Source organism: Pteronotus mesoamericanus, unplaced genomic scaffold (genome assembly GCF_021234165.1).
Source record: "Pteronotus mesoamericanus isolate MK-2021 breed Mesoamerican mustached bat unplaced genomic scaffold, CSHL_Meso_final contig_29, whole genome shotgun sequence".
NCBI lineage: Eukaryota > Metazoa > Chordata > Mammalia > Chiroptera > Mormoopidae > Pteronotus > Pteronotus mesoamericanus.
The window spans coordinates 6,458,994-6,528,682 of record NW_026555123.1 but is presented as its reverse complement, the minus strand read 5'-3'; the positions used below and the strand labels follow the sequence as shown (position 1 = coordinate 6,528,682).

General features: G+C 54.9%; 2 protein-coding genes across 3 annotated transcripts; one reads left to right on the top strand and one right to left on the bottom strand.

Annotated features, from left to right (window-relative positions):
- Positions 1–15,540: 15,540 nt before the first annotated feature.
- GAPT (GRB2 binding adaptor protein, transmembrane) lies at positions 15,541–16,032 on the bottom strand. Its single transcript, XM_054575301.1, has one exon. The coding sequence runs from the start codon at positions 16,012–16,014 to the stop codon at positions 15,541–15,543; it is 474 nt and encodes a 157-aa protein (XP_054431276.1). The 5' UTR covers positions 16,015–16,032.
- A 16,776-nt stretch (positions 16,033–32,808) lies between these two features.
- PLK2 (polo like kinase 2) lies at positions 32,809–37,630 on the top strand. Of its 2 annotated transcripts, none has more exons than XM_054575300.1 (14): positions 32,809–33,091; positions 33,417–33,524; positions 33,644–33,760; positions 33,891–34,020; positions 34,253–34,340; positions 34,728–34,823; positions 34,937–35,135; positions 35,223–35,370; positions 35,704–35,801; positions 36,031–36,154; positions 36,403–36,643; positions 36,752–36,881; positions 37,167–37,277; positions 37,402–37,630. In XM_054575300.1, exons 1-14 carry the CDS (start codon positions 32,846–32,848, stop codon positions 37,591–37,593), a joined length of 2,028 nt encoding a protein of 675 aa, XP_054431275.1. In that variant the 5' UTR covers positions 32,809–32,845; the 3' UTR covers positions 37,594–37,630. The 2 variants fall into 2 exon arrangements, with proteins under 2 accessions (XP_054431275.1, XP_054431274.1); XM_054575299.1 differs by having other exon boundaries at positions 36,031–36,160.
- The last annotated feature ends 32,059 nt before the right edge of the window (positions 37,631–69,689 follow it).

Sequence of the window (69,689 nt, the reverse complement as noted above, 5' to 3'; positions counted from 1 at the left end):
CCACTGTGGAGCAGCGTCCAGCGAGAAATCTCAGGCGCGAAACTTCACAGACCACGTCTGACACGTTCAACCAGTCACAGCACCTTCTCCACACACGGCACACATCTCTTTTTTTTTTTTTGTTTTGAATTTCAGTTGTGCTTTTACCTCTCTCAAAATAATAAAACATAACATGCCAAAAATATTGCTTGTTTTCTTCCATCTTCAATATTAAAATGGCTACAGGAACATTCACCAATTTTGATAATTTTTTTAATGCATGCTGATAGGACAGCTGCCATACTACAATCTAACAAAATTGTTTCAAATGAAATTAAAGACAACCAAGCGCTACTAGAGCCATTTCACAGAAAGAAAACAAATTGTTTAGCCCACCCAATATATACTTGTTTCTACAAATAAGGGCTGGTAAAATATTTTAAAATATTTAAACGTTCTATTTACTTATTTTTAGAGAGAGGAGAAGGGAGGGAGAGGGGGAGAGAACGGTGAGGTGAGAGACGGTGGCCGGTTGCCTTTCGTATGCGCCCCAGGCGGGGCCCAGACCTGCAGCCCAGGCTCGTGCCTCGGCCAGAACCAAGTGACCGCGCACTTTGCGCAACGATGCCAAACCAGCCGAGCCACACCGGTCAGGGCTATTTTTAATTTTTTTTATTTTTAAAGTAACAAAAACTAAGCTACGGAACCCAAGTTTCATTATTTTTTCTAATTAAAACTAAAGTTGAGCTGTGTCCCCACGTGTTTGGATGGTTACATAGTTCAGTGTCGACCGACCTGACAGGAATGGGGCACCACGGGCTCCTCCCCCCTCCCTCCCCCGATTACACGAGATTCAGGGGGCAGGTGGGCACTGAAAGGGTGGGTGATGGACGTCGTTCATGGTCGCTGGGCCCTTTGTCTCAGGGCAGCTTCTCAGGGGTCTACGAGAAAGAGCAGAAACGCACAGGCCCGGGGCCTGTGTCCGGGGCCGGCGCAGGTTCCTTCAGCCAGAGGCCCCGCGCGGTTCAGATGCAGCGCGTGGGTTCACGAGCTTGACTGCCGGGTGCGAGGGGCTGCAGGGTCGCACCCAAAACCGCTCAGACACCGGGGCTGCGGGAACGTGGCCGCCGTGGGAGCAGCCGCACCGCTGGCGTGGCATCGAGGCCCCGCGCCCCCCGGCTCGGCCCCCAGGGAGCCCGGCCTCGCGGCTCTGACCCCGAACCCCCACGTCCACCTGGCTTCCGGGTTCCCGCCGACCTCACGACCCCGTCCAACCCTCGGTGACCGCACCTCCACGGCCAGACTTCCCTTCAAGGACTCCGATGGGATTATCGCCGCGGACCCGACCCGCCGATAACAGAGCTCAGGCAGCGCAGCATCTCTGCCTCGGGCTGCGCACAACCCCGGAACGAAGGTGAGGTCAGGATCCCAGACCGAAGGGCGCCCGGCTGCGCCGCCACCCAGGGCGGGATGCTGGTCGTTCCCCACGGTCACCCGACGGGGAGACAGGGCCTCCGCCGCTTCTCAGCAGCGATTCTGTGCCATTTAATCCCCAGCGGCTCTCCCTGACCCAAAGTCTGGGAAACTGGAACTAGACATGCTGTCCATCGTCTCCAAAAAATTTTATGAGCAATATTTTGTCTGCAAAGATGTTATCTACGTCGAATACACCTTTTTCTTCCGTCTGTCCCTTTGGCTCTTTCGCGGCCTGCAGACGGGCGGATTCCTGCGGGGGATGTTACCTCCGCTGCACGCACAGGTCTAACCGCGGAGGGACCCTCGCAGCTGGAGCACACGTCCCTCACGCTGCCGCGGCTTTCGGGGAGGGGTTGTATTAGCGAGCAGCCCCGATGCAAGGGAGAGTCTCCCCTTGTAGCAGCGAAGGCCTCTCAAGAGAAGCTCATGAAGCCATTAAAAGTCACCTCTGGCGTGGATTCCAGAAGAGAATCAGCCACGTCCCTAAGAAGGCCGAGGAGGGTGAGAGCCACGTCTATCTAGGACCCTCTTCCACTAAGCAGGGCACCAGACACTCAGCGAGCTCCCCGTCCTGTTCGTCGCGAGGCACGCACGACGGCCGTGCCCACGGGAGCAGATGGCACAGTCGACCTGGGCAATTCGTAGAAGGTTTAATAAAGGGACACTCGACAGAGCCGGGAGCAGTGTCTGTGGGAACCCAGGTGGAGAACGCCAGGGTGGAAGTCTCAGCCGGCGGCGCAGGCCCAGGAAGAAGGTGCTGGAGCAGGTGAAGCCAGCAGGAAGGTACGGCCGCCTCCCCCGCCCCCCGCGGCTGGACCCCATCAGACCAGGGCGCGGAGAGGCAGCCTGCGCACCAGCCCGGAGACTCAGCCTCAGGGGCGGGAGGACGAGAGGGGCACCAGCGTGTCCCCTCATTGTAAAGAGGCAGGAGTGCGTCAGTGGAGCGTCCCAGAGCCCAAGCAGAATTTAAACTCAGAGCTTTCTGGTTCCCTTGGCATGATATGTGCTTGTTACTCCATGGAGCTGGATAAAGAGATATATTTATGTTTTCATCATAATGAGTACTTTTCCAAAAGTCCAACTCCATTTCCCTCTGTAACTTTCACATCCCCAACACACCCGGGGCCTCTTGGGGCAGCCGGTGACGTGCCTCCTCGCGGAGTGTCCTGTACACACAGCCGCTCTTTCACCTGCTGTGGCTGTTGTTTGTGGATACGGACAATCCTGCTGCTGAGCATTTTAATTTTTCCAGCCCGCAGCCGCCTCCGGGCTGCCTAGACGAGGGCTGCCGAGGCCGGGCCTTGCTGCGCTCGGCGCTGGTTCTGGAATAAAAAGCCCTGTGTTTCCAGGGGCTGGGGGCCTGTGCGACTTGTTTGCTATTTTTTAACCAGGACCTGGGAGAGAGCCTGGCGCAGGGTAGCTGGGTAGGTGGTGAATCAGTAAATAGTGAAAAGACATAAAATACCAGATTCTAACACTGGAGTGCACAAAGGTGTCAGGGGCGTGAGGGACGGAGGCCAGGGTGGGACGCAGGCCGAGGAGGCTCCGCGGCGAGTGCAAACGTCCAGGGGAACCTGAGGAGACGGAACGCAGGCAGGACAGGGGCGCCTTCGAGGGCGACTTTGGGTGCACGAGAGGGGACAAGGTCTTTCCTCCCGGGACCAAGGAAAACGTGACTAAAGGGAGGAGCTTGTTCTGGCAGGGCCTTCTGGCTCTCTGTCCTCGTCCGGTCCCCCCCCACTCTGGAGCCCCCCCCCCACGTGCTGCTGGGGCTGCGTGACGTTCAGGCAAACGTGCCTGTCCCACCTCCCTTCTCAGCTTAAGGCTTTGTTTACTGACTTCCTGTACCGAACTCAGAACTGGCTCAGGGTGCCCATCAATTCATAGTCACTTTTATGAACATGATTCTACTGACCTTTTCTCCAAAGCTGTATTTTGGGCTGACAGACGTGCCTCTGGGCCCCCGGGATCACCCAACACAGGGGTCAGGCGCAGGACGCGCCTGGTTCGCGACGTGGGTGAGCTGCACTCTCGCTTTGCCCGGGACCCAGGCTTGCGGGGATTTCAGTGCCAAATCCCCCAGGTCCCTTGCAAACAGGGGCGGGTCGGTCCCTCCCTGCAGGGAAAGGGAAAGCCGATAGTAAGGAAGGTGGCGCTTCCCTGCGGTCCCCGCCCTTGAGCAGGGGAGCCCCAGTTCTCAGAGCAGCCGTGGAGATGGGACCGCGGTTCTGGGGCTGTAATTGCTCCTCGGGGCCTTTTCCAAGCGAAAGATGTGGAATCATGCAGCTTGTGAAGACGAGGTGAAGTAATAAAGCAGTCATTTCTTTTACCTTTGTAGCAACCGCGACAGAAGCATTATTATTGTAATTCCCACTTTATAGCCCAGGAAAAAAACCGAAGGAAACCAATGCCCCGAGCACCGAAGCCCCTAAGCTGGACGCCAGGTTTGCAAGGGACGCGATGGTTTGGGCAGGGCCTGGCGGCTCCCAGGGGAAGTTCCAGGCGGTTCCGTGGTCCTCGCTCAGTGCGCTGAGGGGGCAGCGGAGCAGGTGGGACCTTGCAGAAATAGTGTCGCCATTAGACCCGAGGCCCCCCCCCCCCCCCCCCCGACCGCGAGCACCCACCGAGGCCCCAGCTCCTTCCCAGTGATGCGCGCCCTGCACCCCCAGGCTGGATCTCCAAAGCGCCCCCCAAAGAAGGGCTTTTGGACAAAGGGACCCGGAAAGAGAAGTCTGACTGCGAGAAAACAATGGGCCGTCATTTGTCGCTTCTCACTCCTAGTGGGAAGCGCTCCACGCGCCTCAGCACCGGCCGGGCCCGCGCGCGCCGCAGGAGCCCGGCTGCGCCTGGAACGGGCCTGGGGACACGTGTCCCGCTGCGGCGGAACGAGGCTGAGCGCTGAGCTCGGTGCCGGGCCGTCCGAGAGTGGCCTCGGGGCGCCCCGGCGGTTCCCGGGGAGGTGAGCGGCCCCCGCCCCGGCGCCCGGCGCTTCCCCGGAGGGATGCTGGCGGCCTCGCTGAGCGGGAGCGGCCGGCCCGGGAAGCAGAGGCTTCTCTACCCCTGCGCGCCCCTCGCGTGGACGGGGACCCCTGGAGTCCGCTTGGACGTAGAAGGATTCCCGGCTGCGGGCGTGACCGGCCGGCTGCGCTTCCGAGCGCGCGGCGCCCGCTGCCCCGCGCCCGCTGAACCGGTGCGGACCTGGCGCGGCCGGCGCCGGCGGGGCCGCTGGAGCAGGGCCGGATCGGGGCCGGATCGGGACGGGCGGCGGCCGTGGGGCTGCGTCCTTTTGTGACGGGGAGTCTGCGGGTCACGGGCGGCAAGTGAAAGCTTTAATAGGGAAACTGACGGTCTTTACACGTGTTGCTGATTTCGTGCCAGTTTCTGAGGAACTTCAGAGCGAGGCCATATCCTGCTCCGGGGAGAGCGACTCTGTCTCCCTCTTGTGTCCAACCCGGGACCGGACACAAGCGGGCATCGGGTCGCACAGCTCCCACCTCGCCTCCTAAGAGCCGTCGGACCCTCCCCAGCCTCCGGTGGGAGCGAGGCTGTGTGACGCTACCTGGCGCCCTACCTATCTACCTAGCAATATCTAGCATCCATCCACCCTCCATCTACTATCCACCATCTGCCTACCTATCTTCTACCCGTCTACCCATCTGGCTACCAACCTGCCTTTTTGTCTACCATTGACATGTTCTTAATATCGGGGCACTGCATGAGATTTTGCTTTAGAAAAACACTCCACGTTACCACCACAATCGAGCAGGCTGCGCTGCCAGCCTGACGCCCACGATGGCCTGGCTGCCAAACTTGCGCTGAAGCACCCGCAGGGGCTGATTGGGCGTCGGTGGGTTGGGGGGGGGGGCTGAAAACCTCGGGGGATTCCTGGCCTCCTTACGCTTGGCGAAGCCCCCACAGTGCCCTAAGCACTTAAGAGTGACCCACACCCCACATCAAACATACCGACAGCGTTAGGTCGGTTCGTTCTCGCAGACATTCGGCTTATGCTTTGAGCGGTAATATAATGCTATTCATTTTATTGCTCAAATTGCTCTGGTTTATGGCCACTTGGAACTCTTTAAGTTGGGCCCCATGTCCATAAACACATTTCTTCATTAAGAAAAATAATAAATTTTATATTTTTGTTTTTGACATTATTGGTGATGGTTACCAGGAGTGGGTTGAATGAACATTTAGCTATAATTCTCAGCAACATAATCATCATGTATACTCAGGAATCCCTGCAAAGCCGGAAGTTATATTCAGATGTGATGGAGTTTTGCGATTACTAATAGTAACAGCATGTGAGTAGCTGTGATGCAGCTTGAGTTGGCACTTGCTGACTTTGTCTTTGCGGTTTTGCTGTGTGTGCGTTAGAGTCGGTGCCTCCTTTGCCGGCTGCTTGTTGCAGGCCCCGGTTCCCAGAGAGGCCCCCAGGCGCTGGGCTGGGGCGGCGGGGCGGCCGGAGAGCTCGGCTCCTCAGTGATCACCCCAGGTGCCTGTCGCCGCCCAGGTGTCTGAGGTGGTGGGTTCTTCTGCTTCTGCTTTTCTCGGTCTTCTGGTCTCCCTTCTCCGCAAAAGCAGCAGGGCTGAGCAGAAGAAAGCGACAGCTGTCGCTGAGGTCAGAATTCAGGAAAGAGAAAGGGGAATCAGCCATAATGAGATGAGCCCACAGAACGCAGACAAGTGCGGGGGAGGGGTTACGATGAAAGATTAGAAAGGCCTGACTCTGCCAGGGAAGTACCGGCCGAGCGTGGGCATCGGCGCGGGCGGCTCAGCCCACAGGGCCTTGAGCGGTGGCCCTGCCGGGCTGGGGACGGGTGGGGAGCCTCTCGCAGCAACGCTCTTCCATCGCAGGCACCGACAGGCCGGTGGGCCGGAGCCTCCTGCTCCCGAGCCGCTCACAGTAGCTGGGGAAACAGCGGCCTCGGGGGGATAAGGGTGCAGGTGTCTCCGTTCCACTCCCAAAGGTATGGGTCCAGTTTGGGGAGGACCCCGGCCACCGGCAGCTTTACGTCTTCCTGGGACTTTCAGTGACTGAATGCTTAGGCTGATGGTAAGGCATTTTGTGGAAAGACATTTTGTGTAGGATGTGGAAATGTAAAGTCTCTTGGCTTTAGTATAATTTGCTATTTGTTGGAAGGGCACGTGCTAAGAATTTCCCCTGCCTTTGCCGGGAACCCGGACCTCAACACTCTGCAACCGCTTGTGCTCGATGGGCAGGGCTAGGAATCCGATCTGCTGGGCGCGGCGCGGAGTGAACACGCACAGCCTCTCGTTCCAAAACGGCCGAGGATCTGGAGGCGGCCACCACAGCGCATCGGGACGAGCCTGCGCCCTTCGGAGCCCGGCCGGTGTGCAGGCCTGGGAAGGCCCGGCGGTGGCTGTGACTCGGGGGACTGCCTTGGGGTCGAAGCCGTCAGCCCCCGAATGGAGCTGCTGGCAGGGGCGAGATTAGACTTAGCCATTTAACAGAGAGAGGGCGAAATACTGAACATCACCAGCAGCTCGGCATTTTCTTCTCCAGGAACAGCACCTACCGGGGTACTCAGTTCATGCAGAAGAACGTCCTAGTCATCGAAACTTCCTACGACTTAATTAAAAAGTCGGTGCGAACTCGTGTGTTAAAATACATACATGTATCCATAGACACACAAAATACATGTGTACAAATATACACAGAGGTACGCGTACATGCACATATACACACATGCACATGCTTTACCTCTGCCACTGACAGAAACGGATCAAATGCAGAAGGAATGTTCTGCCCGGACAGGAGAATGCTCTGCCTCCCGGACAATCCTAGCATCCAGGCTCTTTTATGCCAATACTGTTCTTGACTGAGAGGCACGGGGTGTTAGAGGAAAGTAACGGATTCCATGTACTGGGAAAGGAAAATAGTAGAATATATCCAATTTTTACCCCAAATCAGGCCACACTGAAAGAACGAAGAACCTGCCCAAAGGGCTTTCCTTGATCAAGTTGTGAACCTTAAACAACAACCATGTTCAATATGGACGAGATTTGCTATGAAGTTCAGTGAGTTCCTAATGCCATTCTGAAGAGAGCAGTTTGTGTAAAAATCATTTAAAAAAAATACTAACAATGAAAAAGGGAGGTGACTATATTAGGGTGTGTTCGAGTTTATAATGATTTTAACACATAAGAAAAGTTACTGCTACATATAAAGGTGCTCAGTTCCCTACATGTCCATGTCTCTGCTGTTCAGGAAGGATGGATGTGCTCTGGCCCTCACCTGCGTGCAGTGAGAAGCAGAGAGAGAAGCCTGGAGAAAGCGAAGCCACCCTGGGAAAAACGGAGTCTCCGCCAAAACTAGGAGAGAATGAGCCCCAGAGGCGGCCACCACAGAAACCTGGTGGCATGGGGCTCGGCGGGTAGTCGGCATCGGCGGCCACGGGCAAACCAAGAAGAGAAGGCAGTCAGCGTTGTTCAGGACAGTAAGCGGCAAGCGATGCTCTCGATGACCAGATTGTCCCTACCGCCTGCGGGGGAGGCTTCTCACAGGCGGCGACGAAATTCTAACAAGGAACGCGCCAGGTGGTGAGGCTGCTACGGGGCCGCGTCAGCATCTTAATGACAAGACAGGAAGCCGTGAAATGCTAGCTAAGAGATTATTTACGTCCGTCTTGTCTGGGGAAGACACCAGGAGACAAAATAATGGCACCAGTAATACACACACAAGAAGTGAGGGCTCGGAGTTAGTGAAGTAACAGATAAAATGTGTCCATTAAAAGAAAGCTCACTCTGGGAAAAGCAGCAGATTCTTTGTCCCGATCTTGGTAATGAAAGTCCTTGGGGGGCTTTCGCGAGGCCATGCCCCCGCCGTGGGCTTCCTGGCTCCCGGGGTCGAGGAACTTCGAGAGGCCGCCCGGCTCCGGCTGTCACAACCGCGACGCCGGCTGAGGGCCGCTGCACGCGTCAGCCTGTCTCCCCCCGCTGTGCCACGCCGCCTCGGGGCGTTTAGGTTTACGCCCCAGACCTGTGTGGCAAAAACCTCTCTGAAACTTTCTCAACCAATATTTTGATGTTTCTTTCTAATTATTTTTAGTAGTGGTTTACAAACCCTTCAAAGCGATGCGAGACTCCGCCCTTCCTGGGAAGCACACAAGCTACAACCCACATGTTGCTGTCCCGTGATCATGGGCGTGCTCTGTGCAAAGGTGGTTGTTACCCCCGTTTCATTCCGGGCCGACTCTGCGTACGTGGTCCGTGGGTCAGCCACGCTGGGGAAGTAGCAAGCCCTGAACAAGTCCACGATCTTCCATTACAAGCTCTAAGAGCGCTGCATTACTTTCCTTCCTAGTGTTCATTTATGTTTCCAGTTATGCATTTGTTTGTGCGATTTTTTGGTATTTCATCTAGACTGTAGGCATTATGTGTCTTTTTCACCATTGAGTCTTCAGTCCTTGTCACAGTGCCTAACAATTACTAGGCCCTCAATAAATATTTGCTGAATAAAAGTGGATGGCTTTATGCACGTACGAGTTCTGTCCAGAAGGTACCCAGCCGTGTACTGTGAAAAAGGCATTTATTGAAGAAGATACAAGACATAAGGAACACTGTACATGGGTCAATGACACCTCTGTCCCCTTCAAAGTAGGCACCATGGGACCTCACCCAGTTCTCCCAATCACTATTAGCTGCCCTGTCATATTTTCTGGAGTCTCATTGGTCATCTCAAATCTCTTCCTTTTCACAAGTGACTTTAGTTTTGGGAAAAGCCGGAAGTCGCAGGGCACCAACTCTGGGCTGTAGCGGGGCTGGGCCACCCGGGGGATTTGATGTTTCACCAAAACATTCTGCATAAGACGTGACGCATGAGCGGGCACGTTGTCCTGATGAAGGTGCCAGGCACCAGCTGCCCACGGCTGCGGCCTCCTGTGTTGTCCGAATAGTTTCCATGGAGAGATGTTCAAGCTTAACTCAAAATTTGATGAAGGTTCGTTGCTCTACTCGCTCAGTCATTTTCAATGCGACAGCCACACAGTGCACGCGCTCACTTAATGGCATCTACCGCCCCCACTGACTAGGACAGCGAAGTTGTCACCTTTCACACATTCACCTTCCAGGCCACTCTCCATGGCTGCCAGGTCACATCGATGTCGCACAAACTGTTCCTGTTGTATTACCAATGGCTGGACTCCGTGCAGGCAGGCTTGTGCGTATGCGTGCCGGTGTGAATGGGCGGATGCATGGGTGGACGGAGACATGAGGGAGGAGACCCGGACATGCATAGGTCATTTGGGACTGCTAGTCTTGAAGAAGGCTTCGTAAATGACCTGGGATTTAATCTCTCAACCCACACATTGAAATATACCACTTTATTACAGCTTTAGTTTTTTCTGCTAAGTGCAGTCACGGAGACGCTTCCCAAGTTAAGCCTCACTGCTTCTGTTCCAGCACGTGTGGATAAAGAAGGTGTCCCTATGTTAAGCAATACAGTGAATTAAAGGAGGAAGTGAAAATCATTCTCAAATGAACGGAGTCCCACTTCCTGCCCGGGTTCCCTTTAATGCTATGTATCCTTGTACTATGAGATCTTTCGTTAGAGAGGACTTTTTCCTGAAAGGCAAAATTAGGCCATATGCACCTTTGGCACAGACCTGCAGGATGCGGTAGAAAGAGTGCAAATGAGCGACTACATTTTGATTTAGGGCTAAGGAACGGATTCGGCTTTCTGTTTGTTTGGCAGAATATCTGAAACCACAACAGGACTCAGGCAGCTGCTCCCCTCGCTCCACACCCAACGCTCTCAGCCCTCGTCCCGTCCGCGCCGGGTCGCAGCGGGGCGTCCCTGCCGCCCAGCCCTGCCGGCTCCCAGGAGGAGCCCCCGGTCGACGGACCGCCCCAGGCCCCCGCCTGGGCACCTCTTCGCCCCTCCCTGCCCCAGGTCCTCTCTTCACCACGCGCTCTTCCTGTCCTCCTCCACATTTTTGCTCTACGATTTAATTAGTTGATCTGGCAAATTAAAAAGTGATCATTGCTTCGTTTTTGCTTTTCCATCCTCTGGTTTTAGGAGACACCCCCTTCACTGCAGCGTCAGGGGCTTCCTTGCTCCACGAGGCACAACGTTCTTCCGGATCTCACCCAGGAACCACGACTGAACGCAGCCCTGCCGCCTCCCCAACCCCCGGCCCCCCGCAGGAAGGTTGTGCTTGGACAGCCTGCTCTGACACTTCAAAGCACCTGCGCAGACAAGTGAACGCTGGTTAACCACGGGCTTCCTCCCGAGCCCGAGCCCGAGCCCGAGCGCCGTGTGAATGCCCGGCCGCGCCCAGCGCAGCAGGCAGGGGCTCCCTCCAGGGTCGGTGTCACTCTGCCTCCCAAGACCGCGCTCTGGTGCCGCGGGCGCCGCCCACGCCCCTCCACCCGCCCGCCAGCGAGGCCCTGTATCATCGGACCCGGGCCCTCGGAGACCCCGCCTCCTGCTGTCCTTCGTCTGCATCCAAGGGGCGCTTATCTCCTTTGGCTCTTGCGCACGCCCTGTGCTCTGGGCCCCACGCACGCCGTCCCTCTTTTTGGGACACCGTTCCCTCGGCTCATGCCCGTTGGCTCCTGGCTGCCCCTCGGTCCCCCTGTGGGCGTCCCTTCTGCCGGGAGCTTCCCTCGTGCCCAGCGCGGCTCATTTTCCATTCCCACAGGTGCTTCTCTAACGTGATTGCCACACGCTGTGGCTTAACCTGCGTCAGTCCCCTGAACGGAGAGACAAGGCCTGTTCTGGGCCCTCCGTGTACCCACCCCTGCGAGGGCCACGTCACAGGCCCTGGTCCACCTGAGACTGAAATCACCTGACCCCACCAGGGCGATCAAGCCTCTCATTATAAATGTCGAGACCTCGGTGCTGTGCACCCTCCTGTCCATCCCGCTGTGAGTGCCTCCCCGAAGGAGCCTTCGTCCCAGCTGCGTCTGCGGTCTCCCCACCGGCCATGGGGTACCCCTTCCTTCCAAGGGGACAAATCTGAAAATCCCAGGTCTGGGTATTTCTCGTTATACAGTCTAGTAAACTTGGATTTTTAGGTCCCACTCAATAGCTGTCCTGGGAAGGTTTAAAAACAAACACCAACAACAATGCGTAAGGAGGTTCAGGAAGTAGCGCCACCAAGCCATTGACCTGCAGTTGCAGGGGAGCCTGCAGCCCCAGAGCCCAGCAGGTCTGGCGCCTCCCGGCTGCTGCACGTGGCGCTGCATTTCAGGGCCCGTCCCTCCGTGGCACCAGCTTCATCTGGGGTGACCCGGACCTGGCCCTGAGCCGGCAGTGGGGCCCCGCCTGAGCCTCAAGTGCCTGAAGGACATCCCACGGGGATCGGCAACAGACAGTGAGCTGTGCGAGTCAGAGGCTCCAGAAAGCTCACCTGTACATGTGCGGGTCGCTGGGAGAAAGGGCGCGAGGGGGAGTCGGGGACCGCCCCCCTCCCCCGCCTCCGCACGGCTGCACAAGGCAGGGAGGTGGAGCGAGAGCATCCATGCTGCAGAGCCGCCGCCGGCAAGGGCGGGACAGCCACTCGGGCTGCCCCTCGGCGATGTAAGAACCAGCCGTCCACCACGGCTGAGAAGGGCAAGCAGGCAAAGGCGCGGAGACAGGCGCCTCTCCCTGCTTGGCTTCTGTCCCCTCCGCCCCCACACAGAGCCCCGGGGCTCAGGCAGGGTGGCGTGAAGGTGGCCAAGGGGACGTGTGGCACTACACTGATACAAAAATCTTGATATATCCTTGCATATTGGTGATGTCCAAGATAATACATGTAACTCTTCCCACCATGTTAGTTTCCTAAAGAGTTCAGCAATTTCACCAAATTGTTGGTCTTCAAGGAAAGAAAAACATTAATTTGATCAGCCAAGATAATTGAGCATATCCTATAAGCAGTGTTTGCCGATCACGTGGTATTGGGGTGGGGGGTAAAGCAGAAAACGTGCTGCTCTCGTGAGCAGAGAGAACAGACTGCGAGTCTCACACACACACACACACACACACCCCCCGTCCTGGAAACTGAGGCAAGGTGAAAGGTCGGAGGGCCACGGTAGGGGCGGCCTCGGCTTTTGATCGGAGAGTTAAATGACAAGAGTCCCCAAGGTGTGCGTCTGGGAGCAGAGCCCTCCAGGCTGAGAGGGTGCCGGGCCCCCACGTCAAGGCAGGCTGGGGGGTGGGCGGTAAGTGGTGCACACGCGTCCCGGACGAGCGCAGCAGGCGCCTCGGAGTAGCCCCCAGGGGCCAGCGGTCTGCATTTGGCCAGGTTGCTGCCTCCACTCTTCACAGCCGCTCTCCTTCCTCGCAGTGACGGGGGAGGGGCAGAAGGAAGAATGGAAACTGTTACTCGGTTTCCTTTTCCTGTGCACACTCCTGCCTCCGTCCTCTCCTGCCCCACCCCCTCCGCTCCCCTTCCCTCCTGTTCCCCCCGAGCCCATCTCCCCGCCTCTACTGCCCTGCACACCTCAAATTTCCATCTCCTATTTGCATCCTTTATTACAATGTCTCTCTACCTTCTTAAAGGCTGAAAAGTAAAAATTATCCTTGAGAGATAAAGGTAATAGAGTCTGTCTACATCTGTGGAGAGCAGCAGTTTGTATTTGCGTTATGTTATAGCAGAAGTAACCGCATGTGCCGCAACTAAGAGGAAGGATATGGGGGGGCAGGGAGAGAAGGATGTGTCGCGTGTGGCTTTGCTACGTGCTCACAGACATGCAGTCCGTGCCCCCCGCCCCCGGGCCTCGGACGCAGCTGACCTCCCGCTATGAGGCCCCCCGGGAGCCTTGACCCTGCTTTCAGCCTGCGCCTGAAATGCCTTACTTCAATCTGCCTTATATTCCAACATATAGGCAATAATAATGTCCCCAAAAGGTGACCAATCGCCACAGTGCATCAAGTGGCAATCGCTTAAACCGCTGAAAACCTCGTGTAAATGAACAGCCTCCCCATCTCTGCTCAGACCAGATGCTTCCAGCTGCTTCTCCTGCGCTCGCCCCTCTGGTCACCTCTGTGGGGACGCCTGGCCCCCCCTTCTGCTGTCCTGCCCTGGTCCCCGCTCAATGCAACCGATTCCCGGGGCCCAACCGGGACGGGCCCCGTCTGGCCATCTCAGCGCCCGTGACCAGGCACTGAGGAGGCCTGGGCCTTGGTTATCGTGGCAAAGGCGCCTCATCTGGGACGTTAATGTGGCCGTCTGTCCGGGACCCATGCGGAGGCTGAGGGCATCTGCGCCCATGAGGAGGCGCGGAAGAGCTGTCTCACCTTCGTGAGGTTCCATCTTGCCCTTTCCAGTCATTTTCCAACCCAGTATCTCTTTTAAAAACGCGGATGTCGTCCCGCGGCTCCTCTGCTGGAACGCTTCCCTGGGTCCCAGCCGCGCCCACCGTGGGGTCTCGGCCGCGCCCCCAGATGCAGTGGGAGAGGCCCGCGTCTTCCCCGGCCCCTTCGTCAGCCCCTCCCAAGGCTCCGGCCAGGCCGCCTTCGCCAGGCCCCCGGGCAACACGTTTCCCGCGCCCCGGCCTCTCCCCACAAGCGGCCCCTGCCCCCGACCATCGGCGCAGACGGGGTGACTCGCTTCCTCCTCAGGCCTCGGTCGGGGCGCCCTCCTTCGCCCATCCTCCCCGCCCAGGGCCGTTGCTCTCCAAAACACAAAACTTTTTTTTTCCTTAAAGCACCATCTATACATTTTTTATTTATTTTGGGTCCACCTGGGGAAATAGGAACCGTATCCGTTTGTTTTAACAGGCAGAATTGAATGTAGAAAATGAGCCAAACGGTAGGGGCAACCTGCAAAGACGACAACCGGAGACTGAGGCGCCACAGAGACCGGAACCGCGGGACGCAGCCGGGTGCCGGGGGCTGGGACCCAGGGCTTGGGGGCGCGCATCCGTGAAGACCCGGCCCCCGACGCACGGTCTGGGTGCTGCCTGGCCGGGGGCGAGGGGCCGGCCAGGGAGGGTGGACGGAACTTGAAACCGCAAAGAGCGGTGATGCTGGGCAAATTGCAGGGCCACAGCACCGGCCTTGGAGGACAGGGCACAAAAACAAGCCCCCAGAAGCTCTGCCCAGGGCCCCTACTGCCCAGCCCCCGCAGGGGCCACCGTCGGGGGCGCCCCTGCTGCGCAGAGCCCCAGCCTGAGCACTGCGGGGTTGGAGATGAGACGCCAGAGCTTAGGAGCTGGCACAGCGCTTATTTTTTGTTTGTTTATTTTCTTTCTTTCCCATGCACCGCACAGGAAACAGCAGAAAGACGTATGCAATACATATTCCTTGGATGGAGGCATTTATTAGATTTTTTCAAAGCTACTTAGCAAAATGGACAGGTCGCTTCTTGTCAATCGAACAGGACAGACGCCTCGTGCGGTGACCCAGGCATTGGGGCGGAGGTGTGCGTGTGAGGCAGCTCCTTGCCATTTGGTAGGGAAGTTAAAACGTTCTCATGATACGTATTTAAATAGTGAAATGCCATAGCAAACATCCACGTGTTTAAATGCTCAAAAAGTGGAACAGGCAGCAGAATCTACAAGCGATCAGGAAAGAGGAAGATGAGGAAAGACGAAGGCCGAGCGGCCTGGGCTGTCAGACAACCTGCAGAAGGAGCAGTTCCGCAATGATGCCGACGAAGGTGGAGACGAAGAAGCCAATCATCGGAAAAGCAAGTGGGAACCCACTATGAAAGTCCACGAATTCTGCAGCTAGAATTATGCATGTTACGTCTTTTGCAAAAGAAGATTTTGGGTGAAGGATTGCAGTGGCCACTGAATGTGTTCTCTGAAAACATGTCCGGCAGCTGCGTGGAGAACTGCGGAGCGTGTGCACGCACCCAGGGTCGCAGAGACGGGTCTGGGGACGCGACGAGCCCCGGAGCCAGGGAACAACGGTGCAGAGGGGAGAGAGAGGCACCGTGAGTGGGCGGCTCAGTGCAGCACAACCGTGCGCACGGGGGGCCAGGCGGGTGGGGGCGGGGAGGCTCCATCCCCAGCAGCCATGCGGATGCAACATCGCCGGGCTCCATCCAGAGGACCTGGCCCTGGCGTCCGTACCATGAGAGTCCCCACGAGCGTCCTCTGGTATTTCAACCTGGTGTTTAGAAGGTAAACCTAGTCCGGGACAATGTAGATGTCTTCCTCTTGAGGGGTTTCAGGAGAAAGGGGCTTCTGGACGTTGCAATAGTGAGACCATGCCTCGTTTCCGTAGACAGGCTCCTCCAAGCGGGGCGGCTGCATGTTCTCGTACAGCCCCTTCCTGCCTTCCTCTGCCAGGGCTGGGCCCACTTCCCAGTTCTCGTAGTCATTGCACAGGTCAGGGTCGCTGGCTGCAGGCCTGTGGGCTTGGGTCCGAGCCGGCACCTTGTACCTTGAGCCGCCACCCTGGCGGCGCAGGGAGAGCGTTTTGGAGTAGTCTCTGCCCCCACGGCCGCCCCTCTGCAGAAACCTGGGGAAGGCAAACTGCCTTGTGTCCCGGCATTTCCGGTACCACGCACACCCGACTCCGCAGGCCAGCAGCAGCAGCAGCAGCAGAAGGGAGAGCCCTACAGAGGTGGCCACAGAGCTGTCCCCGCAGCTCCTGAGCATCTCCGCGCAGACCGTGTCGTTGGCTGGGCCGGTGTAGTTCCTGAAGAATGCGCAGGCACAGCCCAACGGGCTCACTGGCTGAGCGGGCGAGGATTCCGAAGGCTCACCCTTGCACTTCTCTTCCAGGTCTGAACGGACGTCTTGGGGCAAAGAGCTGACACAGCGGGAGGAGAGCCTGAGGGGACGAGGCCCGGAAAGGCGGCTGGCATTGTCGCCTTTTCCTTCTTTGTAAATGCCAGGGAGTGTCTTAGTCCACTCTGCTTCTTTTGCTGAATTGTAAAATGAAGCAGAAATGAATGGAGGATAATAGCAGGACAGAAAGCTCCAGAAAAGGAAGATGGAATGATCTGCCATCAAGAAACCTGCTATAAATTAAAAATATATTAATTGCATATTTATTACATTAGCATAATAAAAACCTGCTCTTTTCTACCAAGACATTAACCACCAGTGTTCAGTCGGCTTCAGTGCATGGCCCACGACTAGTTTTGGGATGACAGAGGTTTGAAAGGACCTGTCCCTGCCCAGGTGTGAGTGGTTTTATCACCTTAAAAATGTTCACATGAAGGACAATGCTTTGAACACAACCAGAGGAAAGGACGAGACTGCTCCTGTACAAGCGTCTCCATGACTACCCTGCTCTGCGCAGCTCCTCTGGGGCTCAGGAACATGCCTTCCAGGTAGCCCCTCCTTCCTCAGGGTGCACGCCAGCCAGCGCGTCTGCTCCGCAGCTGACACCCGAGCCCCCAGCTGGGCCCCCCAGCTGGGTGAATGGTGGGCAGAGGCCGGGCCTGCGCATCTTCCTGCTCCCAGAAAGGAGCAAACCCTCGTGCGTGGAAAAGCGGTCGGCATTCGGGGATGAATAACTAAACAAACAAATGCCTCCAAATCTTAGCACAGAATTGCTTAAGTTGATCATTTAAAACTCAAGGTATGTCTTCTAAACTGTATAGTTTATACTTAAAAGAAGAAAAGAGTTTTGTGACATAAAACAAAATACCTTTGAAAGCCTCCCTATCAAAACTTCCAGCCAGCACCTTTCATTCAATTAAGATAATTTTAGAGTTTTCTTCAATGTCTTAAAATGGCAAAGCATTAGGGAACCAGAAAACATTCAAATAGACTGAATGTTCTATTTTGATTTTATCAACAACATATTGCTGCCTGTTTTCTGCTTACACACAGAAACAGCTACCTCCAATAGTTGGTTTTTGTTAGTTTTTTTGATATGACTGACATATAACAAACATTGTGTAAGTTTAATGTGCTACATGATTTGATATATGCATATATTCTGAAATGATTGCTACCTTAGGGATAGTTAACATTCATTACCTTACATAGTTACAATTTTTTTCTTGTGATGAGAAATTTTAAGATCTACTCTTAGTAACTTTCAAATATGCAACATTGTTAACAATATTGTGAACGGCGCTTGTGAAATGACCGTCACTGGTTGAATGTCATCACTGGTGATATCTAGGTAAGAGCTCACTCTGGGTCACCTCCTGACCTCCTGTGCGTGGGTGGCCTCATGCTGTCCCATGGCTCCCGCGTGGAGTAGATGCCATTGCAGTCCCCACCCCCTTAACGATGAGAAAAGACAAGATTAAAAAGGTTCAGGAACTTCTTTAACAACTAAGATGATACTGAATCAAGATTTAAAGATTACGACTTGCCCCAGATATTATGTTCACCCCAATTTCTGTCAAGGGCTGGCAAGCGCAGGGGTCACTGACTTGGGCGGCTTGTCCATCTCTGAGGTCCCAGGGGGCTGGGGATCTCATCTGCTTTATCTTTATGCCGCCAGCACCAGCACTAGGCACGAGTGGCTGGTTAATTACATGTTTGCTAATGAATGAGCAACCTGCCTCACGGTGACAATAGCAAGGATAGACGGGGAGGGGGGAGCCCACAAAGCGGGGCCCTGCTGCCAGGGAGCAGCCATGTCTGAGAGGCTTGTCCAAATTGTTTGTGGTTAGACTACATCAATGTGCAAACTGTCAAGTTGGCACTGCAGGTGAAATACCAAATTAAATATGAGACGCAGTTAATTTATAAAACTTATCCGGTAAAACAGCAGGGACAGGTCTCTCAGCTCGAGATGTGTTTTCCCGTCTCTGTACAGCCAGACACAAGGCCTGTGTTCAAGGACAGAGGTCTGGCAATGACTGTGACTGGTTGGGACGCATTTCCTTCCTGAGCAGGAGAACCCGTCATATCTGATGTGTTTTATGTATAAATACGTATTTAAGTAATTATTGGCCAGCATATTTGAACTAAATTTCAAATTGATTGAAATTTATCAACTTTTTCCAAGGTGCCAGGCCAGCATCTGACGCGGGCAGGGCTGGCCGCTACCCCTGAAGAGGAGGGGTAAACCGCTCCCTCAGTGTCCCGGGGGAGAACTTGCTTTACCGTCTATGTTGTTCTATGTGGAATAGACATTCCAGTCCATCCACAGCATTAAAGTTGTTTATCAAAGAGCTGTTCAGTTAAAGAGAAGAAGACTTTTTACAAGGAAATAAATGCAGCCTATCATTCCTTCAAACTAGCTTTGTAGGAAAAACTCTGCAATACCTGAACAAAGACCTAGTTTTTAACAAAAAACAGATGTTAAACAAAAGCCATTCAAATATAGCTCAAAACCTAAATAAGCTTCACTTCTCCCAATCTGGAACAAGACTTTTTGGTTTTGTTTTGGAAAATAGTTCCAACAGGTTACCTAACAGTTATTCGTTTGTCTTAAAATTACAAACTGTTGATAAATTTCTGGAATCTTCAAAGTTGGATTCTGCCCTTCTGTTTGCAACCAAGGCACAAGGCATGAGCCTGCACTGTGAGCACACGCCCTGTAAAGAACTGTTAACACCGCCCTGTTTGTAAATTGCTCCCGCCACCTCTTCCTAAGGCCACCAAAAAACTGTGATAAGATAAAGAAAATCACTGATTATTAAACGTGAACCTGCTTCTTAAAGTTTCCACCCGCCACGCGAGCCCCCGTCTCGCTCACCTGGGCGTGGTGTGCCGAGGGGGCTCCTCCGGTCCTGGGCCGCGCTCTGAACCTGCTTCGGTTTGGAGCCTGTTCCTCTTTTCACGTTGGCCACTTTCGTCCTTCTCGCCTCCTCCTTTCAGGTTATTTCGCACTTGCAAAACTTCCTGGCTTTAGAGGAAGTTATCAGATGCAGCAGAACTAAGACAACGGACATGAGCATTTGAAAGATAAAGTCCAGTGCTTCACCTTCACCAAGAAATAATTCTCACTCTACCGGAGAAGGATGCATGAGGCCTGGACAGTTGTTGCATTTGAGCAACCTTTGCAGCCCTCCCTTTGGAATCAACCTGCCATTCCACTTGCTCGTCAGTTTTTAAAAAGGAAGGCCTTTGAATGCAGCAGCGCACAGGCCTTGCGTCCATTCCCTTGGGGGCCTGACGGCTGGACAGTCCCCGTTGCAAACGCTGTGCCCCGGTGCCCGGGTCAGCCCGCACTTGTCAAGCCAGCGACCCAACGGGGATTCAGAAAATGTTCTGAATATTCTCTGAAATTGATGCTAAGAAGCTCCCAAAGCACATTGTCGGTCGCACTCTCCCTCCGGGATTTTCTCTAGGCCTCTCCTTGGGGAAGTGTGTGAAACGCCCCCGACTGAAGGCCTGCCACGCCGCGCGCACTGCTGGCGAGGCGGGCGTCGGCGGCGCGCAGGCAAGGCGGAGCCAGGGCCTTCCACCCGCTGCGCACTGTCCCTCCATAAATCCCGGCCACGGCCCGTGGACAGGCCCGCCGGCTGTCCCCGCGTCAAGGCCGCAGCCGGGCCCGCGGCGGCCTGCGCCCCTCCGGCACCCGTGGGCCCAACCGCAGCCCTTGGGCTGCCTCGCGAGGGCGGGGGACACGCTTCCACCCGGAAACCCTCTTTCCAGCATCTCTCGGACACAACCGCGCGGAAGACAGAAATGGGAGCCGGCGGACTAGGCAAGTGAGAGGAGGGACATCTCGCGGATGCACAGCAGGCGAGCGCAGGACTCGCGTGGCGCGCCGCGTGCAGCCGCTGCGCGGGTCTGGGCGGTGGTGCTGGCCCGGGTTTCCCCGGAAAATTAGGGCCGTTCCGGAGCCCTTTTTGCTTTAGATTTTCTACAGATAAACAAAGTGGACGAATAGTGCCTGGCTCGTTTCTCTAGATGGACATTTTTTTAGGTAACAGAATCATTCTCTGAGTTCATAGAACAAATGCTAGGTATTTCCAAAGCAGAGCGATTGCATGGTGACCGGGTGCGGCTCGGGGTTCCGACCTGAGGCCGGCATCTCCCCGGTTTCCTGCCGGGGCGCGGGGGCCCGACGCTGCCGCGTCTTCTGCGTCGGACTCCTCGCCGCGGCCGCCGCCCGGGCTCTCGGTCCCGCGTTCTCTGCGGTGGCGGTGGCAGAGCCCAGGAGGTGCTTTTTCCTCTGCAGTGATTTGAACAGTTTGTATCCAGATAACCCTCCCTCTCCTATTCGTGGACGAACAACCCCTTTATTTCATTGAGATTTAAATTATTAGCAACTTCTTCTGTGTCTGTTGCTATGTTTAACAATTTTTTTCAGATACTAGAAACGAGTCTCAGGGACAAATATCTGTGTACAGGGCCAACTGGAAGCATCGTCCTCGTTGTTCTCGAAGGCGCCCCAGACTCCGTGCCGGTGATGACGGGCGCGGTGGAAACTGAGGCTCAGGCCCTGGGACAGGGGGCGCGCGGGGCCGCCGGCGAGCTCGCCAGCGCCGGTTGTTTGTGGGATGAGCCGGAGTCGAACGGACTGAGTCGCTGGGCCAAGGAGATAGGACATTTCAAGGCGAGGAAACGGAGCAGCCAAAGAGCAGGAGCGAAGGCAGGGCCGCGAGGAGGTCGAACCGCAGCCGCCGTCTCTTCGGCTCATGGGAGGGCTGGTCCTACTGGCCGCTGGCAAACGTCGATCCCACGGTTCTGACGGGGTGGGAGGTGGATTTTAGTCCAAGGGATCTCGGGTGGTGTTTAGTCAGGGGTTCATTCCCAAACCTGAAAGTCTGTCAAAACCACTTATGGAACCTTTTTGGTTTTGGTTTTTTATTTTTTTTTTTTGGCTAAAAAAATACAAATTCCTAGGACTCTGGAGATTCTGCTTCCTTCAGTCTGAGGTGGGACCCAGGGATCGTTATTTTAGAACTAAATGCCCCCAAGGGATTTCTGAGTGCGAGGAATGGGGGAGGTAGATTTTTATTTTTCACTCTCCACTCTTTTTTATTATTTGATCTTTTCCACTTATGTGCACCACTTTTAAAATAAAAACAAACGTGGAAAAAAAAACCCAGATGCTGTTGGTCTGTGGCCGGCCTTAAAACAAACAGCCCCCCCGCCCCCGCCCCCCCCACCCCAGCCAGAGAGGCTGGGTGGGGTTTCGCTGTGCGCTGTCCGGCTGCTGAGGCGGCAGCTGAGCCGACACCCACACCCCCCCCCCCCCCCCCCCGGCTCGGCCCACATGGCTGCGCGGGGCCACCCCCGCCCCGAGGGTGGGCTGGGACAAGAGGCCTCACGTCCCCTTCAGGAGCCTGTCGCTCTTCTCTCTCAACAGTAGGTTGGAACACAGACAACAGGAAGCTGGGGAGAAGGAGGCAGAAGAGCCAAACCCGTCAGAGGTGCCGGAGGGAGCGGTGGACCGTGTGCGGCTGGGAAATCTGCCACCTGCATCGCCTCCCAGGCATCGGGTGAGCTGTTAGGGTTCGGGCAATGACTCAGAAAGTTGGACTGTGGCCCAGGGCTAAAAATAGACCCTAGAAGGAGAACAAAGTAAAAAGACCCAGGAATCCACTCCTAGAAAGGAAGGCTGTGTCTGCTTGTAACTGACTTGCGCCTAAAGTCCCAGAGCTCTGGGCGCGCTCCCAAGGCCCCCCAGCGTCGCAGGCGGGCCGGCAGCTCCGTCCATCCCCCCAGTGGGTACTAAGCAGCTGCACAAAACCCAAGCCGCAGACATGCACCAACACACGACGGTCTCAAACATAACCGCGGAATTAGAGGACCTACGCACAGACCTGTTGTGTGGTTCCATTCTCGAAATCAGGCAGAGTTACCTGAGCGCACACAGAGGCGGAGGTCAGAGCGTGGGGCGGCCACGGACGCGAGGCACCGGCCGTGGGGTGGTTACGAGACGCATCCACATGTCCCCGCCCCTCAAGCTGCCCATTTAAGATTTGTGAACTCCAGGTGCGTTGTGTCTTACTTTAAAAAAGAAACTGGAAATGAATTGTAAGATAGTTCCTGTAAAAGTGCGAAAAGTTGAGTCCTGGCTGGTGTGGCTCAGTGGGCTGAGCGCCAGCCTGCAAGCCAAAGGGTCACCAGTTCGATTCCCAGTCGGGGCGCATGCCTGGGTTGCAGGCCAGGTCCCCAGTAGCGGGCAACTACACATGAATGTTTCTCTCCCTGTCCCCCTCTCTTTCCCTCACTCTAAAAATAAAATATTAAAAAAATAAGTTGAGATAATGACATAGATGCTTTTGATTCATTCAGAGTACCTTCTTCTTTGGAATGCTGACCTACTAGTCTGAGTAGGAATACCTTGCTTTGCCAAATTGTGGGTAGGTTTGACCTGGATGAATTTGAACTTTACCTGGAGCTTCCCAAGCTGGGAGTTGGGTGAGGCTGGTGGTAGGAATGAAGGGCATTCTTAGTCAATCTTCAGTTTCATCACAGTCGAAGCAGGACTTTCTGCCAAGACTGTGACTATACCGTGGTCTTCTGCCGGCACCTTGACTTAAGTAAGAGACATGCTGCTGAAAAGCCATGCTTGACTTAAAAACACACACGTACAAAGCAGTCTGACCAGCAAGAAATACTCCTGGTGTCTTGGGCAAGCGACACGGCTTCCTGGCCTCGCTTGCTTCTCTCACGGGCCCCAGCACGTTGGGCGTTGCCCGAGGTTCCTCCAAGTCCTACCAAGTACAAACGGTCACCACACTCCGGGAGGATGTTTTGAAGTGCCTTCATATTCAGGACATACTCCTTTTAGTGAAACTCCCCCTTTAAAAAAAAATTGTAAGTCTTTCCTAATCACTATGCAGATCAGAAGACATAACGTGAAGGTCGCTGCAGCCCTGGCTGAGCTTACTCCCTCCTTGTCCTTCAGAATTAAAAAAGTGGACATTGGGAAACTGAGTAATTCGTCAACACGAAACATTTTACTTCTTCATGAATAAAATTGAAAGCTGCATAATGTAGCATTCCTCTAGCAGAACGTCTTAGACTTTGAACGCAATTTCACAAGCCAGAGCACTGATACACGGTTTCAACAGGGCGTTTCTTGGGGGTAGTTGTTCCTTTGAGGAGGAGCTCCTTTAAACTAGGATGAACAATGGACAGCGTACCAGTCGGTCCTTGCTCGATTCCGCTCACCTCTCGAGTCACTTACATTGTGGACGAGGGCTGCGGGGCAGCAGACAGCCATGCCACGGTGACCATTTCAAACCTGCGCCGTGAGCCCTGCGGTTGGGGCGGGAGCCTCACCAGAGGAAGATGCTACCTGAAGCCCTTCGCTCTGAAACCCCGAGGGGTCTCCTTGGTGCCCTGGTTCTCGGTGAGATTTTTGGGGACGCAGAGAATGGTAACTGTGTCAGGTGCTGTTTTTCCCAAGCTGGGGTGGTGCCCTAACTTACTCCTGCGAGGAGGAGCTGAGGGCGAAGAAAACAGCAAAACAAACAGGAACACTGGGTGGGGACAGGGGCGTCTAAGGGTCTCGGGAACCCGCGGGAAACACCCTTGGGGCGCACATCGGCGAATAGTCACCGGGTCCAGAGCGTGAGCGGGCGTCGCCGGGTGGCGGTCTCGGCAGGGCGGGGGATGTGCTGGCCCCACGCGTCTCCCTGGCCCCCTTTCTCGTGCATCCTCACAGGCTCCCGCCTTCTCCTAGATGTGCTCCCACTGCGCCGGGCCACGGCCACAGGGTCCCTTCACCCCGCCCTGGACGCCCCTTTCGCTGGCGAACGTGGGATGTCACCACGAGCTCCTCTGGCCTTCCACGGCCACGGCCACCTCTGGTGTTACATGGCTTCGGCCGGTCATTCAGTCACAAAGATGCTCCAAGATGGGCCAGTTTTGTAAAGTGGATTTCGATGGGCCACTGGTTCTCAAATCTACCTGTTCACTTGCGTCTCCTGAGGAGCTTCTACAAATATTCGTGCTTGGGTTCCAGGCCACAGAATTTTTCAAAATATTTCTGAGGGTATAACTTGAACATTAGTAGTTGTAAAAGTCCCCAGCAAGCCAGCACGGAGCACCGGGTCTTCTTCTGGACCAATACCCTGCGACTCTGTGCTGTATGATTTTGAGGAAACCAACTCTTCAGTGTGTTTTGCTCTAAAATGGGAACTGACATGTTGTAAGAAAAGCGACCTGCAAAGCACTCCCTGTTCGGGTCTTTATCCCAAACGACACTCTCTCTCGTCCCAACGACTTGCCCTTCCCCCTGCAAGGCCACATCCTTCAAGCCCATGGGGCGGTGCCTTCCCGGGCACAGCGGCCCCGGGTAACCTCTGCCGGGCACCCTTCCGTGGCTCCCCCGTTAGAACTGAACTCCAGCCCGGCCACGCGGGGGCAGGGCAGGGGAGGCTCCTGGGCCCAGGCCCCGCCCTTCGCTGTCCCGGCTCCGCCCCCCGCCCGCTCTGGACGCTCATCCCGCAGTGTTGTCCTGCCTGCGGGGACAGCAAGGCCGCGCCCCCAACACCGGGCGGCTCTTCCACACAGCCCCCTGCCTTCCCCTCCGGACCCCCAAGGAGGCTTTCTCGACCACCGCGGTCTGCGTGGGCCACCCCCACACACGCCGCTGGTGCTGTCTCCCTACAAATCCATGATTGTGTCACTAATATCAAAAAATAAAAATTTCATTTTGAGATGACTAAAAAATTAAAAATTCAATCCTATAAGCCAAATTTGAATCAACAAACATCAGTTTACACTCTTGATTTATAAATGCATCACCTACCTCAGAGGTCTGAATGGGCCTGCATTTTACAAAAACTAGTCAATATAATTGCTTAATTTACTTGAAACATAAAATTTAATGAAACTCCAATAACATTAAGAAAAACCAGGCATGTAAACAAAGAGGTCCTTGCCTGCACCGCGAGAGACGATGACACCAAGTTCTTAGTCTGAAAATGGGCGATGGAAAGGACTGCGTTAATTTAGTCTCCCTGTAGGTCAAGGAACAGAGTAAACCTAGCGGAGGAGGGAACTTTTCCCCAGTTTTACTGAAATGAAACTGACCGAGTACTATATAAGCCTAAGGAATACAGAACAATGGTTTGACTTACGTACATATGAAGTGTTACCACAGTACATTTAGTTACCATCCATCATCTCGTACAGAAACAAAAGAAAAGAAAAAAGAAAACTAGTTTTTCCGTGAAACGAGAGCTCTCGGGAACCCCCCCCCCCGGGCTCTCCCATGGGTCACACAGCGGCGCTAACTTTGGAGGGAAGCTAATATGAACCTAGTCAGTTTTTCATCTGGGTTTGTGGTTTCCCACTTCAGGTGCCCAGAGAGTTCCCAGTACAATAAATTTCAAGGTCAATAAACAACAGGGGACCACTGTTTGCAAACAGCTTTTAAAATAGTAAAACATGCCCTGACTGCTGTGGCTCAGTGGACTGAGCGCCGGCCTGTGAACCAAAGGGTCGCCAGTTCGAGTCCTAGTCGGGGAACAGGCCTGGGTTGTGGGCCAGGCCCCCAGTGGGGGGCGCATGAGAGGCAACCACACATCGATGCGTTTCTCTCTCTCTTTCTCCCTCCCTGCCCCCTCTCTAAAAATAAATAAATAAAATCTTTAAAAGAAATAGTAACACTGGACCTCATGCCAGCATGAAAATAGAACGACAGAAGAGGGTCCTTCAGGCTCCAGAAAATGTTTTTAAGGGGTTGCTGGTTGGCGCTGGTCCAGGTATGAAGTCCCCACTGAATGGGGTCTCCCTGTGAGGCTCCACCGAGCTCCCTGAAGGGCGCGAGAGCGGTGGCCCGGTTCAGCAAGGTTCTGACAGGAGGCCTTGAAGGAACGGCAGAGTCGGACGCGCGTGCATGGAGGACACGCAGGCTGCAAGGACTCAAAGCGGGCGGAGGGGACGGTGTTCTCTGGGAAAGTGTCTTAGTGTTTCATATTAATACTTGCAAAAGGTTTTCACTTGCAAGAAAGAGAAGCTGAAACTCTTTTGCACGTTTTTGTGTTAGATTCTCTTAATAATTTGTTTTTATTTATAAACCTTTAAATAAATTGTATTTAGGAAAAAACGTGCCCTTTAACGTGGACTCGGAAGTGAGATGACTTCTCCGGTTGACGGCACAACCGAAGGGCTCGACACCTTGAACTTGCGGCGCGGACGGGTGTAACCAGTTCGGACCAGCAGAGGGCGCGCCAAGTCCACGGCAGGAGCGCGCTGGCGCCTGGTGCAACGGGGAATGGTGGGTACCCTGGAAGGGAAGCAGCGGCACCCGAAAATGTGTCTGTTGGAACATTGATTTTAAGCTGGTTATTAAGGAACAGAAGGCTCAGGAGAAAATCTTTGGACCCCCGCTAAGTGCCCGAAAGGAACCTAGACAGAGGCCCTGCTCCCGGAAGGAGGCGGCTCGGCTTCCCGGCTCCCAGTCGAGCCCGAGCCGGTGGGCGGGGCGCAGGGCCAGGCTGGTGGGAGGCGGCCTCGGGACCCGCTGCCTGCGCCGGCGGCGAGCGCCCACCCACCCAATCGGCACTGGCCTTCCCGCCCCCACCCCACCCCCGGCCCCCGCCCTGGGCGGTCTTTCTGCGTTTTGACGTCCCGAACCACCTCGGGCGGTGGGGCCCCCCTGCCCCGCACTCTGTCGGCCCGCGCCTTTGGCGCCTCCAAGCGTGTGTTCATGAAATAAATTTGGACAGTTGCTCCTGCAGATCGGCCTCCTTAATTTGGTTATTAGTCCAGCTAGAACTTGGAAGGTGGGCGGGAAAGTGATGTTTTCAGTCGTCACTCTCTCAGACATTGTTGTTACCGTGTCCGGGAAGCAGCCGAACAAATGGTAGGCAGGTGGGTGCACAGACGGACAGAGAGGTGAACAAATAAAAGCCCGGTCAATACTTTGATAACTGTATAATATACGCCTCATCCAAGGTTACTGGCAGGATATGCCACTGAGTTATATTTATTTACAAAAATGCCAGTATGTCAAAATGAATTAAACATACATGGTATGGAATGTACTTAATATTTTAAGTACTAAAATTAACCTTTTCAAAAATATTTTTATTTATTTTTTGGAGAGAGGGGAAGGGAGGGAGAAAGGGAGAGAGAGGAACTTCGATCCCTCTCTCCATGTCCGACCGGGACCGACCGGGACCGAAGCGGCCACCCAGACCTGTGCCCCGCCCGGACCTGAACTGGAGACCTTTCGCTCTGCAGGTCTATGCCCAACCCACTGAGCCACACCGGTCAGGCCCTAAAATTAACCTTTTGCTTCATATTCATTAAGTTACTTTTCAAAGAGTTAGACATTAAATTTGAATACCCAAACCATTAAATGGATTGCGATGAATCTACAATGGGGTTTGGGCGCTTTCACCTCGCAGACCGCAGCCTCTGGAGTTCAGGAGACGCTAAGTCAGGCCAAGCGCGCCCGGCTGGGCCTGCGGCGCCCTGGCCACTGGCTGTCTGTCGAGTGGGTCTCACTGTTCTGCTCCCCCATCCCTGTGTCCCTCCGCAGTGCCCGTGTTCCACCCGGGTTGCAGGTGCCCTCGGCCCCTGACCTCGCTGTCACCGCTCTCTGCGCAAGCTCCTTCCGCGCCGACGACTCAGCCGCGGGCAAGGACCCACACGGGCCAGGCGCCTGGCCTCTCCCCTACCCCTGCCTCGTGCCTGGAGGGAACCGTTATCCTGCATTTCCTGTTTAGCATTTCCTTGTTTTTTAAATAGTATTTTAAATTAATATAGATGCATGTAAGCACATAATATTTACATTTAGTTCTTGAATTTTATAAAAGAATGATGTTTGACTTGCCATTTTCAAAACTCAACATGAAGATTCCTTCATCCTGATGTGGATATCTGCAGTTCATTTTCACGTGATACCCGCTATGGGTAGGCACCGCATTCTCCTAGCTAAGGTTTGAGCCTGGTTTGTTGTTGCTGCTGGTGCTGTTGTTTTGCTGTGCCTAACGTGTTGTCACAGCCGTGTGTCCCCGGACGCGCACGTGCAAGCGTCTCTCTGGCTGGGCTGCAGGGCGTCAGGCTCTCGCTCTCCCAGGTAATTATGCTGGGTCGGCCAAAAAGCTCGTTTGGTTTTTTTCTGTAACATGGCTCTAGGAGCACTTAGTTGTCATTAACTTCATTTGAAACAATTTTATTAGATTGTATTTGACAGCTGTGATATCAGCATGCATTAAAAAAACATCAAAATTGGTGCATTTTAGGGCAGCCATTTTAATATTGAAGATGGATGAAAATAGGCAACATTTTTGGCATATCATGCTTTATTATTTCAAGAAAGGTAAAAATGCAAAAAAAAAAAAAAGATTTGTGCAGTGTATGCAGGAGGTGCTGTGACTGATAGAACATGTCAAAAGTGGTTTGTGAAGCTTCTTGGTACTATTGACATTCTGGCCAAATAACTCCCTGCTGGGGGGCGGTCCACGCACCGAAGACGCTGAGCAGCCCCTGGCTTCTCCCCACCTGAAGCCACTGGCGGGAGACAGCCGCCACCCTCAAAACACCCAACTCAACGGTCATTGGTGAAAATTTAAAAAAAGTGTCGTTTATTTTATATTACTAAAATTTTATTTTAGCTAAATGGACTTTCTGGCCAACCCAATACTCATTCTTTGTTGCTTATATGCATGCAGATAATGCTATCAATTTATAACCTTTTACTTTAAGGTATCTTTGGATGAATTGAATTTCTTTAATTTAGACAAGTTCGTCAATCTTTTGTTACAGGGGTAATGCCTTTTGCATGTTAAGAAATCGTTCCCTTTACTGACGAGCCCGTTCGTTCCCCGTACTCTGCTATTGGACACGCATAGGAAGGACAGTCTCTTTAATAACCAGTGTGGGGACCGCTGGGCAGCCACATGGTGAGAACACCGGGTCCCTCTCTTCACGCCGTGCAGACGTCCACTCAACAACGAGGAAAGTCTTGAGTAAAGTGCCCGAAACCATAAAACTCACAGAAGAAAACACGGAGTCGGCCCCTTAGTGTCAGTCTCAGTCGTGAGTTTTTGGATGTGGCAACAACAAACGAGTGGGACGGCACCAACTTCAAACCTTCTGCACAGAAAAGGAAACAATCAAGAGGATGAAAAGGCAACGTACAGGATAGGAGAAAATATTTTCAAACTGTGTACCTGATAAAGAGTTAGTATCTAAAATATATGAAGAACGCATACAATTCAATGTCAAAAAGAAAAACTATCTGACTTAAAAATAGACAGAGGACTTAATAGACATTTCCAAGAAGATATACAGATGGCCAACAGGTACATGAGGAGACACTCAGCATCACTAGTCACCAGGGAAATGCAAATCAAAACCACAAAATGCTACCTCAAAACCGCCAGAACGGCCGTCATCGGAAAGGCAAGAGGCAACAAGCGCTGGCGAGGACGCAGAGAAAAGGGCACCCCGTGCCCTGTGGGTGGGATTGTCAACTGGTGCCGCCGCCGTGGGACGCAGTGTGGGGTTTTCCTCCAAAGATCAAAAATAGAACCACCTCACTGCCCAGCAAACCGGGAAACAAAATCATAACCTCAGAGAGAGATCGCCGCGCTCCTGCATTCGCTGCAGCACAAACAGCCACAGGAGGGAGCCCACCTACGAGGGTGAATAAATAGACTGCGGTCCGTGCACACAAAGGGACGTCACCCAGCATCGAGGAAGAAGGGAGTCCTGCCCGGGGAGACAACATGGACGGACCGTTGTGCTCAGTGGAACAAGTCAGACAGAGAGAGACAAATACAGCGTGTGCGTTCCCGCTTCTAGGGGGGTCTAGAGAAGATGGGTGGCTCCCGGGGCGGCGCACAGATGGCCATACTCCCAGATGGTCCGGGAATGTCACCTGCAGCATGGTGACTGTACTTAACGATGCCACCTTGTGTATTTGAAGGTTGCTAAGAGAGTGGCTCTTGTAAGTTCTCACCACAAGAAAAACAGTTTATAACTATGCATGGTTGTAAACTTACTGTTACCCATTTCACAATATATACAAACATCAAATCATCATGTGTAGACCTAAAACTAACACGTTGTATGTCAGTTATATCTCAATCAAAAAAGTCTTTCCCTCCTCTATGCTCAAAAGTTTGGCTTCCGACATTTTCTACTTGCCCTCTGAGAACACGCGTGGGCTTCCCCCAGGCTGTTCTTGATCTCAAGCCCTTGCTCCACCCGGAGGAGGGTTTGCACATGGTGTACATGCCATGGGGCATGTGTACATGAAGGGGCAGTGTCCCTTCGCCATCTGTGTACTGCAGCTTCGGGTCCCAGCACCTCAGAATGAGGCTGTATGTGGATGCAGGGGGTAACTGCAGTTAGGTGAGGCCACATGGGTGGGTCCCTGTGCAATCGAACTGCAGTCCTTGCAGCAGGAAAGCTGGACACACTCAGCGGAGAGGCCCGGAGAGGACAGGCAGGAAGGGGGCCGTCCGCCAGCCGTGGAGGGCGGGTGCTCTTGGGGACACCAAGCCTCCCTGCCCATGGATCTTGGATGGAGCCTCAGAACTGTGAGAAAGTACGTTTCTGTTGTTTGAAGTACCTGGTCTGCGGCATTTTTGTAACAGCAGCCTAGAAAAGTGATGCAGTGTGAGACAGACTCCACTTTTTAAAATCTCACCGGAGAACATGTTTTTATTGATTTCAGAGAGAGAGAGAGAGAGAGAGAGAGAGAGAGAGAGAACCACCATGAGCCGCCTCCCATGCACGGCCTGACCAGGAACTGAGCCTGCGACCTAGGTATGTGCCCTGACTGGGAGCAGAACCCACAACCTTTTGGTTTAGGATGACGGTCCAACCAGCTGAGCCACCCAGCCAGGGTGTGAATTTCACTCTTTAACATGGAAAACCATTTGTTTCCAGTTCTACTTAGTGAACAGTCCCTCCTCTCCTCTCTGATCTGCGAGGCCTCTGTCCCCCACCCCAGCACCTGTCAGCTCCCAGCGCACGTGGCCCTGCTGCGTGGCTCCCTATTCGGACCGCAGGTCGGTCTGTCCCCGCCAGAGGATCTAACTCCGGTAACAATTACGGCCTCGTGGGAAGTCCTGCAGCCGCTAAAGAAACGCCTCCCCTGCGGTTACACTGACGCTTTCATGTGAGGTGGACAAATCAGCTGGTCAAGTTTCACTGAAAAATCCTATTGGGATTTTAATTGCATGTGCGTTAAATCTATAAAACTAAAGAGAAATATTTTGTGATTAGCTTTGCCTCCACTGGAAGGACTGTTTCCTTTCTTCGACTGTGGGCAACGAGTTTGGTTCCGTCCACACGATGGCAGCACCGACCAAAAAATCCAATCGTTACAGACGCACAGAAGACCCCACAGGACAGACGGTATTCACGTTTTATTAAATGCCTAAATGTTTGGGCGGACGGACCTTAGTTTTATATGAAATGTTCATTAGTCTATCAGATTCTTAAGTTTATTTGGTAAAAAACATATACAATAGTATGCGATTATGAAAGAATTTTATAACGAAAAATACCATGACAACCTGTTCTTCAGCCCTTTTACCTTAGAAGACCATAACCAACTGTAGATAAAAATTCATTAAAACCAGTAACACAAAGACATGGTGTAAAACCACATCTGGAAATGCACGTAGTAGTTTCCAAACCAGGGAGCCCAGTGCAGGGCGGGGAGCAAAGGTCTTGGGGTGAAGAGCGCAGGTCAGGGCCCCACGACCTCGCCGTGCGCCGTGCACCGAGCCAGGCCGGTCCTGGAGCCGCCTTTCCGCGCGGCGTCGACCTGGGAGCCCGGGACACGCCGTCTTTGAAAGCATCTCAGCGGCTGCCCGCGGACCTGACCTTGGGAGTGGGCTGCGGTCGCCCCTTTTCCAAGTCCCTCCGGGTCGTTAGTTTGGCACCGCCTGCACTGCCGGCTGACCACGTGTCCAGGAAGGACCGCGTGCTGCTGAGCGGCCTCGGCCGGAGGTCGGGTACACACGGGGGACCGAGCTCCTCACAGGGTCCGCTCAGCGGCCCTTCCGTCCAGGGCGAGCCCGGACGCCCCGCCCCGAGGGCTGCGGGGTTCCCCAGAGTCTGGCTGACTGTGTCGCCTCGCACCGTAGGCTCGCGGATGTCGCCAGGCATTGGGGCCGGGTTGGTCTCCCCGAACCAGCGTCGTGCGCGGCCCCTTCGGAGGAACCAGCGCCGGTGACCCCCACCGCGAACCTGCACGGCGCCGGGGCTCAGCACCTCCCACCGCCGCCGGCCGCCCCCGCCCCGCCCCCGTCCCGGCCCCTCCCTGCGCTGCGGGGACGCTCCGCGAGGGGGCGCCCCGGCCCCGCGCTCGGGCTCCCGGGCGACAGGCCGCGGCCACGCGAGGCTGTGCGAGGCGGTCGCGGCGCGTCAGGCTGTGGGGCGGGGCCCACGAGGCGGCGGGCGGGCCTCGGGGCTGCGTTTCAAACCCCAGGCTGCCGCCGTTCGGCGACCAGCGCGGCCCTCCCGGACCGCCGGAACCTCCGCGGCTCGGCCCGCGCGGCCGGTGGGCGGGGCGCCGTCGTGACGTGCCCTCGAAGCCCCGCCCTCTCGAGGCCATATATAATGCGCCGCGCTCGCGCTCGCGGCAGTGAACGCGGCGGCTGGCGGACCGGCTACGGGACGTGCAACTATGGAGATCCTGCGCACCATCACCTACCAGCCGGCCGCCGGCACCAAGGCGAGCGAGCCGCCGGGGAAGGCAGGCGGCGGGGACGCGAAGCGCAGGCGGCCGCCGCCCCCCGAGGAGCCGCCGCCCCGGGCGCAGGAGCCGCCGACCGCCGCGCAGCACCGCCACCACGCGGGAGCCGAAGTGTCGCGGGTCGTCGTGGACCCCACGACGGGGAGGCGCTACTGCCGGGGCCGGGTGCTGGGCAAGGTGAGGGCGCCGCCCCGCGCGCGTCGCGGCAGCAGCCCCGATCCCTCCCGGACGGGTCTGGTCCGATCCCGCGTCTCGTCTCCCTGCCCGGCGCCGCCTGGGTCCGCCGTGGAAAGGGGCCGGGGCCTGTTCGGACGGCTCCCGGGGGTGCTTTCCCGTCGGGAAAGGGAGTTAGGAAGCAGATTGCTCCCTCTCCAGCCCTTTTCTTCCCTCCCGGCGCAATCTTTTTGCCTTCCTTTCTTATTTTTTTTAAAAAAAAATTAGAGCCTATTTGCTGTCCATGGCTCTGCCTACTCAGTTCTATCTCGGCTTTGTTTCCTTGCAGGGCGGCTTTGCCAAATGTTACGAGATGACAGATTTGACAAACAACAAGGTCTACGCTGCAAAAATCATCCCTCACAGCAGGGTAGCGAAGCCCCACCAGCGAGAGAAGGTGGGTACAATGCTGGGCAAGGGGCTGCTTTGTGCCCTGCTCCCCGCTGCACACACAGCGCAGCGGCCTCCGCCGCCGCCGCCGCTTGGGGTCTGAGCCTTGTCCGCCTTTCCTCCCAGATCGACAAGGAGATAGAGCTGCACAGACTTCTGCACCACAAGCACGTCGTTCAGTTCTACCACTACTTCGAGGACAAAGAGAATATCTACATTCTCCTGGAGTACTGCAGCCGAAGGGTAGGTGTGCGCCCAGACCCGCGGCCAGGCTGCTTTTCTCGGGGTTGAGCTGTGGGTGGCCGGATCGGGCCCAGCAGTGACTTTCTGTTCTGACAGCAGCGGCTGACACCTTCTCTCCTCCTCCTCCTAGTCCATGGCCCACATCTTGAAAGCCAGGAAGGTGCTGACGGAGCCCGAAGTCCGATACTACCTCAGGCAGATCGTGTCTGGGCTCAAGTACCTTCATGAACGGGAAATCTTGCACAGAGATCTCAAGCTAGGTGAGCCCTTGACTGCACACACAGACTTTGGTGTTGGGGAGGGTGTGCTTTCCTTCCCTCTCGCACTGTTTACACGTCCCCGTTCCCCCCGGTGTACAGCCGGTGCAGCCTTGCTGTGGAATGGCTGACTGTAATAGTCAACAGCTGGCTGCCGGCCTCCGAAGTGGACGTTGTGTGCACTTGCTTAGAGGGGCTCTCCCAGAGATTCAAGTTTGCTTTGTTTATCATCCAGGGAACTTTTTTATTAACGAAGCCATGGAACTGAAAGTCGGGGACTTCGGTTTGGCAGCCAGGCTGGAGCCCCTGGAGCACAGAAGGAGGTGAGAGCGGGGAGGCTGTGCCCCCGGGCTCCTGCGCAGACCAGGCTCCCGGTCTGGAGGAAGCACCGGGGCCTCCTGGGGGCCAGGCCAGGCAGGGCACCTCCTGTCTCTAGGCTGGTGATGAAACAACTCTGCCTTACGTTGGCCTGACGAGGATAAAGCGCCTGGTCTCTGCTGGCCTGGTCTCTGCAGTGTCACGTGGGCTGAGAAGAATATATGCATTTAAAAAAATGACCAAAATGACTTGGTCAAACATCAGTTGCTCAAACACCAAAACCAAAAGTCAGATGTTCCCTGATAGACACTCAGCATGTTGCTCTCACGGTTTTGTCCAGGAAACAAGGGTTAGCACAGTTCCTGACGAGATTCCATATTTTGTCTTTGCAGAACAATATGTGGTACCCCAAATTATCTCTCCCCTGAAGTCCTCAACAAGCAAGGACATGGCTGTGAATCGGACATTTGGGCTTTAGGCTGTGTAATGTGAGTAGATGCCCCCAAAGGATCAAATCCTAAATTTGGCTTTAGGTTTAGATTTAACATTTGCAAAGAGCTGCTTCATGCCCATCCCTAAAGAAGCGCCTCCTTCCTCCTAGGTACACAATGTTACTAGGAAGACCGCCGTTTGAAACCACAAACCTGAAAGAAACGTACAGGTGCATCAGAGAAGCGAGGTACACCATGCCCTCGTCCCTGCTGGCGCCCGCCAAGCACTTAATAGCGAGCATGCTGTCCAAAAACCCACAGGACCGTCCGAGTTTGGATGACATCGTTCGACATGAGTTTTTTCTGCAGGTTGGTGTGTTCCCTGAGTCTTTGGGTCACAGGCTCTTGACCCCAGTTGCCCAGCAGGTCACCAGAAGTCTCTTCTGTGCTCCACAGGGCTTCACGCCAGACAGGCTCTCCTCCAGCTGCTGCCACACGGCCCCCGACTTCCACTTGTCAAGTCCAGCTAAGAACTTCTTCAAGAAAGCGGCTGCTGCTCTTTTTGGAGGCAAAAAAGACAAAGCAAGATATATTGACACACACAGTAAGTCTTAAGACTTCTCACTGTTTTGTATCCAATATTATATTTAAATTTGATAAGTTAGTTACAAAAGGCTTTTGCCGTAGTGTAACATAACCAGTACTTTTGTATGCTACCGAGCTTTTTATGGCATAATAAGTTCACACTGCAACGTGTGTGTCACATACGTTAAAGTGTGCTTCTTGCCTAATTGCAGCTAATGGCAGTGATAAAAATGCTGGGTTTTGCCTGGGATGGTCATAGCTAGTTATTAATGCAAAATGAGGACATATGGCTGGCATTGTCTCTACCTTCTTGGGAAGAATAACGCTCGTAATTCTTTCCCCTGATTTACAGATAGAGTGTCCAAAGAAGATGAAGAAATATACAAGCTTAGGCATGACTTGAAAAAAACCTCCATAACGCAGCAGCCCAGCAAACACAGGCCGGACGAGGTAGGAAACAGGCCTCAGCCCCTCCTGCCGTTTCCACGGCCCCTCGACCGTCTGTGCCCTGTGGCCGCCAGGGCTCCCGCCTGCTGCGTCGGCCTAGCCTCCCTCCGGCCCTTGGGAAGGGAGGGCCGGACAGCGCGTGCGGGGACCTGGCGCGACCGTGTGCCCCACCCCGGCTCGAGCTGCGTGCGTGTGGGGCGCGCGGCTCACCGCCCGGCCTCCTCTCTCCTAGGAGCTGCAGCCCCCGCCGGCGACAGTGGCTGGGCCCGGCACCGCCCCGGGGGAGAGCAGGCAGCAGGCGGGGGACGCCATTCGGATGATCGTCCGGGGGACGCTGGGCAGCTGCAGCAGCAGCAGTGAGTGTGAGTCCTGTCCCCGCCGAGGCCGGTGGTGAAGCCGCCAGGGCCCGGGCTCCGGGCCGCCCACGCGAAGTGCCTCTGTGTCCACAGAACGCACTGCACGCACAAGGCACGGACTTAGAGGAGTCGGATGAGATGAGGGAGAACTGGGAGTTGCGCGTGTCTAGAATTAGTGGAGGGACAGTTACTATCTGGCAAAGCCCACAGTTTGTTGTTAATTCTGTGTGACTTTCTCTGATGTGCAGGCCTTGAGGACAGTACCATGGGGAGTGTGGCGGACACAGTGGCCAGAGTCCTTCGAGGGTGTCTGGAGAACATGCCGGAAGCCGACTGCGTTCCCAAAGAGCAGCTGAGCACGTCCTTCCAGTGGGTCACCAAGTGGGTCGATTACTCCAACAAGTACGGCTTTGGGTACCAGCTCTCGGACCACACTGTGGGAGTCCTTTTCAACAACGGTGCTCACATGAGCCTCCTTCCAGACAAAAAGTAAGTTTCCTCCGCTGACGGGTGCCCTGCCGGCTCTTAGTCTGGCGCGGGAGGCCCCTGAAGGCGGAGACTGACCGCTGCCGCCCCCTCCCCTGCGGTCATCTCCAGGACCGTGCACTACTACGCAGAGCTCGGCCAGTGCTCCGTCTTCCCTACGACGGAGGCCCCTGAACAGTTCATCAGTCAAGTGACAGTGCTGAAGTACTTCTCTCACTACATGGAGGAGAACCTCATGGATGTAAGTCCCGTGGCTTGGGCAGGGGTGGCGGGGGGCGGGGGCGGCGGCGGCGGCGGCGCTAGGGCGCAGACCCGCACCAGGGGCGCCTGCCTCGGCGGCAGAGCACTTTCCAGTGCGGACTCTGTGGCCCGCCCCTGCCGCTGAGCCGCACCCCCGGGGGGGCGGGGCCGGGGCTCCGTCCAGTCTGTGGGGCCTCAGTGGGAAGTGGGAGAGGCCTTGGACCGGGGCGGGGCCAGGAGCACCTGCTCGGCCTTCGCAGGTACTGAGCCTCCCTCTGTGCCGCAGGGAGGAGACTTGCCCAGCCTCGCAGACGTTCGGAGACCTCGGCTCTACCTCCTTCAGTGGCTGAAATCTGACAAGGCCTTAATGATGCTCTTCAACGATGGCACCTTTCAGGTAACTGTGGCCCCCGGAAGTGGCGGGGGCTAAAACTTATTTTTATCTTGTCACCTTCGTCATGGACTCAGCCTCCTAACTCTTGATCCTGCGAGATACCTAAGGTCCCTGTCTATTTTTAAAGGTGAATTTCTACCATGACCACACGAAAATAATCATCTGCAGCCAAAACGAAGAATATCTGCTCACGTACATCAACGAGGACAGGCTGTCCGCCACCTTCAGACTGACCACCCTGCTGGTGTCGGGCTGCTCGCTGGAGCTGAGGCACCGGATGGAGTACGCGCTGAACATGCTCTTGCAGAGGTGCAACTGAGTCTCGGGCCTTGGGACTGCCCTTTCGCAGGGCGCACGGCGCAGGGCGGCGGCACGAGGACAGGCCCCCCGCCCGCTGGACCGGCCGAGGGGCGCCGTTCCTGACCTGGGCAATCTGAGAGAACCAGAAAGCAGTCTTCCTTGACGTACCTGTTTTCAAAGGGTTTTCAGACGATTTCACAGAAGGTGCATTGGCTCCTGACCTCTCTCTGCCGAGAGTGTTTCAGGCAGAGGACTTGGAACTGCGACGGCTCCCGAGCGGAGGCGGGAGGACACTCCCAGGTCGCGCAGAGGCTGGAACTGGAGCAGCTTTTGGCTGCGTAACTGTGAACTACGGCCATATATAGGTGTTTTTTCTTGTTTGTTTTTTGTTAATTTTTGAAGACACTCGTGGCTGGAAAAGTGCATTCCTTGTTAATAAACTTTTTATTTATTACAGCCCAAAGAGCAGTATTTATTATCCAATGTTTTTTTTTAATGTTGGCCATTTTAAACTGCTGGCAATAAAGTGTATGGAAAAGTAGAACCCGTCGTCTGTCCGGTCCTCTGCCTCCGTCCCGGCGCCCGGCCGGGGCGCGCCCGCCTGACCCTGCTCTCGGCCGCCGGGGCTCAGCGTGTAGACGCATGCTAGGAAGTTCCATCTTTGCTTTTTCTAATACTAGTTTCTAGGAAGTCAGGGTAGAGCTTAGCTTGTCAAGAATGTAACAAAAATACGCTTTTGTTAAACAAAATACAGGCCTCCTGCTAAATGGACACCGGCCTCTCCTGGAGGGCTTCCTGCAGCGCTCAGCGTGGTCGGGCGTCGTCCTGGGTCAACAGCCTCCGGTGCTAGTGTCAGTCGGGGCAGGAAGTTTATCTTCACGTGGGCAAAACCCTGCGTGTGCGTTGTGCCGCCCAGCGCCGTACCCCGCCGGGACCTGCCCGAGCACCGCGGTGCCGCCCACAGGGCCAGCGCCCCGTTCCGGTGGGGCGACCGCGCACGGCAGGCCTTTTGTCTTCCGTCGGGTGCTCGGGGCTGAGGACAGTGTGGGAACCAAGCTCAGGTTTCAACCAGTCAAGTTGGCCAAGAGGCAAACCTGAGCGGCTCCTCTTTCTGCGGCACCTGCTCTTTGACGGGCGCCGAAAGCGGTCGCTGTGAACTCGGCGGCCTGCGCGGGCGTGTCCCTCCGCCGGCCGAGCCCCGCCGTGAGGGCAGCTCTGCCTGAGGCCGGGGCCTCCCCGGCGTTAGGGCTGGGGTCGCACTGGGGCGCAGGACAGTGTGGTACAGAGATGGTGGCTGTGACTTTGCTTCTCTGAGGTTATTACCAACTGCACCTGATCTAATTTATTAATAAAAGTGAAACCTGGAGAATTTGAATTGTATATTCCACAGGTTCTAGGTTGCTGGCCGGAACTCTGGCCACATATACAGCATGAGTCTTTGTTAAATGGCTCAGAGTAAGAGCTAAAAAATATATAATTATACTAATAGCTGGGTGTGCAAAGGTAGAATCTATTCTTACGAGCAGAGAAGAAAAAATAGGAGTTTACAAACAGTAAAAAATGTTCTTTCATGTGTCACAGTGTAAGACTCTACCACTTCACAGTTTCAGACTCCGCACTTGGCCGTTCGTGAGCACTGGGGGTCCGCGGTGCGTGTGCCAGGCGGCCGGCCCTGGAGGCGCAGCGTCCACCCAGCCTCTCCCTGCCCTCGAGGAAGTCCCAGGAGTGGAGGAGACAGTGCATTTGCTATTAGCCTGATAAGTGGGTGACGTTACGATGAAGGTATGCACTGGGTGTCCTGGGAACCAGCCGGAGAGCAGGAGTCATGAGGAAGGAGCCCCAGGCCTGGGGCAGATTCAGAGCAGCTTCCTGACCAGGAAATGCTTTTTATTGGGTTTTGAAAGACGAGTGGGCTTAAACAGAAGTATGAGGCGGGCAGGGCGTCGCGGCAGTGGGAGTCACACAGGCAGGCGCCCGCGGGTGAGGGAGTTCACGGCACAGCTGGGTGTGCGGGCCTGGCCGGGAGAGGCGGGAGGAGTCAGACAACAGGCCTCCGTGGTCCTCGCAAGGCATCCAGGCTGCACGCAGGGTTCCATGTCCTTCCCAGAAGGTTGTAAGGAAGAAAGCGACCTAGTAGTTCAGTTTTACACAGTAGAATTCATCCTGGGGGCAAGAGGAGCAGGTAGAAGGTGGAGGCAGACGACCCCAACAGTGAAGGCGTGGTGCCCTGCCGCGTCCCCGCGGCCCGTGGGTTCCCCTCAGCGTCCCCAGGGCCGGGCACCAGGCCTGGCATAAAGCAGCCAGACACTGCACAAAGGAACAAGTGACAGCAGATGAGGGAGGGACTCAGAAAGTTGATTTTAACAGGATTGGGCACCTGATTGAACTGGAAGTCTGAGGAAGAGGGCGGGGCTTAGGATGACTGGCAGGAGCAGCCTTGGGGGAAATGCCAAAGCTGGAGCCTCCTACTCAGGGAAACACGCTGAGCTTGGGACCTGTTGAAGCAGGCCTGCCTCACGATGCCCAGACAGGTCCAGGGAACAGCTGGGGACTCGTGTCCACGTTGTGAGAGAGCAGGCCTCTGGGGTCCCCAGGTTTGGGGTAACAGCGTTGGAGTGGGGGAGGCGTCCCTGCCACCTCTCCTGCCCGGTGGCCTTCTCTGGTTCCAAGAACATCCGCGTAAGACAACAGTGTCGGAAAACCTCTGAAGTGCAGAAGAAGGATAAAAAATTCCCAGTTAAATTCTGCTCTTCCAAACCAAGGGAACCTGAAGTTCACAAAAACAAGGCCTACATCACGGATGTGCTTAATGAACACCTTGGTCCTCAGGATCCCCCTGAGCCATCTCAAATCTGGGAAGCCTATAGGCGGAGAGGAAAGGTAGTATTTAAATATGTTCCATTTTAGATGCGTGGCAATAGTTTACCTTCAGCCGGAATGAAAGGGAAGCTGAGCTCCATCCGAAGGGGCAGACCCTGGGCGCCCAGACTGGAAGCTGGCGGATGGACCCCTGGTCAGAGCACATTGTCGAACACTCGTCACCTCTTAATCATTGGGAGCTTCCAGGTAGAAATGAACATTTCCAACTCCTTTTGAAAAATGTCAAGACCAAGCAATATTGGATTTGCAGTTCTGCTTGTGGCCACTCAGCCGGGGCTGAGGTGCCTGGCCCGTGGGGGACACGCCCTGCCTGCCTGCCCCGTGCACCGGACCCCCCGCCCGTTCCCGGGAACCTCTTCCACAGAGGCAGGTGAGACGCGTAGGAAACCCACCCATTACCAAAATTCGATTTCAAAAACTGGTTTCATTTCTATGCAGGATTAATATATCCTAGAGGATGTGGGGGAAAGTGTGATTTAAGAGGGGTCAGAGGTCAGGCGGAGCAGAGGGGAAGCGAAGCACCCCCCAAGGGCTTCGGAAGCCAGGGGTTTCACAGGGTGTGACCCAGTCCTCATGAGGTGGTTAGATTCATCTCACCTCATTCTCTTAGTTCACGGTGAAATTGAGGTAGAGGTGAATTTGGAAGTTTTGTAGGCAAGGAGCAAGCGGTCAGCCCTCGTCAGGTCTGCACTGCTGGCTCAGTGGTACATTTGATTAGCGGTCACCGCAACCTGCCCACGCTGCTGCCCCTAGACCTGCCGGCAGGCTCAGCGGACTGATGCTGCGGCGTCTGAGCGGTGCAGCTGCTGTGCTGACCTTCTCATTCCTTTTCCACGTTGACAGAGAGAAATGGCCACTGGAGGCGAGGTGGCACAGAGGCCGCCTGCGCCTGCCTCGCGTGCACTGGACCTCGGGCGGGCGCTGCGGCCAACCCGCCGGTTTCCACTCACTGCTCTGTGTGGCCGCAGCTTTGCTTGGGGACCTTGGGGACTCAGCTCGCAGGAATGCGCTCCATGTGGGTTAGTCACAGGGAAGGGCAAGTGATGAAACTGGCCCAAGAAAAGCACCAGGCCTTTCGGTTTTACCTAAATAACAGAGTCAGAGCAGTTGAATCTTTCTCCAAATACAACTCTTCTACCTAGACTGTTAAAAGAAAAAGAAAGAAAGACTACCTTTCAACTCTTTTGCTGTCTGATACATTGCTCCCAGGCTCTCCACCCTCCCCCACCACACACAGATATTTGTCTTGTGTGCTCAGGGTGAAACACTGCTCTTGAAGGTATAGGAATCTCTTTACTTTAATGCAGTAATTAAAAAACTGAATTAGAAAATGTCATTGCAAAAGAACTTTTATAAGTGCACTCAAATAGCAATGAAAACATGATTGTTTGATCTGAATATAAGTGTAAATTAATACAGTTTCAAAGTCGCAATGTGTGAAAAAATTAGTTTACCTCAAAGAAAATATGCAAGTTATATTTTTTTGTTTAAAATACAAATCTTATGGCAAAAAATCAGTATCCCAAGTAAGAAACATTTGTGGCTAAAACAAAAAGTAAACAAATTATGAAAATATATGAGGTAGCAGAAGCAGCTCAGAATCTTAATCAGATCTCCAGGTTGACGCGATGGGGCCTGTAATTATGAATGGACACAGCTGCGTTCTGGTTTTTCTTTGCTGTAAAACAGTGATAATAATACAAATGTATTAGACTCTATTCGGTTGAACAATATTATTTTGCCAATATTTGACCTAGAACAAAACCCATTTCTTATCATTCAAAAGAAAAAGAATAACAGAGAAGAACAATGTAAATGTTCTCTTCTATTTTAGTTTTTTAAAAATTTTATTTTTTTATTTTTAGAGAGATTGGAGGGGGGGAGAAAGAGGGAGAGAAACATCAGTGTATGAGAGATACATTGACCAGTTGCCTCTCAATCACCCCCCACTGGGGACCTGGCCGCAACCCAGGCCTTTGCCTTGAGTGGGAATCGAACCGGCGACCCCTGGTTCACAGGCCGGCGCTCAGTCCACTGAGCCACACCAGCCAGGGTATATTGTCTTTATTAATATTTCCTTATGCCTATTACCTCTTTTTTATTGGTTGGTTGGTTTGTTTTTATCCTCGTCCAAGGACATTTTTTCACTGCTTTGAGAGAGGAGGGGTAGGGGTGGGTGAGGGAGAGAAGCATTAATTGGTTGCCTTCTTGTGTGCTCCCCAACCGGGGACTGAACCCATGACCCTTTGGTCTCCGGGATGACGCTCCAACTGACTGAGTCACACTGGCCAGGACTGTCTCTTTGTTTTATGCATTCATCAGTGGCTATCTCTATCCCATATTATATTATGTTTTTGTTATTATTCTTAACGCTTTTCCTGAGTAATTGCTGCGTTCATCATGCTGCGGGGTAACCCAGTCCAGCATGCCATAAAGTGAGAGCAGTTTACTTTCTCGTGGCTGACGAATTGAGGGCAGGTCATGTAAACATTTCCCACATCTTCGGTTTGCCTCTGAGGCTTTTTCTTATTACACCCCCCGCTCTCAACTACATTAAAAAAGCAATTCCCCAACTGTTTTCTAAGGAATACAAAATTCTTTGCTATGATAAAATATTCCCTGGAAAACATACTCACTAGAAAATTATTTACAGAAATACTGAGCTAAACAACAGCAAACGGGTTTCTTAAAGTCAGGACTTCTCAGGAATTTTAATATGCTGCCTCTGCTTTAAGAATCTCTAAGAAAGGAACAGTTAGGTTTTTCCTAACTTATTTGCCCTCGTACACTGTTTTTGGGGATCAACTTTTAAGATCACGAGGCATGATCCTTGGAATATAGTTTGCCAGTGTAGGTAGTAATCGTCCTTGATAGCCCGAATTCACTTGAAAATATCTTAACCTGTCAGACAGACTGGGATGAAAGCCCAGATCTTTATGCTAGGACAATATTTAGGAAAAATAAGGAATTTAACACCATCTCCGGCATCACAGTTCCAGAGCCCTTAGATGTCTTATCTATAACCTCACACAGTAAAATAAAATTAAAATTAAAAAAAAAAATCCCCTCCACAAGCAGAGGTTGTTTATGCCCCAAGTCAGCGAACGTCCAGGTAGCTGAGTGAACTTTCCAGTGCAGACACTTCACCCGCAGATAAGGGAGGGTGCCCTGCAGTGGACTTTTGCCCATTTCTACTTCCTTATTATGACAGAATTGCAATGCTTTAAGGTAAGTTTTAGTCCCCGTTCACTGGGGTTTGTGAGCGATGTTTTGGGTTCAGAAGAGGGCATGGTGGAAGCTCCCGACCTGGAACGGGGTCACTAGACCAGCTGCAGAGCGACGTCCCTGCACCCTCAGAAAGAAGTGGATGTGTCACGTTGACTATGTCTGGGCAAGATTTTTAAATTCACCTTCTAATTTTCAGATTATTGAAGACGAGCAAGCTTGGTTTTACTTCAATGCCATACTGAGGAAATGAGTTACACACCTGGAAGAGAGGTAGAAACTGAGTCCAGTGCAGAGCCAGGAGCCCCGAACTGAAGAAATCTCACCCGGTCCCTAAACCGTGATTGACAGCTCCCGTGGAACTGAAGAGGGCCCTTCCACGTCCACCACGGGCGTCGGGGCACGTTGCCCCAGCCATCGCAGAGCAGCCCGATTTGGCTTGTCTTCCCCGTACCCACAGCTGTGAGCAGCAACGGAGCGCGGCACGTGTGCAGCAGGTGAGCGCACCTTTCGGCACATTCCAGCGAACTTGGGAGGTCTGGTCACGTGTTGTTCCGGCAACCGGGCCTGGCAAACCGCCTCGATGGCTCTCGGGAGCTCCCATCGCCACCCACGTGAGTTTGCTGCAGCGGGGATCGCGGAGCGCGGCCGCGCCCCGGCCGCTGCCCACGTGACTCCAGTCTCTCCCGGGAAAGGGAGGCGGGCCTTTGCGCACCACCTGTGGCCTCATTTCTATGCTTCATTAAACAGAGCAACAGGAAAACGATCCGCGGCTCCCCAGACTTACTCAGGGCCTAGGTGCACTGCCAGTGTTCCTGCTTTACCTGCTTGTTCAGACCCACAGGCCGACGGCGGTAAAAATTATTAACGGCCGTCAGTGACACGGGGCCGCCCGGCAAATGAGAATGGAAGGGGCCTATTTGGGCAGAAAATGGTTTCTCTAATCCCTAATCTTTTACAGGGGCTGACTCATAATCAATTACTTGTCATTTCAACTTGGGGACATGTGGCCATATTAAACAGCAACATGATTTCATCCTGGCTTCAAAGAGGAAAGGCTCAGTAGAAACACCACGTCCTTGTTTCAAATAAAAGTCATTTCCTTCACTTTAGCTACAGGAGGAATGAGTGCATTTGCGACGTCCTCTGAGAACAACAGATCTCAATGACTTAGAAATAGTTAAAATAGTCTATGGAGTGTTGTAAAGCCTTATGGAGATAAGAGGGTAAATATAGCTACACTATCTTTTTTTCTGTCAATATTAGTTGAAATGCCAATACTAAATAAGCATTCCAAGATATCATAATTATTTATCTAGGAAAGGAAGTCATGAAATAATATTCTCCTGACTTCCGCAATACAGCTAAAGACTTTTACCTTGACCTTCGTAATGCTGGCAGTTCACACCTGCACTTGGAATGGCAGCAGCATTGGTGCACTTTGTGGGCGTGACTAACAAATGTCAGCCTCGTCCCGTGTCCGGCCTGGGCCTGCCTGGGTTTGCATTAGAGAGGCAGCCAGCGCACGGAAACTCACGGCGCGCCAGCTGGGGACTCTCGTCACAGCGGGCCGGGTCCCAGCAGCTTTGCCCTCAGCAGTTCTGGGAGGAGTGCACGTCCGGGTTACTTGAAGCTCTCCTTTTATTTTAATGGCAGGAAGAACCAAAGCAAGAAATAAGATCGGGAATCATGATTTAAAAACATGACACTTATTACATACATTTAAAGACTTCTAAGAATTAATGGCCAAAAGAAACCTATTTTTAACAACCTCTGGGTTATATCAATATTTTCATTTAAACCTGAAAGTTTATAATTTAAAAATATGTATACTACACAGCACATCACAATACTTTACAGTCTTGTAAAGAAAAAAAAGAGATTTGGGCTCTTTCTGTTCTAGTAGTTCAGCACCCACATACCTGAAGTAACTTATTTTGTGTAAAACATCATTTATTTTATTTACACACGCAAGCCTTAATTTCTCTAGGTGGTTTGGAGACTTCACTGATGCGCTGTGAGCTTTTCAAAATAGGTTTTGAATGTACTGCGGTTCTTCCCCTAGAACCGCTGCCCCGTCCCAGCGCATACCGCGTGCCTGTCGGGCAAGGCATTTTAGGTCGATGAGGCAGACGGCCGCTCCCGGTTTGGCCCTGTCCCGGGCCTCGGACGCATCGAGGGAACTGGGGAGCGCTGTGCAAGCCCTGGATGCGCGTTTACGGGCACGAGAGGAGCGACAGCCGCCCTGACAGCTGCGGGCGCGCGCTGCTCGCTGTGCGCATCAGGCAAAGGGACCGAGGCCCATGTCGCCCGCAGAGTCCGGGGCCGAGGCGCGGGCGCCGGCCGGGCGGGGCGGCGGTACTGAGCCCTGTCAGTGACCTCCCTGTATTTAAGAGGACGAGTGAATAAATAAAACCTTTTGGGAAGTGAAAACCTTGGCTTGTTTGTTTAAAAGGGAGGTCAGGTGTTTACCTATTTCTTAGGGAACTTTTAGCAGTACCTAAATTCATTGTCTTTCTGAAAACAAGAGACAGGGAAAACAACTAAGTAACAGTAACCCGATTTACAGAAAATGGACTTCCTGTGAATCAGCCGATACTGTGTATACATCACTCACGAGAATCCTGATCGGGGGATTTCAGCTTCTTTCGGAAAAATGCTTCTGTGTCACTTCGGGGCCGACCTCCGCGGCCGACAGCACTTCCGCGGAAACTGCGTTGCTGGTTCAGGTGCTTCGCACTGCACAGAGCCGCGCGCACGGCTGCGCTTCGCCTCCGCAAATGGCTCCTCGAGAAGGAACGCCACTCGTGGCCTCCACGGCCACAGGTGTCTCTGGCCCCGAGTGACAGCGCGCGGTTGAAGGAAGCCGTTCACCTGCAGCTGGGCCGGCCCGTCCTGGGGTCCCTGCGTGGCCGGCGCCGTGCCCCCCTCGTGAAAGCTGTCGCCGAGCTGCAGAAGGCGCGGGCCAGCCACGCGGGGGGCCTGCTGGCCCCGGGCGGGGGGCGCGGGATGCGTCGGGGACACGGCCTGCTCGGTCACCTTGTGCCTTTCCTGAGCCAGCCTCCAAGAACACGCCACTGCCTACGGGCGGCAACACAGGCGGTGCTGTGTCCTCGGCAGCCAGGGCGCAAGAGCGCCGTGCGGTCCCCGTGGGGGCGCGGGAGGGCGGGGCGTCAGCCGTGGCTCAGGGTGGGGGAGCGGCGCAGTCTGCGCAACCGCGGAGTCCGTTTCTGCCGAGGTACTTGAACTAAAAAAGAATAACAATAATACGACAAATCGTGATGAGTTCAGCTGGCAGGAAGCCTTAGTGACACCTCAGGTGCAATGGAAAAACTGCATTTGGGTGTTACCAGTGCGAGCCTCGCGCCCCCGTCGCCGGAGCATCGCTCGGAGGCGGTGCGCTCGCCGCGCGGGGGCGGCCTCGCGGGGCGGCAGAGGCGGCCGTCAGCGCCCCAGAGACAGAGAAATCAGTCCGCAGAGAAGTCCCCGGCCGGCCGGCCAGCCTTCCGGAGTCAGCGCTGAACAAAACGCGGAGGCGAGAAGCGCCACGAAAATCAAGTTCGCCGCTTGTTTCACTCTAACCAACGTGTTCAAACAGGTCAGGCCGCCTCGGACTCCGTCGCAATAAGCGAAACCGAAAGGCGCGCCTTCCCCGTGGCCGCGGCCGCGGCCGCAGAGGGCCCTGCGCTCCGGCCTGCGCCCGCCGCCCGCACCCAGGACGCGGCCCCGCCCCGCGCCTGTTCTCACCGGCCCCTCGAGCCGCACCGCCTCCCGGCCGCACCGGGTTCAGGTGTGAATCGTTTACGCAGGACGCGGCGCGCTTTGTCTGCCTAAAGCGACACTGTTACCAACCGTTGGCGCGAGCGTCCCAGGCAAAGGCGCCGGTGGGGCTTCGGCTCCGGGGGACCTGCGGGGGACTCTGAGGGCGACGGTCTGTGTGCAGCTGCCGCCTGTCCTCGCTCTTGCGGGGCAAAGAAGGGCTGGGCCTCGCTCCGGGGAAACACGGGGGCAGGAGGCGTGTTGGCGACGGGACCCCAGGTCTGACTCTCCTTCCTGGGGACTCCCAGCCTGCGCGACATTCCTGAAAAATCAGAAGGCTCTTCCTTTTGGTTTCCTTTGGTTTTCCTATGCTGGCTCCTTGGACCCGGGCAGAAGAAGTGGCCCTTCTCTCTCCCAAGGGACACACGTGCGTGACTGTGTGGGCGTGTGAGCAAGTGTGAGCGCACGCAGGGGGCAGGACTCACTCTCCTCCTGAGACTCTGTCACAACCTGCCTGCGGCCCGGCCTTGGCTACGACACCCTGCAGACGCCTGTCCTCTCGTCCATGAGCTTCTCCTGGGGACGGTCGCAGCCGTGGAGAGCGGTCATTCAGGGCCTCACCCACAGGCCCCTACACATGTCAGGAGCAGGAACTGGAGCCGAACGGAACCAAAGCCTACGAGGACGAGGACGCCCCTGCGCGGCAGCCCTGCGCTGGCGCCATGGGGCTGCGACGTGTCTGCTTGGAATATAACTGCAGCGCAATTTACCTTTTTGAGCCAGAGACAGTGACACGCTCAGGGACAAGGATAAACGTTGCTGGTCACGGCCAGCGTCTGCGGGCTGTGCACAGGGAGCCCTGCGGCGGCAAGAATCAGGGACATCGGGGGACGGGCCGCGCCGGGCGCCCTGCGTGCCGTGGAGCTCATGTCCGAAGGATGAAGCGTGGCATCGGGGTGACCGCGCTCACACCGCCTGAGCTCGCCCAGGCCGGGGGGTGGCAGCCACTGGGGCGCGTGGGCAGTTAGGACTAGGGCTTCCCCGCATCTGCGGGACGTGTGGCCGGCGCTCCCACCGGCCCTCCCACCGGCCCTCCTGGGCATCCGCCGCAGGACCCTGGCCTCCCGTGCCCTCGGAGCAGCTCCCGGAGCCCCAGCGCCCAGCCGGCCCTCGCTCCTGCCTGCCCTGCAGGGCGGCCCACACGGGGGGCATCCACGGCTGGGCACGAAGATGGGCCCATAGCGAGCAGATGGAGCGACGAGGCCCGCTCACCCCGTTTTGGGCGGCGCTCAGTCCCGTGAGGATCAAAGGGCTGCGGTTTTGTGAGTGTTTTGGGAAAACAGCTGTTCGGGTTTCACTTGAAGAGCCTCCTTTACCTGGGACAGTGGCGAGCCCACGAGGCCAAGGGCAAGAACAAATCTGGGTGGCAGATGTCTCGTCGAACTCCAGGCCTTTCTCTCCCGTCGGATGGGATGACAGGTCATGCAGGCTCTGCGGCCAGGCCACGGGCTGCGAGTCCCCGCTGCGCCCGTGCTGGCGTCCTTGCCTCGGTGAGCCCCGGCCTCCCATCTGGCTGCTCGCCCTTCCGCCGTAAGCGCGGCACAAAGCCCGTGTCCTGGAGCACAGACCCATCCAAAGGAGTCACGTAGTCACTGGCACAAAGTCAGGACTCAGCGAATCTCGGCATTCTGTCTCCCCCAAACACTCACAGTTCAGGGAAATCTAATTCTTAATGTGAAAAAGATGAGACAAACAAATGTCAAGAGAACGTAGGGAGTCCTCTTTCAAGAGAAGCATTTTGGGAGCTGAGGGTGCACGTGCCCGTAGCCTCACCAGGAAAAGCAGCCCTGCGGGCGCCGCGCCTCTCGTGGGCGCGTTCCGGGCCGGGCCTGAGGTTCTAGGACCGACTTCGGGACCTAGTCACCTCATTTAGGACCTCTCCACGAAAGTGTGGACTTATCCTTGTTGGCTTTTTCTTTGTTGTCTGGATGTGCCAGGGTCTTGATTGAGCCATCGTCTTTTCCTTGACTGGATTAGCTGTGCGTGGGGAAGAAAATGAGTGTTTTTGACACAGTGTAAAATGCAGCCTTCATGTCTCTATTCATGATGATTTTCTTTATCAAACGACAGTAATTATACAAATGCAAGAGACACAATGAGAAATGACTAGGAAAACTCGTTGAAATACTAAAAAAATTCCAAGTGTCTATAAATAAAAACACATTGGAGCTCTACCCTCGAGGCCCTGTTTCACTGCTAAAGACATGCATCTCCAATAAATTACTGTGTTTTGTCGTGTGTAGGGCACACTTTTTTGCCCTAATTTTTGAGGGAAAAATAAGGATGCACATTCTACATGGGTTTAATGATTATATACTGTGGGTATAATAATTCTGTGTATAATGAGCATAAAGTGTGGGCATGCCTTGTATGTGGACATGTGTGCATTAAATGTGGACATGCGACCATCCATGTAGGGCAAAGCACAGCGGCAGGAGAGGGAAGCGGCCTTGCGCTCCGGCCGGCGCCACAGCGGAGGGAGTGCGGGGCGGGGTCAGCGTGGGGTCGAGGCCCTTCGGTCAGCGCGGACAAAGCGCAGAGTTACTCCGCATTTTCTGAGTCACATCTGCTGCCTCTTCTCAAGGGAAAATCTATGCGATAAAAACCCCCAAGCTTCCAAAATTAAATTTCATCGTCTTTTCACATAGCTACTTTGAGGCATGAAGTTCGATTTCCAAAAAGCGCCTCCGTCGTGGAAGGTTTGGGTTGGAGAACCGAACCTGCATGTGAGGAAACGGCCTCAGAGGATCTCACTGCATCGCTGCTCTTTCATTCGGGAGCAACGGCTGCCGAGTCTCACGTTGAAGCTCAGCGGTGGACATGCTGATACAAATTCTGCTCTCCCCGCAAGTAACTGAATCTCTTATGGACAAGAACCAGCTCATCACCGCGGCCAAGCGCTGGGCGTAGTGGCCCGGGTGCACTGTCCCCTCCCCTGCCGTGGCCAGGCTCGGGGTCAGGCTGTGCGGATGCACCTGGGCAACAGCCGGCCACCCCGCGAGCCCCCGCCTGAGTCCGCCAAAACCATCCGATGGTGTTTGCTAAAGCAAGATTTGCAATATATATATATTTTTCTACCTTTTGCTACAGTGGTGGTTCCAGGATTTTGAGATATAAAGTCATTAGCTATACAACAATTACTGATAATTACTGGTTGGAAGACACAGTTCTATGTAGAAGTGAAATCAAATTTTACAGGTAGTTACTCTGATCAGATTTAGAGATGTTCCTGAAGACGATTAAGTGGTTTGGATAATGAACATGTTGCTACCAAATCGAGAATTGTATGTGTATCTAATACCGTTTATTTATTAGAATAAATAAAAACTACAAGAAATATTACATATAGGCTACTTACAAAAATTAGATTATTGTCAAAATAACACATTATTGATAAAATAACATAGATTTTACATTATTTTTAACTGTGGATTTTAGGTGCAATCCCTGCTTCTAAACAACTCTTAATATTTCAAAGTTGAGGTTCCAAAGCCAATGTTTAACCTCAAGCTGTAGGAAATTATGCTGATTGTATTTCATTAGAGTCAACTGGCAGTTTTACAAACTTAAAGGGATTGGAGAAGTTATTGCAATGTGAGCAGAGACAGACAGCTCTTGCTTGTGGGCGGCTTTGACAGAGCGGTAAGGAAATGTGCTTAGGTTGGTTGCGTCAGACTGTGCCTTTTGTTCTAAAAAGGGCATGTCCCATCTCCAAAATTAAAGACCAAAAGTGTCTTTTTCACACATCAATCGTTTCGCTCACATTTCCTCACCACTCTTTGCGGGGGACTTGCCATTCTCCATGTTCAACTTACTGAAAAGGCAGTGACATGCTTTCCAGAAGGCAATTAATTTTAAACTGTCAAACAGAAGGCATGTACGGATTGGAGTTCGCAGCATTCCTATTAGCATGTCTGAGTCATTTCTTTAAATTCCCAGTCTCATGCAGACACGATGCTAACTTGCAGGTGCTTCTCGGGAGAAGTATCGGTGGTGAGGCTACTTCTGCGGATCGAATGCTCAGTTACTTCCCTTTTCTCTGGTTGGTTTCTTGGTGAAGCTACACCAGGATGTCTGTCTTCACTAGGGGAAAAAAAAACCACAAAAGCTGACTGAACTTAGCTCTTCTTGCTCATCGAGAGAACATTTTGTTAAATGAAACATTTCTTAACTGAAAGATGCTGCCTATGAGACTTCCTTCTGTAAAACCGGGCTTGGGTTGCAGGGCACGTTCCTGACCCCTTTGTCCTGGGCCGCTGCTCGCACAGGCACCTTTTGTTTTCATCGCGGAGGGTGTTTTCAGAAGCAGAGGGCACGTCCAAAGCCACTTGCTGCGATCTGTCGCTGTGGACGGGGAAGGGACGCTGTTCAGGCCGTGCACGTGCCGGGGCCGGAGGGTCCGAGTGGAGCGGGGCTGGGGGACTCGCCTTCTGACGCCCCCCGGGGCTTCTCAGCTGCTGATCTCGAGGCCCCTGGGGACCCACATGCTCCGCAGGTTCAAGAAGGGCTGAGTGAGAGGTGGGCAGCCCCATCCCCAGCAGGGCTTCCAGGAGAGGACGAGCCTCAGGCCCGGGGCTTCTCCCCCTCCCGCCCCACAGCCCTGGTCCCTGGACAGTGGGTGCTTGGGCCACCTGTGCTCGGGAGGGACACAGGACAGTCTCACGGGGCAGACACCGGAGCCCCTGGGGCCGCCCGGACCCCCGGAAGGCAGCCAGGGCCGCTGCCCACAATCACGGTACATGAGTCACTCAGGGTTTTATTTAAAAATTGTTAAGCGTATTTTTGAAACTATGTCAAATTTGTAGTGTGTCCTTGATGTAAAGACTGTACGTTATTTCATCTCATTACATAACACACACACGCCTGTAAAAACGGGTAAAATTTGAGTAAGGTCTGCAGCCTAGTTAGTGCCCGTGTCCTGCTGTCTTTAAAATGGAATCCATCGCGGCCACAGCGGTTAACAAATCACACAGGCCTCAGGCGCGCCGCCCTCTACGGCCCGTCGTCCGCGCGCTGCCTTCGGCCTGTCCTGCCGCCACCCCTGCCCGCGGCAGCCGCCGCGCTGTTCCCCGCGCCTCGGGGGCTTTCCTGCCCCTGATCCCGTCGCCTCGCCCACCCGGCCCCCCACACTCCCGCCCCCCAAACCGCTGTCAGCTTGGCCTCTGTGCCTGGGGGTCTGTTTCCACTTCGCGGGTCAGTTCACTTTGTCCTTTAGATTCCACGCGAGTGAGATCGCCTGGTGCTCGTCTTTCCCGGCTTATTCCACGCGGCACAACGCGCTCCAGGCCCATCCGCGCTGCCCCGAAGGCGGGATTCCCTGCTGCCCCGCAGCCGCGCGGCCGCCCCCCAACCCCCGCCCCCGTCCCAGGCCCCGCGGCCTTGCCTCCCGCTCACGAGCTGGGCGCCGGGCCGCCTGCGGGCCTCGACGACTGTCCGTCAGGCCGCGACCCTGGGTCGCGCTCGGTGACCGTGCGGGACGCTGTGCGGGGGCGGCCGAGGGCCGGGCACGCGGGGCCGCCCCGGGTCACTGCTCCGGACCTTCTCGCAGGGCCATCAGCGTGTTCGGCGCGCAGGTTTAACACGGCCGGTCATCTCCACTGCTGCCCCCCGGTCTGTGTTTTGGCTCGTTGTCTCTCAACGGTCGTTTCCTCATCTTCTTAAACGTGTGCCCGACACTGCCCAAGCCGAGGAGCGTCACCGCGGGCCGGTCCTGCGGCGTTTGGCCCCCCAGGGCCCGTGGGCTGGTGTTTGCGGGACTCGCGGGCGTGTCGGCTGCTCTCAGGGCCGAGCTGACCCGGCGCGCGGCGGCCCGCAGCCCCGACCTGCCGGCGAGACGGGGCGCGGACGCGGACGCAGAGGGCTGGGCTGGCCCTGCCCCGCCCGCCGCCCCTCCGCAGGGGACAGCGGTGCCTTCGGGGGCCTTCGGGAGCAACGGGTTCAGTACGAGGGCGCCGGCGCGTGGAGGCGGCAGGACGGCAGCTGCTCGGCCCCAGATTTGCCGCGGGGCTCGCAGACCCGGGCCGGGCAGCCGCGGGGAGTCGCTGCCTGGGGAGACGGAACGAGGTCACGCCCAGGGAAACGCGGACAGTCGCCGGAAAGCTCGGCTCGCTGCTGCCCGAGGGGCGGCAACGCGGCTTCGGTCTCTCCAGCCTCCACGTCCCGCGCGCCTGCCTCTCTTCGGCCGCCTCCCGCCCGAATCGCCGCAGCGAGCGCCTCCTTCCTGGGAGCCGCCGGGCGCTCGCGCCGCTCCGCTGCGCGGAAGCGACAGGCACGGTGGGCGACGTCCCGCCGCCTCTCGACGCATCGCACCGCCTTCGCGCCCTTTTGGGGGCTTCGTCCGCGTGGCCTTGGGCCGCAGCGTCCTCTACAGACGCATCGGAGGGGCAGCCGCACGCGGCAGGATCTCGGTACATGTTTAATAAACAAGTGAGCACATAGACGTATCCTGCTCCTGTTTTTTTAGTAATTTAATGTTGGGCACTCATAACCATTTATAATAAAGCAAACCCAAAGCTCTGAGTAACAGAGGCAGAAAGGAGGGTCCTTCAAATAAAGAGAAGTTGAGAAGCCTGTTGAGTGTCTTCTGAAAAGTAGGCCCCGTGTTTCCGCAAAACCCAGACACCCGACGCTGGCACTGAACGCTCCGCAGCGGTCACGGGCCGCCCCGCGGTGACACGGGCAAAAATCTGAGAGAAAGGAAGCGCCTGGAGGGCTGACAAAGTATTGCTGACTTTTAACAAATAATAATACATTTCTCCACCAAAATGGGTTTATTGGAGACACAATTGCAATTGGACACGCGGCCTAAAGGCGAACAGAGCCCAAGTCCGGAGGGAAAACAGAGGAGAGGAACGTGCCCTCTGGCCTCGGGAGCAGCTTTGTAAACAGAGTCCATTGGAGGAAACGGACCATTCGAAGGACAGACACTTCTCATTGGCTGAGTTCTGGCGGCCTCCCATTGGCTGTGCTGTTCCTGGGTAAGGAGGACCAAGGATAGAGACTTCTCATTGGCTGAGTTCTGGCGGCCTCCCATTGGCTGTGCTGTTCCTGGGTAAGGAGGACCAAGGATAGAGACTTCTCATTGGCTGAATTCTGGCGGCCTCCCATTGGCTGCATCGTTCCTGGCAGGGCGGAAGCCGCCTCGAGCCGTGGGAGAGTCTAATCGTCGCCTCAAAGGCGGCTTGCTCTGCGGTCAGTGCTGTCAGACGAGTGACAGGGTGAGCGACAGTCCTCCCTTCCCAGCTACATTTCCAGAGAGGTTTGTGTTTATTTGTTTCCACAGCATCGTGGAGGAAATAAGCCCCACTCGGTCCTCGGTCCTCAGTCCGCAGTCGGCAGCCCGGCGCGGGGTGAGCTCGGGCGCCGCGCCCGGGAAAGATGAGAGGCGGGCAGCGGGCAGGACGCGCCCTCGGGCAGGCAGCAGCGCCGAGGCCCCCGCCCACGGGGGTGCAGCCCCTGCCCCCCAGCCCCGGCGCGGGCAGCCGGCCCCGCGGGGGCTGCGGGGGCCCTGCGGGCGACCAGAACGCATCGCCAGCGCCCGTGTGTCCGACTGGCGGAAGCGGGGAGAAGGTACAGGAGGAGGCGGCCCGGAAGGTGAAGCGCGTGTCGCTGCGCTCCGACGGGGCTGGGCGCGCGGAGCCCCGGGAGGGCGCGGTGTCGCTGGAAGGGGCGCCGGCGGGCGTGGGGCCGCGCGGGCCTCCGCGCCGCGCCCCGCCGGGCGGGTGGGCACCGGGGCCTCTGGTGAAGCCGCCGGAGGCGCCCGCTTTCGCTCCGCCGCGACCCGCGGGGCCTGCGCGCTGGTCTGGGCGTCTGTCCCGGAGGGAGACGCTGCTGTGCGCGCGCGGGGCCTGGTCCTGCCGCTCGGGTGCCCGCGGGCGGTGCGAGGAGCGTTCTCGGAGCGAGACCGGGACGGGACTCTGGGAAGAGCGAGGACACGCGGCGCTGGGGACAGGCGGGCTCCGATGTCGGAGGTGCCGCGAGTCGAAGTGCAGGGAGTTCACGGAGAGACCCGCTCTTCGCAGGTGCGCACCGACGGAAGGGGCAGAGCAGCGCCTGCTGGCGCCCCGGACCCGGGCTCCGAACCCCTTCCCGCCCCGGCAGGTGGACGGAGCGCTGGCGCTGGGACCCAGAGGCCTGCAGAGCTGGAGGCCTGCGCGGGGGCGGCCGCCGGAGCGCACCCGGTAGGAGCGACCCGCGTGGGGCCCACCGGCTCCGCGGGAGGAGGCGGGCGGGGCGGACTTGGGCGTCGAGACTGCGAGCCCCGCTTGGCTCCAGGCTTCTCTCCTCAATGACGTTGTTCAACCCCGGCGCGGGGACAGAGGCTCTGACATCCATGTGCGCGACCGTCAGCTCCCTGGACAAGGGGGACCAGGGGGTCTGGTCGGCAAGGGGCCTGGCCAGTGTCGGGGCCAGAGTCTAAATGGTGGAGAGGACTGGGGCGCGAAACGGGGAGTCTAGGTGATTTTAGGGCCAGTAACTAAAGCGAGGGAACTAAGGCTTTGTTCCAAGACCCCGAAGTGCGTAGAACAGGAAAACTGTAAATAGCCATGTTAAAAGGTTGATCCAGTTATGACACGGTCGGCTTCTGCAGAACTTGGGGCTGTTTCCTTCAGGACCCGCGCGGAGCAGAGGGGCTCGGCCTGTCCTGCGCTGGGTTCCACTTGGCCTCCCACAGTTAATTGAGATTGGCCTGCAATTTGCACAGACGTGTCACAAAACAAGCGACCTTTGACCTGACCCCATTAAAGTGGGAATTTGCCCTCGACCTCAGGGGAAAGGAGTAAAGCCAAGACTCACGGTTAAGTCAAGATCAAGGCAATGGGCAAAGGCCTCGTGAACACTTACCCCTGTGGGAACGTTTGTGTAGAGTACACGACCAGGGTGGAAGGCTGAATGAAGTGACAGATCTAAAAATTATGTTTGAATAGATTGGGACCAATGTACGGGCTTGGACAGTTTCCAAGGAGTCCGTTATTTTGACTCTGACTCCGGCCGTGCCTGGAGGGACCCTTCAGACTTGCTGGCCTTGCTCTTCAGTGAATAACTGACCTTAACAATCTGTTGGTCAGCTTCCTTGCTGCCCAGCCTAAGAGACCTTCCAAGCGTTTCTGCTTGGTCTCTGTCCTTTCCTGGGTGCAGTAGTTTTCCAAATTTCTGACTAAACTGAAAAGTGAACTAGGTGTGGGAGAAGGAATGTTTGAAATTAGTCCTTCTCAGGTTTTCAGAGCATTGGACATGCATCTCATGTTTCCAAAAAGGAGAGGAGAAGGAGATGAATGGAGCAGAGTCCCTGTTCTAGTCACCCAGACCGCAATCTCAGAACCATGCTAAGCAAGACAAAAATATTTCTTTGACTTTGTCCAAAATGTAGAAGTAGGGTGTTGGTCACGTTTATTTAGACATCCGCCTCCTAGCAGAACACACGTTTTCCTTCTAATCTGTGGGCACTGGGATTTTCCAAGCTCAGAATTTGAAGTCAGGAGGCACAGGATTGAGTAGCTCTTTGAGGATCATTGTATTGCGTGTCTTCTATACAGTAGACAGAGGGGGCCTGAGAACATGTATGTCTGAACTTGGCTTAGTTTATATAATCAAAGCTTAGTGAGAGAAAGGCCATTTTGGCTTGCTTACCTGTCTAGAGCCGTATTGTCTCTGACATGTATGGACTAATTCTGCAGTTTAAAGGTCTGAAACATGGAAAGATTCTAGAACTCACTTGGTGACAAAATCTCAGTCTGAATCATTTGGCAACGGAAGTTGACATAAATGGACACAAGTATAGTATTTACGCGTCTTCTTTGGGGAATTTACATTTTCCTGCAGTGATGTGGTAATTATAAGACGATGCCTCCAATTCCGATGGATTATATTATATGTAATATATACAACATATTACCATTCAAAATTCCACAAAACCCCACATTACAAAAATATCTGGCTTCACAGTTGTCAGACTATCAGAGTGTCAGATGTCAGATTGTAGAGTTTGGCTTCTTTCTCAAAGAAGAATAAAAATGCTTCTAGTTTGTTCTTTTCTCATCTCTTTAAAACAGCTGAACATAATAGATGCCCAATGACATTGTTGACTTAATCATTTATTGGTGAGTAGTGTAGCTGAAGGCAAAGAAAATGAGGCATAACTGATACATGAAAATGTGGGGAGGTAAAGCTGCATCCTCAAGGTGCTGGAGGCACAGGCAGTTTCCCAGGCGAGTCAGGTTGGAGGACATAGAGTTTCAAGAGCTGAGGCTTCCAAATGTAAAGACTTTAAAAAATACTTTCTTTCATAAAAACCTAAAGTTAATTTTTTCCATCCTGTGCTTAATATTAGTCCAGGATACCTGTAATTTATTAAACACTGCTTTCTTATGTGTTGAAGAAATCAGACAAGTATTAACTTGAGTTTTAAGTTAGATGTCAATGGTTTAAAGAAGGGAGTGAACATTAGACCAGCTGAGTGTTGCATGTTCCTAATTTCCTTTAATCCTCAAAAAGATCATATGAAGTAGGAGCATCACTTTTCCCATTTATGAAATTTCTAGATAAATCCCATAACTTGCCCAGCGTCATAAAATAAGAAGGGGCAGAGCCGGGGAACCCCACGCACGCAGAGCCCCACCCCTCGTCCCCCCACCGCCCCGCCCTGCCTGGCCCCGGGTCGCCGACGCTCCCCCTTGAAGAGCTGCTCGGTGTGGTGCGCTCTGCGCTGAGGGCTCGTGGGCATGAGGCGTGTCCTTTGGGGAGTGTTCACGTGCAGGGGCAGCACACAGGCGCACAGGGATGCGCGTTTCTCATGCAGTGAGTCTCACGGCAGGCTGTTCTCGGCATGGTTTTGGGGGATCAAGGGTGTTAGGTTCAGTGTTTTTACGAGTTTTCTGACTTTTCCTCCATGGTCCCAAGTTGTTTGTTGCCATTCCAGATTGTGTGTTGCCATTCGAGGTAGGAAGGAGGAGGGAGGAAGATGGATCAGCTATGGGGACACTTTTATCAGAGAAAATAAGTTTCCCAGAAGCGTCCCAGCTGCTGTCTAGTCACGTGATCTCACGGACGCTCCGTGGGAAGGTGCAGAACAACGTGATCGGGGGTCAGTCCGGTCAGTCCGGTCGGTCCTGTCTCCAGGAGGGGGAGGCCCACGTCTCCTGTAAAGGACTGCGAGGCCGACATATTTGCTATGTGTTTACTATGTAGGCCTCACAGTCCAGGTGGGCTCTGTACAGCTTCCCGGCTGTGGAGCTGTTGTAATGAAAATGCAGCCCATAGACACTATGTAAATAAATGGGCTCATCTGCGTGTTCCAATAAAACTTTATTTATAAGTAGGCAGTGGAACCCATTTGGCTTGTGGCTGTTGTTTACTGTCCCCTAACCTGGAACTTGGTGCTTTATTTCCAAGCAAACTAGGGCTTTATTATGAGCAAAGAAGAAGGGACGGATCATTAGTGGAAACGAGCAGCGTCTGCCATTGAGGATAGAAACATTCTCTTAGCTTATTCTTTTCCCCCATGAACATGGGGGGCTTATGCTCTCCTGCCACGTATGGGTTTGTAAAGGGAAGAGCTGTGACTAGCAGCTCCTTCAGGAGAGCTTGGAGGGCGTGGGTTGGACAGGCTTGCATGCTCTTCCTGGCCCCCACACACTCTCTGCTTCCAGTAGTGGACATGACAGAGCTGGGGACCAGGGTGGCCACCGGTGAGCACTGCCTGCCCCTTTCCATCCTCTTCCTCCTTCCTCGCTGTTCAGGGAGGGGAAATGATGTATGTGCCCAGGTAGAGAACTGCAATTCCAGCTGCCCACGCAGCAAGAACTGGTCATCTGACATCTTTCTGGCCAATGAGACATGCGGGCAGGTCTCCACCTGAGAGGTTCTCTAGGTGGCAGCTTCCCTGGGCCGGAGCTCTGCCCCGTTCTGTGCCCTTTCGAGGAAGCGCGCCGGGAAAGCCGTCTGTGGACGGGACTGAGTGGAGGGAGGTAGGAGTCCAGGCACAGGGACATTGCAGAGCCTGCATCCGCCTTGGGGTGCCTGACCTGTTGTTTTTCAAGGAAGATAAAAGCTAGAGCTGTTTAAGCCATTGCTCGCTTGGAGTTTCTGTGGCTTGGAGCCAGGTGCAGTCAAGGCAGAGAGGAGGTCTTGCCCTCCAACAGGGAAGAGAAGGGCCCTCCCTGAGGCTGGAGGCTGGGAGCCACAGGGCCCTTCTCGCCGCTTCTGACTCTGCCGAGGCTCCCGGGCGGCCGGCCTGGCCTCCTGCCGCAGTCGGCACCTTTCTCTCGGGGTTGGCTCAGCGCGCCCTTTGCAGAGGACCCGCTGCCGGCGAGGCGTTGTCTGCCATCCTGATATTCCGCTTTGGTTCCCAGTGCGCCCGCTCTGTTTACTAGGCCACAGGTGTTTCCTCAGACCCATCCAAGGCCTTGGGAGTGACTGCGCCTGCATTTCCTCTGCTCGAGTGTTGAATGGACAGGCAGGTGTCAAACAAACGCATTCGCTGCAGAATCGGCAGTGTGTCATAGCGTTTCAGCGGACATGCAGGCTGGCTCCGGATTTCAACCCCAAAGTAATTTTAATGCCACCACACAGCGATGGCCATCGCGAACACTCAGTGCCGCCACCTCCTGGGTTCGCAGGCAGACGGACACCGTCACAGGAGCGCCTGCCCGTGGTCGCAGCGGCTCCCAGCTGTGGGTCCCACTGGTTCCTCACGCTTTAGCATGAGCAGTTCTCTATTCTCCCCACACCACACACTCTTTGAAAGTGAACTTGCAGTGTTGCATCATATCACAGGCTGTATTTTATTCTTAAAACTCCCTATAGTTAAATGTTTTAGTCGTTTCGTTAATATGTGGCCGTTATAAACAATACTGTAATAGGCAATCTTATATGGACATTTAGTACTTTGGTTATTTCTGAATATTTTTGTAGAATAGATGACTAGAAATGAAACTTATGGATCAAAAGGTTACAGTTATTTTTATATTTTGCCAAATTGCCCTTCAGAAAGAACAGTACAGTTTTAATTCCATTAGTAGTGTATGCGTTGCTGTTTGTGCTAGATTCCATGCTTTTATGTAACTGTAGACAAGCTAGAAAAAAGTTTGAAGTCAATTTCATGCGGAAAAAGTCTTTCAATCCTACATGCCTTAAATGAGTGAGATTGGGCATTTACTTCACATGTTAATTTGGCTATACTTTGTTTCTCTTGAGCATTATTTGGGTGCCCTTTTCTTATTTTAATTACTTATATACTGTTGATGGGTATTTTTTCTTCTCTGCATTTATGAAACGTGTGTCCTTACAATGGATGACTGTCAGTTCCTGGATGTGAATAGCTGGTCTTTTGTGACTCCCCTATGAAAACAGTCAAGAGCAAACCCCGTGCACTATAGCAGGGAGCATCCAGGTTCAGTCTTCTAGGATGGACTTGGAAGGTGCTGTGCTCTTGAGACTAAAAGTCCTAGGAAGTATATGTCTTCTTTGCTATTTTTTCATAACTGGCGTGTACTTAGAGTAGGGGGCTCCTGTCTGAAGTCATACGTACTATGCACAGTGACAGTGAACTTGGTCTTCGTCCTGCAACCCCTGCTCCATCCATGTCTGCCTCGCAGCTCTGTGGTCCCTCAGCAACATTTCCCCAAGCCCGTGACCCTGAATCCTATGTTACATTGACCGTTTCATTCCACTTCTTAGAATTCAAATATTTGTATCCTTTTTCTTTGAAAGTTGTACCATTTATCTAGAAATATTCATAAACAATAGGCTTTAGGAATTTCTCTAAACCTATTTGATGACTTTAATTTTCTTGAAGCTAAAATAAAGTCTTGCATGGGAACATAGCAGTCAGCATTTTTATTATAATCACATGTTACAAATTAGATAACTCTTGAATACATTGCTTTTCTTTAACCACTTTAATGACCCCTTTCGGTCTCATGAAAAGATTCTAGAATTGCTGGAAAGCTCATTTCAAATGGATACTTTTTAAAAAAGTAAATGTTCTTCAGAGTGTAAGGATTTTGTAGGCTGAGGAAGTTGCCTCCTTCTCCCCTGACTGGCTCTGTGGACTAAGATTCTCATTGTGAAACCAGAAACCGATGATGTCATGCCCAGGAGTTTCATTGTGTAGCAGTTACAATGGGAAAGTACTTTTTTTCCTCTCTCTGAATGAAACACTGTATTATCTCTCACTCTCGCCTAAAGTAAATGTGCTGTATGCCTGATTGTTACTGTCGGCAAGAACCCTTTAGGATGTGCCAGTTCTCCAACCTGCCAGAGAGTAAGTCAGAGTTAGTGTGTTTCTAAATTAAACTAAGGGGGTAGAGTCTTTCTCAAAGGGAGATCCCTGCTTTCAAAGCCTGAGTGAGCCCAACTATATCAAGGAATCACTTCTCGCTGGTTCAGGAGCCACAAAAATAGGATCAATGAGAGAATGTTTAGCGAGGTTACACTGTACTTTCTTTGGTTTTATGCTTCATGTTCCATCCACCCAAAGCCCCCAATTCTTGGTGCCTCAGAGACTTTCTCTGAGACAGTCTCTGAGGCAGCCCCCATTTGGGCTCAGCAGTGAGAGCTGTAATGGCCAGTAAGGCGTGAGCTGGCCCAGACTGAATCTCCATGCAGCTCAGAAAGAAGCCCTGTCTGGTGCCCGGGGGGTTGACAAGCAGTGGCACCTTTGGCAGCTTCAACGCGGGCTGCCCCACCGTCCGGGCCCAAGCCCGAGACTGGAGCGGGGCCTGGCTTGTAGCCCCGTGTGCTTCCCCAGCAAGACGCCCCTGTTCACGGTGCAGCCTACACACTCACACAGGGGGAACGGCTTTACACAGATCACCTCACAGGAGAACAGGAATCTACGGCTTCGGAATGGCTGTTAGAAGCACAGTGAACTTGAGGAGCTTCCCTGAGGGGCAGGGGTGGGGAGGGAAGGCAGGGGGGGCTGCTGGCCCCCAACGTGCCCAACGGAGAGGAGACTGTCCTCCATCGGCCATTCTCGGCTTTGGTGCTTGCCTCCCGGGGCGGGGGGGCAGGCATAGGGTTTGTGACGAACTGGGAAAGCAAGCTGAATCAAGGAGTGTAAGGACAGCTACTAAAAGCCTCAGAAAGGGGACGGCTCACAGGCCATTCAGGGTCGTGGCCCTCCCTTTAGATCAACAGATGTACCTGGAACTGGTAAGGTGATATCATGGCCTGCTGCCATCCGTGGACACCAAAGTCGCCCAGGATGATTCAGTGTCCCTGGCTACGACGGGGAGCAAGGGACAGAGCAGGAAGGGATTCCGCCAACCGTGCTGGGGGTGGAAGAATGCCTGGTGGGCGGCTGCCAGCCACTCGAGAGGCGCGGTCAGGGCGAGTGGCTGGCAGCGAGGCACCGGGCCGGGAGCCCTGGCAGAGGTGGCACAGTCCCACCGAGGACACCACGAGTCCAGCAGCTTCCATCACAGGAGAGAGGCCTGCTTGAATTCAGAGCCAAAGGCGGGACCGTTCCCTACACACTTTTCTCTCCTGGAGACAGACCAGGAAACCTGAGGGTCTGTATAGTCAGAAAGGGACGGACGTCTTTGGGGCAGTAACTGAGTGCGGAGTGTCCTGTGGGACAGCTGATCGAGGTGGGGAGGTGACAGGGGCGCCTTGCGCAGGAGTGTGGGCTCGCGCAAGGGAAGCGACACCTCTCCAACGCCGTTCACTTGCGGAACAGTTCACATCCAGGCCGTCATCCCAGTCTCGCCGGAGCGGCTGTGGTGTTTGTATGTAAAACCGCGATGCCTACTTCACTGACAAGGAAAAGGAGTCTCCGGGAGGTTAAGTAACTTATCTGACTTAGGGGCAGATCAGGGGTTTGAACCCAATGTATTTGATTCCAAAACCCTTTCACTTTTTAGTATCCCACACTATCAAAATTTAATGAGGAGGTTCTTGAGACACATGGTGAAATCGATGTCTAAGGAAGCTTAAAATGAGCACAAAATGGAGCATACAGATGTCGTATGATAAAATCGTACACCTGTACATGTGTTATTAACCACTGTTACCCTAACGACTTTAATAAAAATAGATAAAAAACAAACCAAGTGTGGTGAGCTCGATGGACAGGAGCAGACAGCCCCAGCGGCCGAGGCGGTTTGTGGCTGTGACGCGCGTGGAGCGGGAGCTCCGCTGGCAGCAGCGGAGGTGGGCAGACGCGGCGACATGGCTCTGGACAAGAGCCTGCGGGACGGGGCACGTGGCTGGAGAGCAGGTGCTGGCGGAAGCGGGGGCCGGGGAGCCGCCGACGCGGGCTTCTCCCGTGGCTGTCCTCGTCTGCAGACCCCCAGCTCCCGTGGCCGGCATGGCTCTGACTCGAAGGTGACTCAGAGGTCGCCGGCCCGGGCCGTCAGAAGGACGTTCTTTCACTGAGGGAGATGTCCTTCTGAGGAAAGGGGGCGGTTCTGTGTTTGGAAGGAAAACACAGGGCTTCAGGCCCACACACGACTTTCGGCCCAGGCACACGCTGGCCCACCCCCGGATCCCCAGCCCCTGGCCCGCCCTCCTCCGGCCGCAGCCCGGCACGCCTTCCCCTGCCGCGTGCGAAGGCCACGCCAGGGGTCCCCTGGAGTCTCACACGGCGTCTGTCGTCACGCTGCGGTCTGTAGTGGCCAGGCTACCTGCTCTTTTTTCCTAAAACGAGAGAAAGGCAAGACCAGGAAAACCTTCCCCATAAATGATTTACTGAAGATATCCTTCCAGTTTGACGTAAAAACTGTACGTCTCCATGTCCTCAACACAACAAGGCCTAGAGTCTGTGCAGAGCCTTTCTTGGAATATTTGTAACTTCCTTTCCTCAACACACAGCTCGTGGAAATCTGAATGGGCAAAACCGAATACATTTGGATAACCATTGCTTTCTTGGAAAAAGCTTTTCAGTGGAAACTGTCTTAAATAGTGAAATTATTGAAAGGGCTTAAAATATGACTCAAATGTTAAAAATGTTATTGGCGTGAGCTTTTAGGAACTCGCCTATGGGGTGACTTGGGCGCCCTGGGAACGGGGAGGTCACCGCGGCACCTGCATTAGTAATCAACCTGGAACCGCGTCTGAAGAAAAGGCCGCGCCTCGTGTTCCAAGATTTCTGCTGACTCAGAAGGACAACAGGAAGTGCGGTGACAGGCTCTTCCCCCACCTCCTCGTTCAGAGGACACTTGCACAGCGGTGGGAGCTGGTCGCCACAGTCAATCCTCGGACCTCCCTTGCCTGGACCTTCTCTCCAGCGACCCACGGTGCACTGCAGACAGAAGAGCCCTTTTCTCCCATGGTTTTGCCAAGCAAGGCTGTAGGTGTGGCTGCAGCCTCTGGGGCTCAGGCCTTCCAGGCGGGGCCTGAGTCACACCTGTCTGTCAGAACTGACATTCTCCCATTGCGGACTTGCTTTGATGCTAAGGAATTCGGATGCCAAGCATATTGGTTATATGCAAATGTATGATCTGAATTAGAAAAGACAGATTTGCTATCAGTCCCTGACTGTCTGCTCAGCACCCCTGGGCCTTCAGGCCACACACGTGGCCCTGGGCACCCCTTCTGCGTCTCCCTCACCCCTGGGGGGACCTTCTGATAGTGAAGCCTAGCAGACTTGTTTAATTTTTAAATGGAAGAATTGACCTCACCTGATTGTGGTAGCAATCAGTTGGCCGTGGCTGTGTGAAGGACTCTCAAACTTGCTAAGTGTCAGCCCCACGGTGCAGGCGAGCGCATACACAGGGTCAGCCACTTGTGAGTGGCAGAGTGGGGCCCGTCCCCTGGGAAGGGCCGGGGGTCTGCAAGGGCACTGCATGCCGGGCGATGCCAATGCGTAGGAGGACGTGAGTAACCATCGCAGAGATAATATGGGAGTTTGTCAAAAGGGCAGAGGTCAAGGGACCACTGGGCCATCTCAGGGTCAGATGTAGGTGCCCAGCACCCACCCTGAGCTCGGGAGGCTGTGGACAGGTGCAGACTCACGTGTAGCCGCCTCCCAAAGACCCGCTTCTCAGGGCCCCCAGGAGCAGCTGCCTCCTTGTTTGGGGGTGAAAGTGGAGGGAAAGCAGGGCCCTGTGATTCTCCCTGCGACACCCCCACGCCCGCCCCACTGGCTCCCTGCAGTCGTCACGTTGCTGGGTTGCTGGCTCACACGCTCGCTTTTCTTGGCAGCAGAGAAAGTGGAGAAAGGAGAGGGAGGGGAACAGAGGAAGCAGGAGGCCCAGCCGGTCCTTCCCCTGCTGCGGGCATTGTCTCACTTCCTCGCTGAGGTCACGCTGCCTGTGCGGGCAGGCCGTGGGAGGCTCCTTCCCAGCGCCCCAGGGTCCCGACGGCCCCCTCTGCGCGCTCCGCACACAGCCCCGGACACGCCAGGGCCGCTGTGACTTCACGCCCTTCCCCCCGGCTCTGGGTTTGCCAGCGTGGACCCGGGTCGTGTCCTTATGGCATTTCCCCGTTGTGGACTGACTGTGAGCTTCCATCAGAATTAGACTTGCCCAGCGGCGAGCTCCTGCCTCTCTCCCATCCGCCACAGCCTGGCCTTGCCCCAGCAGCGGTCTCGACACCGTGGCCATGCCTGACCTGTGCCCCCACGTGCGCTCCAACCGCGACTTCTGCTCCTGAAACCCTGTGCAGTCCATGTGTTAAAGGGCTGCTCCCTGAAGCAGATAGTCATCTTTCCAGTAAAACCCTGTGTCACGCTGCAGGGTGACGAGCACCCCTGGGTGGGGCCTCGGCATTTCTGGCTGGTGGACGGCTGCTGCTCTTAGTCCTAGCGGCAGTTCATGAGAAGCCTTATTTTACCAGCAAATCAATTGTTCAAACCTCTTCAAGTGATTAAAAATGGAAGAGAAACAGAGGGAGAGGTGGCGTTTTCTGCTGTGGCGAATCACACTGTATTTGCGCCTCTCCAGCCAGGCCCAGGCAGCACACGTCTGCCGCCTGGCAGTCACTCATTGTGAAAAGTGCTCGTTCCTGGGACACCTCTGGGGATAGGCCCACATGGGAATAAATGCCGCGACAACCTCACACGCCCGCGAGTTCTACAGACGTGCCATTTGTCACCCCACCCCACGCCTCACGAACAGAAGTGTCCACTTTATTGGAGTCACATTGCTTTTCCTTTTTGATGTTGAATATCAAGTGCAATTAGCGGGTTACATCAGGCTAGTGAAAAATGTAAGGAATGAACATGGGTTAGATAAACATTGTGATGCAATTAAAACAAAAATTCATACCGGCTTTTTTTTTTTTTTTTTTTTTGCAGGGGGTGGGGGGCAGATAGAGAATGAGAACTACTTCTCACTGTCATGCTCCTAAGGTTTCCGTGAGCTGCATGTATTTTAACTTTCACAGAACAGGTTTTTGAGGACCTTACACCTGTGCATTTGTACAGCAGAGCTGTAGGCATGTTGCAACGGCCTTTCCACTCCAGAGCAGCAAGCCCCCTGCGGCTCTGTGGGAGTCCTCTCACACAAACCCTGCCCTGCCGTGTCTCCTCCCTCCGCAGGCACAGCTTTGCGGTGGGGACCCGCGCCTCCCGCACACAGCGTCGTGGTTCCTCCGCGTCTGACGTGTGTAGATGGGCCGAGGGCGCCTGTGTTGGCCCACCCTGTGGAGTGGCTTCTCTGCGCTCAGCTCAGTGCCCGAACGGCACTGTGAAGAGCCTGCAGCCCAGGCCTCCACTGTCTGTCCGGTCCTGACCTGGCTGGGTCCCGGCGGCTGAGGGTGAGATTGCCTCATCCGCAGTGGCCCCTCCAGGACAACGGGGACAGAAACGGGCTCAGAAAAACGCCTGTATGGGGACCGCCTGCTGCCGACTTCCCCACGGGAGCCAGTCCTGCAACAGGGGGTGTGTTAGCGGCTCCCAGAGAATATGCGCGTTTTCTCTGCTGAGGGCCCGGGCCTGCAGTGCGGAAGGCGCTCAGGAGGCCAGGAGGGACCTCCAACACCGAGCAGCTTCCATCCATCTGCAAAACAGCGCGCGTCAGGAGATGTTCCTCGCAGGTAACGCTGAATGGAGAGCGTGTGGTGGGAGCGTGCAGCCACCGGGCGCCCTTCGCGGACAGCTGTGCAAAGCCACCGAGGAGCCCATGGGGACATCGTGTGCGGGAGGACTTGTGTCTTCCAAGGGCACGGTGTCCGCTGTGTGGCTTCGTGGCATGAACCCGTGAGTTCCCCAGCCCTGGGCAAGTAGGTCTGGGCTCAGCGGCCACGTAGCGCGGCCAAGGGGAGAAGCCCCTGGGCTGCGGAAAGCGGGGCCGCACCACGCCCCGTTCCACCTCGTCCTGTTCCCTTTTGGGGTGTGTAAGTGCTAGGAGCAGCCCACAAGCTTTGCATGTATTTCAAATTACCACTTAATTAATGACGTGGGAATGCAGAGCCACTGGGCCGAGTGAGGTTTTCTCAGTCGCTCAAACAGAGGGCTAGGGAAGCAACCGTGTCTGAAGGTAAAACCGGGCTGACTTGGAGGCGACCATCGTCCTAGCCGGAGCCCGGCTAGTGGCCTGACAGCAGATGTTTGTCTCTGGCTCATCGCTCCGTCCGTTGTGCTCTGGGCAGCTCTGGGTCCCTCCTGCCCCTCTGCCTGGCACCGAAGTGAAGAACCCAGAAGAGCTTCTAATTAGTCCCCGCCATCAGGCACTTATTTTCTATGATGGCTATGCTGCCAGTAAAGTGACACATGCAGCCTAATGACATGGACTTGACAAAGCGAAGTCCCCAGGCAGCTGACCAGACGAGGGCCTGCCTCCGGCGGTGTCTCACCTGTGCCCTTCAGTTTCCCCGGCTGTGCCGTGATGTGCCGCGCACGGCTGCCCTCGGTCCCCACCCCTGGGCTGGACTCTGGCTGCCGCCCGCCGCTCCGCCAGCTTGGGCCTTGCCCTCTGCCGAACATATGACAACACCAGCCTGGGACCTTTGACTGGGAGCTGAGAGAGAGGGAAAGGGGTCAGACGTTTGGGGGCTGGGGTCTTATTAATGCAAGACAAGGCTGGTGGGGGAAAAGGGGAGACAGTCCAAAGCTAAATCATAGTTTGTTCCCTGTGCTCTTCCTCATATGCAACATCTGCTCCTGCCTGTTGTCTGTCTGAAAGTCCTGAGGCTTGGACACGCTCACACAAGGAGGTATGGACTGATGCCGTCAAAAACGTTCAGCGGTTACCACGTGGCGTGGCAGGAAGCACCGAGAGAAATGTGGCCCGTGCCTGCCCGAGGGCTCATGGGAATTTGGGGATAGGGCCCCCCTTCCCCATCTGTGACTGTTGGAATTCTGGGGAGTCCAGTTCTCGGGGAGGAGCCCTGGCCACTGGGGAAGGAGCCACCCTCTTCCTGTCACCTGTGCTTGGCATCAGGCCCGGCTCAGATGCTGTGGCCAGACACCACCTGCATCCTCGAGGTTGTGCCCAGCGACATGCAGGTGGGATGGGCCCCGAGTGCTGGGAGAGGCATCTTCAGTCGGAGAAGCAGAAGCCCGGGGGCCCAAGGGAGCTGGGGTCTGACCCTTGGGACACGGGGGCGCGTGAAGGGCCCATGGAACCTCCGCTCCGTGGGTAGGAAAGCACCCTGTCCCTTGTCCAGTGAAAGAGCCATCCAGGATGCCACCTTCCCCGGGACCTCGGAGGCGGAGGGCAGGGACCAGGGCTGGGGGTGCTGGGCCTGGCTCTCTCCTCACTGTGACCTGGGGCTGCCGCCTGCACCTGATTCTGAGAGACCGGGACCTTACACAGCTTGGGGTGTTTGGGACCGATCAACACAGCCTGTGAGAGGACTCGGGCCCAGTACTTGCTCAGTAAACATTTGTTCTGACTAAAGGGCCCTGGCCAGAACCTGACCCAGCCAGCACCGTGGGAGGCAGTAACCCTGGGCTCGGCGACACCCTCGGCTCTGCCCCTCGCTTCGTCACTTGAAGTGGCCGCACAGCAGGGCCAGGGTTGGGGGACACTGCGGCACCGGTGGGCAGGTGCTTCCGGCTCTGCGTATCCTGAACCAACGCTCCCCGCGGTGTCCGTGAGCGGGCAGAGCCAGGAGGCTCAGGCCATCCCGCTCGGGCCCGTCCCAGGCCCCAGGCCTTACCCCGGGAGGCGTGGGAAGGCCCAGCGCGGGAGTGTGCCTTCTGAGGGCACCGCGGCAGGGCGTTGCCTGGTGGATGACCAGCCCGCAGCCTGCAGTTGAAAGGTGGTGTGGTCGCCGCCCTGGGGAAAAGCGGGGCTGTGACCGGAG

Excerpts from the sequence above, each read along its gene's own strand:
- PLK2 (XM_054575299.1), top strand. The coding sequence starts at position 32,846 with ATGGAGATCCTGCGCACCATCACCTACCAGCCGGCCGCCGGCACCAAG. Across the intron at positions 34,021-34,252 it reads GCACAGAGATCTCAAGCTAG|GGAACTTTTTTATTAACGAA; the intron begins GTGAGCCCTTGA and ends TTTATCATCCAG. Across the intron at positions 37,278-37,401 it reads TCAACGATGGCACCTTTCAG|GTGAATTTCTACCATGACCA; the intron begins GTAACTGTGGCC and ends CTATTTTTAAAG.
- GAPT (XM_054575301.1), bottom strand. The coding sequence starts at position 16,014 with ATGCTCAGGAGCTGCGGGGACAGCTCTGTGGCCACCTCTGTAGGGCTC.